Source organism: Pteronotus mesoamericanus, unplaced genomic scaffold (assembly GCF_021234165.1).
Source record: "Pteronotus mesoamericanus isolate MK-2021 breed Mesoamerican mustached bat unplaced genomic scaffold, CSHL_Meso_final contig_90, whole genome shotgun sequence".
Classification (NCBI taxonomy): domain Eukaryota; kingdom Metazoa; phylum Chordata; class Mammalia; order Chiroptera; family Mormoopidae; genus Pteronotus; species Pteronotus mesoamericanus.
Genome location: NW_026555277.1, coordinates 28,969,450 through 29,041,538, shown reverse-complemented (window position 1 = coordinate 29,041,538; position 72,089 = coordinate 28,969,450). Strand labels below are relative to the sequence as shown.

Here is a 72,089-nt window from a genome sequence, read left to right as displayed (position 1 = left end):
CTTGCTGATTGAGTGTCCCCTGCCACAGTGAATTCAAAGATAGATTGAAATGAAGAGAAACCCTGATGCAGTTTTACCTTGCTCTAAAGAACTTCAACTCATGGTCTTATGAAAAGTATCTGGCAGCTCTGTCATTAGTCACAACAAACTGGAAACAACCTAAAGACCATTGAGAAGAATATGGAAAAACAAATTGCAATTTATTTATACAAGATATGACCTAACAGTAAAAATGAATGAACTATAGCAATATGCAACAATTTAAGTAAATATTGGTAACAATGGTAAAACCCACAAATTCTGGAAGGTAATGTATGGTATAATGCTTAAAAACAAAACTAAACAATGTGTTATGTAAGGATATACATTCATATGATAAAACACTCTCCTCATACATCTATACATTCATGTATTTATTTCTAAGTAATAGATAAGTGAATAAATTAAAAGACCATGCATTGTCCAATGACAGTATTGTATCATGATTGATCCAAACCTCGGCACCCAAAGAAGAAATAAAAAGAAAGAAAAAAGTAACACTTTAAAAAAGAGTGATCTCAGAGAGCCATTGTTTTGCAGGAAATGAGACTTCCGCATGCAATATGTACTTACTTACTGAACCAGAAACCATAGAGCGTGACTTGGGAATGGGAAACTGGTATTCAAAATTTCTTAAAATGCGTTTTTGTTTTATTTGATAACAACTGTTCTCTGTAGCCTTTTTCACTCCCTTATTTCTGGCCAAGATGTTGCTATTTATATTTGAGTCCATGGGGTAAGGCTATGATTGAGCCTTTGTAGGAAGTTGTTTAAAAGAAATCAAATCTGGGCACATTTCCATTCCCTCCAGTCTTGCTGAAGCCCAGAGCAGGAAAATGGCAACGATTCTGAGGACTCATCCTGCAAATACATGGAAAAATATCCTAGCTAATCCTTTCTTGTACCACTGTCTCCCCTCTCTCTTCTGAGGGCCGAGTGTTTCCTTCCTGCAGCGTGTAAGGAGGGCATATGTCCCAGAGCAAGGAGACGCCAATGGAAGCTGCGCAGCTCAGGCCGGAAGCCGACGGAGAGCTGCACCGCATGTTTGAAGCATCTGTCTGGGCTTCTCCTCTCCCTAAATGCCTTGCCTTTGCAGATTTTCAAGTCGAATGTCTGCTGCTGAATAATAACAAGGAGCAAACGTGCATGTCATAAAGTGAAGGGTGGGCTCCCGGGAGAGGACAGGGACTTGCAGGCGGTTTTCTTTCCTTTCCCTTTATCTCTTCTGAAGACAGTAAAGAAGCTCTCTTGAGGTCAGCTTAGAGTTTTGAGCTGTTTCCAATGTTTTCAGTTGGAATTTTCCAACTTGCAAAACTTTTTTTTCGGGTCTGATGTGGAGAAGTCTGATTGAATTTCCCTTCTTTTTCTGCAGTGTGGAGAGAAAACCCTCCAAAGGCACAGGGGAAAATTATGCCATTACTCCTCAGACATTTCTGCTGGAGGCCCGTGAGTGGCACGGGACCGAGAACCTGTGTTCATGAGGGTCTGGCAGCATAGTGCAAAGTGACTTCCTACCAGTTCTGTAGGTTTGGGAAGCTTTATACTTTATCATAACTAATGCAAAGCCTGCCTTCCACTCAATAACGTACCTATTTTGTTTTAATAGAAAAAAAATTTTCCTGCCCAAATTGTCAAAACAAAACGAAGCTTCTGGAAAGTGTCTCTCCTATGACTTCTGGTATCTCTTGAACACATCACGGCATATGCCCGTGGGTAAATCGTACCTCAGTTTAAAAAGTATAGAGTTAGACTGTGTTGAAAAGTGTTTTCTTTCTTCTATGTCAGGTTGTTTCACAAAGTTGTTTAAAATGATTCATTTTATCAAATTGATTTATCCTTCAATAATTTTTTTGCCTAAGCTTCAGATGGAACCACAAATATATAATCCATAGTAAGAGGCTAATTATTACTTTGTCGTATGCATGAAATATGAAGAAGACTGCTTTCTATTATAATATACAGAAAATCGTTAGCATATGACACATTTTTGTCAAAATAGCCTTAAATTTATTTTTGGAACTAAGAAAAGTATAAATAAATAAAAACACATAAAAGCACTAAATAAGAGAACAATTACAATAATGATCTATGACTAGGGTATGTATGACTGAATTAATAATCTAAGAGCCTTACTTAAATTGACAATCTACCTTCCCCTTTGCCACATTTCTTCTCACTTTTTTCCTCTGTCATTAACATTATCTAGGAAGGCAGTTAACCACTTTCTATTCATATAGAGCTCCCAAATTTGCATAATCAGCTTTCACCTTTCTCCTGAGCCCCAGAATAGCCTATTTCACTTAAGTATCTTGAAGTGTCTTGAACTCAACATGGCAAAAGCAGAGCTCTGTTTCCCATTTTAGTCAATGGTGTTGCAAACTACCCAGTTACTCCAACCCCGATGCAGATATTATTTTTGATTTTTTTCCTCCTCACCCTGCCCCATCTCCAGATCATCAGCAATTCTTGTAGCTTTCTCTATAAACCTGGACTGAATCTGTCCACATCTCTCCATCTTCATAGCTACCACTCTGGTCTGAGAGACACTTACTTCTTTCCTGGACTATAGCCTGGCTCGCACTTTTGACTGCTCATTGTCTCTTGTCCCACCAGCAGCCAAAGCGAAGTTTTAGGAGAATAGTCAGATGTGGCACACCCTTGCTCAAAGCCCTCATTGGGAGCCCGTTGCACTTGAGGACACCACATAGCCTTCTTTCCCCACTCACGCTGCCCGCTCTTGTCCCTCTCCTGTCCCTCTCATCCTGTTTATTGTGCTTCAGCTGCCATGACTTTATTTGTGTTTCTGCGAGTCTCGTTTCTGGCCTGGTGGTTTTGCACTTGCTGCTTGCTTTTCCTAGACTACATGCTTCTGGGTTTTTCCATGGCCAGGTCCTTTCTTTCCATCACTCAGGTATCAGCTCAAATATCACTTCCTCAGAGAGACCTTTTGTGACCAATCTCTTTAAAGCAGCCCCTTTCTCTAAGGTATTCTTAAAACATTTCCCAGTCTTAGTTTTTTTCTCTTCTTAGTATTTATCACCTTCTAAAATTGTCCCATGTTCACTTATTTCCAGGCTGCAATGTAAGCTCTATCAGTGCAGGAACCTTCCCTTTGCCATTCAGTATTGTACCACCAGCTCGGTAAATAGCAAGTGTTTGTCGAGTACCTAGACAACCCTCCACCGACCTTACTTGATTCTCTTCAAAACCCTCTGAGGTAGACTCTGGTATTGCTTCTTTCTAGGTGGTGGTGTCTTAATTATCGGTGTGTTTTTAGGGCCTTTTAGCAGATCCATAATACCTGTTTGGTGCATGATTCTCTCGTTTTATCGATAAGGGAGCCTTCCTGTTTACAGAAGCCAAATAACCTTCCCAATGTTATAAAGTATGTTAATGGCACATCTGGGTCTGAAACTTATGTCTTAGTCTCTTGGCCCCTAGTTACTTGCTGTTTCCATTCTAACTTGTTGCTTCCCTAGTGGAAGTTTCCCTAGTAAGAAACTCTGGAAGAAGAATTTGGGTGGTGTAACTTCTAAGATGGCACCTACCCCATCCCAAAATAACTGAAGGAAAGGAGAATATTTAGTTGGGTGCTCAGATGCTTTTTTTTTTTTTTAACATGTAATCAACATATTTTTCATTGAATTCTTTGATTTCCTAATTGTTCAGATGGTTCTACTATGGGCTTTATTTAAGTTTTAGTGGAAAATGTTTGCATAATAAGTTTGGAAATGTCATTTTGAAACGTTTCCTGTTGTCTTTGCATAGTATTCTTTTCCTTGTTTCATCCTCTCTACCAAGCCAAATTCTACTTACCCATAACTTAATAAATAGCACACTTTCTTGAGTGTAAGACTTTGTCTTGGTTGTGATATATAATAGAGGTTATCCAGTCACTCATTTATAATTGTTTGAACTCAAATTTAGGCTATATTGCTTGCTGAATTTGTGATCCTGAAAAAACCTTTGTGTTAGCTTTCTTACCTCTTAAATGGATGTAATTATAGCACAGACTTACAAGGATTGTTAGAAGAATCAAAGAAAGTTTTGCATAATAAACCCCTATTTAAGTATGTAGCTATTACAAGTATTCAAAAACAGTTAGCTAGTGTTATTTTTTACCTTTGTTCTTGTAGTACAAAACCTAGCATATAGTAGACATCTAAAAAGATTGGTTAAATTAATCCAGGGGCCATGTGATCCTCTGGATCTTTGACAAATTTTAAATAGGTTTATTCTTCTCAACAGTTTCCTTAAAGTATAAAAAGAACTCATGGACAGAGAAAAACAGTGGGTTATTGTGGGGGGCAGAGGGTGGGTGGAAGTGGAGGGGGAATAAATAGCAATGGAAAACATACAATAAAAATGAAAAACCTATATTGATTGTTTTCCTTAACATTTCTCATACATTGCCTAATAAACCCAATTTCTACCCTAGAGTTATTTGACAGAATTTCTAAATATATGGAATCTTTTAACTTAAATTATTGTTAACATGAACAACTGCATTCTTTGGAAAAACCTCTACTTCCTGCTTAGATTTTAAATTGTCAAATTCTTATTTATGAGATTGTAAATAAGACAGTCCTTCTAAAAGCTGGTCTTTTTCCCTCAGGCCGAATTACCCACTGTTAGTCTTTCTCCCGAGCATGTAGCTCTTAATCTTAGCATGCTCTGTTATCTTGTTTCCCTTGTGGATGGAACCATATCGTTTTTCAATATTGCCTTTAAGCTGAGAAATTCATAGATACACATGGATTTTAGGAGTTAAGAGGGTATGAGCCACCTGCTGCCTTCTTTGGGGCTTGTTGCAGACGAAGGGGAAGCCCAGCACGCTGTCTGTTTGACAATTCCAAGGGAAGTGACTGGGGAGTCTTTAGAAAGAAATGAAGTTATCATTTTATGGGCATATGTTGTCCACACAGAGAATCTACGTTTTTCAGGTCATCCCTTTCAGTATTGTGTTCAAATAAAGCAGAGATGTTGAGCTGGCACTAATCTTGTCAGAAGAAAGTATGACTTTGCTATCTAAGATGTTCATCTAAAAAAACACAAAAAACCATGGAAAACTCCATCAGCAGTGAGTCTTCTGTAGTACTCATTCCTGATTTTAACCTCCTCCTGTTTATCAGTCAGTGTCTGGTTGCTAATAGGTAGAGTTCTTTTTCTTTGTAGTCACAGCCTACTTGGGAAGACAGCTTCTCTTTTTAGCTGGAAGATAGGGGAGGAGCCAGAAGAAGTACCAGAAGAACGATACTTTTTAATTAAGTTTTTAAAAATGTGAGCAGTGACATCAGGCAAATTGGAACGCATCTACCCTCGATTGTCCCAGAAGATGCTGCTCGTTCCTAGGAACTCTGGTCTCCACACACCTGTGGTCTCAGAAGTTGAGTGTTGTGCTTATCAAGACGCAGCTGGATTTAAGTTCTAAACCTGTTTATACTGTTACAGTCCTACTGTCATATGTAATTAAGATAGATAAATGGACAAAATAGGATTCTTAAGAAATGGGTCATTTTTTCTCTGAAAAACAGGGTGAATGATTTGAGAATCATTGAGAAAGATGAGTTGATAAAAAGAGAATTGCTCTTGAATGAGAGATAAAACCACATTAAAGGATTAGAAAATGTTTTGTCTTAAAGATGCCAGGCAAAGATTTCTTTGCATATGTCTTCAACCTCTTGGTTTACTTTAAAGAAATCAAAACTCTAAGTCTTAGATGATGCATTAGAGTTATGTGTTGTTCAAAACAGAAGGCACAGTACCTAACTATGCATTCATATGTTCAGAGGAGCACTGTGTCCCTGCATAAAGAGATGAGAGAATGAATGCACATTTATATACTTTAATTTAAAATAAACTATCAAAGATATATATGTATATTTTGGGGAGTTCATTTGATTAGTGAACATTTTGTTCTCCCCACAGTGTCCATGGAGACATTTGGTTCACACCAAAAGGTCTTTGAAATTGAGTCCTGTTCAAAATATACACACTTACAGTACGTCCCTGAGTTCAAAGAGACCATGTGTTTATTTCTACTTTTGGTATACAAGATTCATACACAAAAAATACTATCATGTTTTATTGGTCCAATAAGTGTATTGTGGCTATATTGCCAATAATCCCTCCTTGCCTTGGTAGGACCACATGTCCCACAGGGTTCGCTTTGCCTAAGCTTCCACATAATTGACCGTGTGCAGGTGCCAACTAAGAGTGCTTTTATTCTGGTCACAATCACCAGGGGATTGAAGGTAGAAATGTGACAGAGAGAGATGTAAGTTGTTCAGGATCTAACAACTTCCCTAGCCAAGGCTTCAGCTGCTTTTCCTCTGAAATGAAAGGGTTGGACTGAACAAACCTCTAAGCATTTTGTAATTCTCATATGGTATATTTCTTCATTTCAAATTGGCAAAAGTAATGACCTTTCCAATTGTGTTACTTGTTCAGTAGCTCTGTCATTCCCTGTACTTCCATCAGTATATTTTTTGAGCATATAGTATTGACCCTATAATATTTATATGATTTCTATCCTGATGTCTTATTGAACATTCAAGAAACACTTGCCTGGAGGAGAAATCCAGGTTTGGTTCAGTTTTGTATACTCATATCAGAGCATGTTACTTACTCCCTTTCTTAAGATGCTTTAATAGCTCATCCTTAAATACAGGGCATTATCCACATCTCATAATATCTAAATTTATCTCTAATCAGACATCCCTATAGCACCCCAGCCTGACTCTACGTCTTTCTATTACTGAATTGGCTTGTTCCCCCTTGATCCAAAGCACTGTTTTAGGCCTCTAAGACTTTGCTCATACTGCTTCCTCTGCCTAGAATATTCTTCATCTTTTTTTCCTCAGGTTAAGTCCTTCATGTCCTCAAAGACTCAGTTCTGGGGTTTTCCACTTCAAGGGGCCTTACCTGATCCCCCCAGGCCAGACCAAGTGCTTCTTCTTCTCTGTCTTCCTTGGAGATCTAAACTGACTTCCAATTTTGTAGTATTCCACTACGTCCACTAAACCGTAAGCTTCTTAAACAAAAGGACTATGTCTTATTTATGTTTGTGCTAACACTTGCCCGGTTGCCAGTATGAAGACGTGGCTCAAATATGTCTGATAAAACATATATTGCAAACATAGAAATTTAAAACTGATATGAAAAGAGGTGCCCATACTACCTAGCTCAAGACCTTCTTTTTACACATGAAGAAGTTGAGGCCCAGAGCGGCTCACAACTTTGCCTGGTTACCAGCGCTGGAAGCTACGATATGCCCTGCTGTGTCTTGACATTAGCCTCCTTCCTTGGGGTCCCCAACCTCAAGAGAGTCTGACTCACAAATTCACAAGAATAGTTACTGAAAAGAAATTAAAAACGGACATCATGTGAGAGAGTGTTGGAATGTTTCTGCCCTAGTTCAGATTTTAAAAAATTAATATAGGCTAAGGTGTAGTCAATGCGCCTCTCCCCCCGTTTTGTCAGTAAGCACCCTTCTGCCTACTTCCCATGGTAGCCCTCGTGGCCTGTTCCTGAGAGATGCTTCCTGGCATTTCTTTTTGGAATCACCTTCTCTTCTTCAGGAGGCTTGAGTTTTTGTGATGTAGAGGCACATCTCATTGCATTGCACTTTGCTTCATTGCACTTCACAAAGGTTGTGATTTTTACAAATTGAAGGCAAGACTCTCCACCAGCACAAAGATTATGACTTGCTTTATTGTGATCATTGCTTTGTTGAGGTGGTCTGGAACCAAACCTACAACATCTCCTGGGCATGTCTGTATAGCCAATTATGTGAGTTGAATGCCTTCACCTGGATCAAAACCTTGCTGATATGGATTACTAGGTACCCTCAAGGTTACACCGGGGTCAAGGATTCCAGCTCTGACTGTCCAACTATACCCTAATTCTGAAGAGAAAAATTGTTAAACATGGTAGTAGATGGGAATTCAGGTTGTGATTGAGCAGGAGATTCATCATGTAAAGACACGACTCAAAAGGAAGTTAGGAAGGAAGAAGAAGGATAGGCAAGACAAGTTTATGAAACCCAGTCCTTAAAGGTAGGTGTCACTTAAGCTTGGTGTCCATAAAAGTTAGAGGTGATTTATTATTCAAAAGGGACAACTGTGAGAATGGAAAAGAGGACTATTAATAGCAACACAAGTATAAACCAGGCTGTGCTGGCAAAATCATGTGTCCAGATTCGTAACCTATTGAAACTGTCAGATTAAAATGGTGTTGTTTTAAACCATTAAGTTTTGGAGTAGTTTGTTAAGGAGCAATGGATAAGTAATACAGTGCGCTACCCACAAAGTCAATGTCAATCACAACCTCGGTTCCTTGTCTTTTTAGCTTAGGGTAGTGGACGAGTCACTAAGGTTACACAGCTTAGTTAAGAGAACTAAGTCTGAAACAGGGTCTTCTTAATTCTAGACGCAGGTTTGCTTCTTTATCCCACAATTTACATGCAGAACTCTCTTAGTTTTATCAAACCCTTATTTGAGTATTTGAACTAATTCAAAACTACTGCTTGGGGAAGAAAACAAAACAAAATAAACATACTTTGCCCTTTTTCCTCCTGCAACGAACTGCCTGAATCTGAGTGTGATAAAAAAGTTAAGATTTTTAATATCTCTAGTGAAATATTAGTGATGCTGTCTCCATTTGGGGACTTCTGCCGTTCAATCAGCAGCACAGGGCACTTGCAGGGAAGGGCCATCATGTGAACCTGACTGTTACACATTGCTTGAGAGAAGTCTTGCTGAGAAAATTGGTATTCCAATTTTAGAGACTCTTGAACCATTTATCTTACCCGATCCTCTAGGCTTTGTTGTGGTACCAATGCACACTGTGAGTTAGCCACCTACTGGAATTTATTACTCTGGTTCCCTGTAGAAAAGCCTGGACAGAACTATAATTTAAAATTATTTCCTAAACTTTGAAATAAGGAATGGTCATAAATACTACTACATTTATAAGATTTTGTAAAAATCATTATCAATGACACCGTCATCTTGTGGTTGTTTGTCATCAGTTTGTTTTTGTTCGGCGTTCTTTCATTATGATAAATGCTTTTCAGTTCAAGGCTATGAGATTGGAGTGTTTCCCTGATGAACTGGGTGCATGTCCTTTTAATAAACAATAAGAAATATGTAATAAATTACTTTCCCATTTTGCTTTGCTTGCTAGGAAGCAGCTATTGTATGATGAATTATAGGAGCTACTTAGCTTAAGTTTGCTGCCATATATATTTCTGGGTCTACATGTTATTACCTGGCACTTATTTAATTAATTTTCTCTTCATCGCGTTTAATGCTTTTTTGTTTGTTTCAACGCCTTTATATTTTCAACTATGACGCTTTTGAAGTAGGTGGTGGGTGCCTCTTAGACATTTGAAAAAAATTTTCTTAAATTAAACAAAGGATATTTATTTCCTTTTTTTTTCACTTGCATAGTGAAACCCAGTCACAGGAGATTGAAAGCATTTCCTTAGATAATTTCATAATGGAAGAGGTAAGTGTACTTTATTTGCTTTCATCCACATTGTTGAGTAAAATATTCTGGCTGGGGCAAAGGAATGGGGCCTTGGTTCTGCCAAGCGGAGCTGGGAGTGAGCCAGCTGAAGTGGTTGCAACAGGCAGGGGTCAGCCTTCGGCCCAGAGCTGCGGGGAACTGGCATTTCTGGAGCAAGGCCCGAAGGAGCTGCTGTGTGCAGTTCTGAGGCCTCTTGCTGCTAAGTGGGGTCCAAGCGGTGTTTTCAGCAGAGAAGCCTGTTCTGTGGTTGGCGTTGCTCCTGCTTCAGTAGCCGCTTCCTCTGTTTTTCTCACCCTCTCAGCTAGTGTAGGAGCTATCTGGTATCCTTAACGGGGCCTTTTCTTTTTTCTGCTTAAACTTATCACAGCAGATTTTTTTCTGTTGTGCAATTCAGAAACCGGACTAGCATAGGATTACAAACATAGATGCTTCAGGGGCTAGTCAAGTGAAGAATGACCGAAGTGGGCCAGTGTGAAAGCATCAGGAAACAGTGAGGCGGTGGGGAAGAGGAAAGTGCATGTCCCCCTGAATGGCATGCAGTCTCAGCTTTTCTAGAACATTCACTTTAGTAAAACTAACTTGATTGCATCTGTTCTCTGAATTGTGGGACTACCAGTTTGTGACTTTTGATGCTCAAATTGAATGGAGTTGATTTTTTTCCTTGTCGATATTTGACTGAACTTAGAGAATTTCTTGCTCATTTTCTTTGAAGTTTGCCTTTTCCACCTCTATATTTGGCTATCTTGACAATGCGACCTGTGACTCCGTGGATGCTCTGGAATGTGTAAGAGATTATCTGGTACTGATATTCTTCACTTTGGTGAAGCCAGTCATGATCTCAAGTGAGATAAAAGGATCATCTCCGATGCTCTTGGCCAATAGCAAGAGCACTTTTCTCTGGCAAATCCTTGTCTCTATAGCTCAAAGAGTGGGCCCCCGGGAAAACCCTGTGTGCTGAGTATTTCAATGTCCTCAGTAGCTCCTGATTTGCAACCTTTTTTAAACAGCCAAACAACTTGGAACCGAGCTAACCTTTCTAACCCTAGGATACAGCAGAAATGGGGGTTCTGCTGCAAGTGACGTGCCTGAAAATTGCACATGAAAGAGTGATTATTAGGGGGCTGTGGCCAGTTTTCAGGGCAGCAGATGTCTGGGATGACACTCCGGGGAAACGGTCATCTATTTCATCCTTGCCCTCAAGAATAGGTTGGCTGTAGTGCCTGTAAAGAGTCAGATTCAGCACCTTAGAATCTTTTTCATGCAGACAGACTCCAAGCGTTATGCCAGCCTGTTATTTGCGTTTTGTAAGCTGCATTTGGATTGCATTCTGTTTAGTGATTCATGTGTACATTGCTTCACTCCTTCTCATTGGAATGCTGTACCTACCGGCCTCATTAGCTCTAATGGGCCTTTTAGAGCTTTCAGGGTTATATGGTTTCAAAGTATTACAAACTCATTCATGTCACTCCCATTTAAACGGTGATGTTGTTATTACTGTATCTATTTTATAAACCACCCTTCTGCTTCCTCTTTTTTTGCATATTGGGTGAATGAGAAATGGAAGATAGCATTCCATTCAACTTTGGAGCTAAGAAATCTGCATAATTGCATGTGACAAATGTTGAAACCTCAGCCCCTAAATACTTGCAACACTTTCCTTACTGATACCAGCAACAATGTAAATGCCATGGTGCCAATGAAGGATTTCTACCACAGGTCCTTGTACGTGGTTTGGATACTCATCCCCAGGCATAAATCATGCAGATTCCTTGGTATTGTTTTATCCTTCAACTCCAGTCAGGCCTTCATTTTTTTCAGGATGACAAAGATGTGTTGGTTTTAAACATAAGCCTCAGGATCTTTGAGAAAATGTCTTTGCCCTAAAAAGTCATTGAGAAAGTGTGGTTTTAATTGTGTGTGTGTGTGTGTGTGTGTGTGTGTGTGTGGGTTTATTTTTTTTCCAGTTTGCACAGAAACAAAGGGAGAGATGACCATATGGGTTATCATTTCTGAACAGGAAGGTGTTTTCTGAATAAACAGAGCTGGGAGGTAGCTCAGAGCTGATCCTGTCCGATCTTCGTGATTTGCAGGCAGGGTGGCGTGGTTTAGAAAGTGGCAGTGACTTGCCTTGGAAGGGTGTGATTGTGAGGGAGGAAGAAGACAGGGAAACATTTTCTTCATAAGGAGCTCTGAGCTTCTTGGAACACGGTAACAACTAAGTGAAAGTACGTACCTTTAGTGAGGGATATTAATGAGCAGTGACAGAAATGTCGTCAAATAATATTTTAAAAATATCTCTTGTTTCATTTTTCTTCCTTCCCTCGCTCCTTCCTTTTGTTACCCTTGCATTTACCCCTGCAGTTCTTTTCCCATTAACTCAAGGTCACATTTTCCACAGGGGGTAATTTTGCCGCCAGGGCACATTTACTAATATGTAGAGACAATTTCCGTGTCACGACTGGAGAGGTCACTATGGGTGTCCAGCAGGCAGGGAACCTGAGGTGCTGCAATGTACCAGGTACACCTGACCTTGCCCACAGTGAAAGGTTTCCTAATCCAAAATGTCAGGAGTGCTGAGTGTGAGAAACCTTGCCTAGGCCGATGCTTGTTGGAAAGGAGAAGAGGTCAGGCCATCTTTGGAAGGAAGGAGGAGATATAATATGGACACTCACCAGTGCCTGGTATGTCGTAAGACACTGTCTGAGAGATCACGTCTTCCCTGATAGGCAGTGTGTCACTGCGTAGGAGATCTGGGTACTTTCCCGAATTGACAAGGGCCCGGCGGAAGACCCATGCAATTCATAAATAACGAGTTTAACACGAAAGGTCTTAGTTACAACACTGTGGGGAGAGTTATCAGAAGTGAATAAGGGATGGAGAAGTCTCTTGAAGACAGCAACAGTGGTCTGAAAGGGGGAAAGGAGAGTATGGCTCTTAGAACACAGTGGTATCTCTAGCCTCAGGAAGAACCTTCTGTAGAGGAAGAACTCACTGCCAATCTATGGCCCAGCTGGGAGGTAACCAGGGATTACGCATCCTGATTTTGGTCTCCTCCTACCGTCTAATCTCTTGCTTGTAACTCCTTTTAGTCAATTCAGCTGCGAACCAGAAGGCAAAAGAGCTTAGCTGAGGAAGTCCCTAGATGTCAGCTTCCTGGGTCACGGAACAGGGTGAAGAGGGCATCTGTAGGACTAAATGGAGACTATCTAAAACAGTTACGTTTATGGATTGTCTTTGGGTCTGAAAACATGGAATTGGGCTCTGCCACACATAATATGTGTGACCTTGAGCTGGCTGCTTAACTTTTCCATACATTAGTTTCTTCTTCTGTATATTGGTAATAATAACAGTATCTACCTCACGTAGTTGTTTTGAGGGTGAGGGGTGATAATGTGTCTAAAGCACTCATCACAGTACCAGGCCCAGGATAAATGTTTGGCAAATGTTACTGGTTAATCATTCTGGTCATTTGTTTTCCAGTAGGACAGAGCAGGGGTTTTGATTTCAGGACGCCGTAGAAAAGCAATTGTTTTCCGCACGCAGGAGTACGCCCTGCTAGGGAAGTCCTGAACGCGAGGAGAATTGGTTAAACTCTGTAGTACCAGTGATTTCACACTTAGTTAATTTCACTATGTCACGAGTCTGCTTTAGAGGATGATTTGGAGACACTGTCCTTCAGAAAAAAAAAAAATAAGGCACAATTACAACAAAAATTTATTGTCTAGTTGTAAGGTAAATGATTCATGTCCGGATCTCGTAACAGCTTTAATGTTCAGAGATTGAATTAGGTGGCTTAAAAATAATTGGGCCCGTCACTTAATTCAGAAACAAAACCTGGTTTATATTGTTGTTTGCTGTAGTGGATGCTCTGGTGTGTCCCGCCCACCCCAGCTCTCGTCTTCTCCTTTTAGGATGGAGGTATCCATTTCCCATTGACAAGCTGCAATGACTTCCTCTCTAGGGGTTGCCTATCCGGGAACTGCCACCTGCTCCATACCCAAGGAGACCCTTCAGTATGATTTTTAAAGTCCCGGCTGCCTTGCCTCAACATGAGACCACTTTAAGGGATCATCCCAACTCCTTAGTTTCCAGCGGGATCAGCTGAGGCCTTGGTTGTGCCTGTATTACCATGCCAGTATACCAGGGATACCGTCTCCCACCTCGCAGTTCTGTTTTCCTCCCCCCTCCCAGGTGTTGGTCCCATTAATACGCTCCAATAAACTTCCTGCATGCAAATCTCCATCTTGCTCTCTGTCTGTTTCCAGATAAATCTTACTTGCAACATTTGGGCTCGAGAGTTATTTTTTTATAAACCTTTCCACTGACTGTTAAGCCATCTGGAATGCTCATTAAACATTTATTGAGAAGTTGACTCCATAGGACCCTGGATTTAGGGTGACATGATTTTCGTGAAAATTACCATTTTAATCTCCAGGACCGATATGGGTGACAAGATAGATTGGTTATAGGTTGTCTCTTTCCTCCCTTACAATTCCATGTGTGTTCTACCAAAGCACATTCTCTGTCAGAGAGGACTGCCTTGCTTTAGTGTCCTAGTGGTTGGGTCCCCATGGAAGAACCCCCATTCTAAAGTCCGGTTTTTATTATGGAATTATATATTCCATCTAACCAGTGCATAGGCAGTAAAGCTTCATTTTGCACCTTGTCCAGGGAACCCTTGAGTTTGTGCCAGGTTTTATAGCACTAGGAGAGCCTCTGAGCTCCTTAAGCAGAAGTGCCCATCAGAATGGTGCACAAGACAGTAGTGCTGTTGTCCTGTGGCTGGATGTGACTCCTTAAGGCTCTTCCTCTTTTAACACTGCTTTAGGAGAGTAAGGTTTGGCATATACTATTAAGAATGAGAGAAGACATAGCTCCGTGAGAAAAATCTACCTGAAGAAATGGCAATGTGTTGGCAGCTTGCAGATGTTTATGGCACTGGGTTAACTTTGCTCAGTCAGGGGACCCACTTGACTTTTGCCAGGTGGTTGCAGCAGGTGTGACAGCAATGGCATTGCCTACAGTGCATGCTTTAGGGTGAGAGCTGTGGACTCTCCTTTTAATGACATGAACATGACTGTACTTGTGGCTTCAGGCACATTTCCCTGCCTTTCAGGGCAGGCTCTGTCCACGTGCAGGTAGCCCAGTGACGCTTTCTCATACGGCTGCAAGCTGGTCATACTCTGATATTTCCAATGTGGCGCCTGTGCCCAAATTCAACCTCCTGAATCATAATCCACTCCCCCCCCCCATTTTTTAAAATTTAAGTCCTACAGCTGCAATTGAGTTAGAAGAAAGTGTGAGGTTTCTGTAGCACAGTCTTACTTACAGCGGTTATTTCTTGGGGGCCCAGACCTCAAAAGGGAATTTTTATTTGAACCCCTAACAGTATAGAGTCTCACTTGGTTGGCCTAAGAATTCAATGAGCGAAGAAATGAAAAGTACAAACTAAACTGTAAAACCTTACGGGCCGTGTTAAGAGCTTGATGCAAATAGTCTCACCTAGTGCGTGATGAGTGAGTCCTGCCTATTAATTAGGCTGAAGTATGAAACCTCCTGGTAGAGGAAGCAGCTCTGTAACTGCGATCCCAGACCAAGTCATCAAATACAAAGGAGGGGTCCGTGCAGTGCTCAAAGGCCATTTCTACCTTTTCGGTTTTGCTTTAAATGGGCATGTCGCCTCCTTTAAAGGTTTGGTAAAATGCACACAGACACAGAAGCAGTCACATATTTAAGAGGATATATGAAATATTTGTTCTGAAATGGGTAACTGGATCTAGAACTGGGATCAGGTTTGAGAGAAATATTTACAAGGAAGATTTGTGAAGAGAAAAGAATACAATTGGATTCCAGTGTGCAGGACCCAAGCAAACTCGAATTGCCCCCCTTGCTCTCCGAGGGACAGGTGCTTTCACACCCCTGGAGGGCTTGACAAGTCAATTCAAATCTATACACTGTGACTAATAGGGTCTATTAGATCAGGGCACAGATGGATGTTTCCGTCAGTAGGAAAGACACATTGCTGTTTAGTGTGGGAAGGCTCACAGCAGAACTGTATAGCAGTTAAAAAAGTTAAATGTTCGTCTAGAAGCTGAGCGTGATAGAAGTTGCATAAAATAGATGAAGAAATACATCCTAGGCCTACCTCAGCTGAAATGCAAATATTCAGATGTGAAGCCTCTAGGAGTCACATTGAGGAATCTGCACACCTGGCTGACGGAAGGAGACAGGGAAGCGTGTGGTCTGTTAGGAGGGCTGATTCTCAGGCGGAATCAGAGCTTGAGGACCTGGACCAGTTTCAGGTGCTAACAGAGATCCAGCTGGGGGTCAAGTGCCATGTCCAGAGGGAGCACAATAATACTCGTTTGTAGTCTAGGCAAACAACATCCACAGGAAGAGGAAGCAGGGGGTCCAAGGAAATTTAATGAGGCATTAACAGGTGCCTGGACCCCAGAGATGGTGAACTTACTTGGAAATCTAGAAGGGCAGTTGCCTCCAAAAGGCGGTTCCAGCCCCGGTCGTAGGGATAGGCTTCACAGAAAGACTCCTGTGTGTTGGAAGCAAGTGTGACTCCGAGTCCCCAGGTTTGGGAGAACACTTGGAGAGCTACGCAAAGTTTGAAAATAGGGAGGCCATGCCAGAACACGAGGATGGACTCTAGATAGGAAGCAAACTGTGGTTGGCTGGTGGGGATACCTTCACTCTCAAGATTATCAGGAGTCTCTTATGTGCTCAGATGCCTTTTGAACAAAGTTCTTGTAGATATACTTGCTGTTGATAGAAGCAGACTGTCCTGACAACCAGCTGATTCCATCAGAATGGCTCATTTAGTAGTTCTTAAGTCACCAACTGGCAACCTTAACAGATGTCATCTGATTCTTACTCTACCATTCACCCTTTGATCTTTTCCATTGGTCCTTGGGATGCCTGGAGACTCATTAGTTTGCATCTGTTTTCATTATTCTTCCAAGCAGTGGATTTGCTTTGCTCCATCAACAGTAGATTCTCTTTCAAAATCAGATCAATATATCCAACAGTGTTCAGAATGGGTACTTATGATCAATGTGCATTACTTATCACAGGATTGCCTGTGTGCATACTCTTTTGTTGAAATACTTTTTAAAGGCAACACTCTAGGTATGCATATGGATATTACACATAATCAGAAAATTAGTCATTTATAAATTAAATATTAAATTAGACTTGAAATTAGAAGAATCATTTCTTCCTTCTCATCACTTATGCTCTCTTATTGTTCTAAATGATAATTTAAGAGATCAGTGATATCAAAAATGAAGATGTATATCTACAGGGTGGGGAAAAGTAGGTTTACAGTTTTCATATGGCAAATAATGGTATATTTAATAATACAAGAATAAACTCTGTGTTTCATGTACTCATAACTGTAAACCTTCTTTTGCCCCACCTGTATATACTTCCACTGTATTATTTAATGATATATAATAATTGTCAGCAGAAATATGTACATTTATACATGGGAGACTTCATGGAAATAAAAAGAAAAGTTAGAAACCATATGGGAAAGGCTAGAGTTAGAGACATTATGCACTAAATTTGTGCATGAGCTTCCTGGCTATAAGTCAAAAGTGGGGAGGATCTCTCTCTCTCTTTCTCTCTCTCTCTCTTTGATGAAAGTATGTAGACAGACTTTTCCTGGCACTGAAATTGAGGTTGTATAGTGTGGTGGTTAAAATTGTGGACTTTGGACTCAGTAGAAGTGGTTATGAGTGTTTTTTTAAAGCTTTCTCACTTATTAGTGTGAATCCCTAGGTTAATTATTTTAACTCTCTGAATCTTAGCGTCTTTATCTGAAAAAAATGGGTACATACAGCAATGTCTGTTTCCTAAGGTGGCTGAGAAATTCAAATTAGAAAATGCGTATAAAGTTTGGCAGTTATTGCATGCCACATAGTAACTGCTTAATAACCATTTGTCAAAAGTCCACAACTTACAGAGATCGTCTAAACCAGAAAATTCTCCTGCAAGTGAGACACTAGTTGAAGGGACTATCAGAAAAGCCAAAGCATTAATTTAAAACAATGATAAAAACTTCATAGATACTAAAGTGTAATTTTTTTTCTCCTTGAATTTTGTAAAGGTAGAATGAATCCAATGTAGATGTCATGATCATTAATAACTGTTGCTAGCTTTACTTTGTAGTGTTGTTTCAACACTGTATAGAAATAAAAATATTTGCTATCTGAGCTATTGCCAAAGTGTCATATACTGAGACTAACACTTGGTCTTATTTATTATTCAGGAGGGCTAAACTGACAAATGGCTACAGTTAAGTAGTTTTGAAAAATTTTAAATGTATATTAACTCCAAGTAAGAGGTTGTAGGCATGCTTAAAGTTCAAGAAGCTGTGAGACTTCCTCTGCTTGCTCTGGATGGACTAGAGCCTTGACTGGTGTGCTCATTGTACGTGTGGTTATAAATATTGTGTTGGGTTGTCTGATGCTGACTCAGCATCACCACTACCTCTTGAGGGCAGAGGGCAGTGTAACCAGCTGTCATCTTCTCAATGACATTCTGAATGGATGGTGATGTCTGCAGACACTTATGGGTACATTTGGAACATCTGGGTGGACTTGGAATGGAACAAGAGTAGCAAAATTCCCCCTGAGGGAACTTTGGCATTAATAAATCATAATTCACCCTTAGGAGCAGTGAGGAGACTTTTTACATGGCTGGCCTGCCCACAGTTCCTCCTTAGTGACACCAACGAGCCCAGAGTGCTGTTTAACACGTGATTTATAAGATCAGGGGTGGACATGAACCCACAGTTGGACTAGCCACTCGCAGCATGAATTGGTATAAAAAGGCAAGATGGGCCATCAGATGCTCTCCTGAGAATTTAAGCTTGAAACTTGGAAAAATTTGCTGGTTCAACTCTGTTTCTATCAGGATTGAGGTTGAAGTGGCAGGAGAGGCCTAATCATTCACATATGTTCATTTCCCAATAAACAAACACCCTCCATTTTTAAGGTAACCTAACTGGGTCTCTGTCACTTGTAACTAAAGGAGTCCAAGAGAAAACATTTATGTGGATTCACTTTCCATTTAACTAGTTGATTAAGGGAGTATATTGGTTCTTTGACCTTGAATTATATTGACACATTTTTTTAAACTAGAGGGATAAAAGAAAACAATTGACTTGGGTTCATGGTATTACAAAGTGAAAAGTGTTTGTTTATTCTTTCTCTCTGCACCTAAGGATATTCAAGATTAATTCGTTCTCTCTTTGAACTCTTAGAAATTGCTCCATCCACTGACCCTTCTACTGTTTTTAATCTCCAAAGGTCTGAAGGCTCTGTCTTCTATGAAAATTCTTTTAGGTTGATATTTCTTAAGCTTTCCAGGGTAGTCTTGATCTCAACCATTCTGCCCTGTTGTTTCCATATACTATCAATGTCCCAGAAATGCCAATATTCTGGCATTTAAACTACATCTCTCAGACAGCCTAACTCCCAGAAGTGGGGACAGTCCTTAGTCAATCTCTGTGTCCTGATTTTTGGTTTGGAAAATAAGGTCATCATAGCCTTATTCCATTATTTTTTCAGGTCTTAAAATTTGTGACTTGTCACTGCGTCTCCTTGAGCAAGTCCATCCTGTGCAGCTGTCATCACTGAAGCACATATTATATGGAATAAGACCTGTATTAGAATCTCGTATTTTCATGCCATCTTAGGATACTTAGGGGATCCCCATAGCAGCCTCTGGAGCCCTCATTGAAGGAGAGGATGGAACGTGGGCATCAGTCCCATGGATCCAGTCAGCCCCCCATCCCACGCCATTGAGCATTAGTTAGGAGGAGGCTGAGCTAAGAGGGAGACACCGTTCTAACGACATGCAAACATAATTCTACCTCTCTCAGAAGCATTTTGCATTTGCTTTCCATGGTCCTTGGAGACAAGACAATGATATTTATTAACTGATCAATGATCAGAAAAAAATGTACTTCAGTATGACTGCTATGACTCTATGAGACTCACTGCACCTGCTGAAATATCTTTTTCAAGTTGACTTTCTTCCTGCATTATACTCCATGCTTCAGGGTGGTGTCTGTTGGGTTCATGGTCCTTCTGCATGTCTAGCTTAGTGCTAGTTCAGAGAAGGTAGTAAATATAGATGCAAGATGCATGGGTGAGTGCATTCTTAGAGGATTAGCTCTCCCAGGAGTGCTCTGGCTGGGTATAACTATTATCAGATGGTGCATAATATACCCTCGGGTTTTATCGGTCTCTGCAGTTATTGAAGAGCTGCTGACAGATGATGGCTGATTTGTTTAAATAAAATTTATGATCACTACCATCTTACTGACATAATGATTCTCTTTTTAAATTTTTCATGCTAATAATAAGTATAAATATTTACTGGTAGGCTGAAGTTGACAATCTAAAAAAAAGTAACTTAACTAATTAGAATGATCACATTTCTATAGTTGTGTAAAAGAACAATTTGGCCCTTTTCTTACTAATTAGAGTCCTGAATGCTGGTTAAGAAATAATTATGTACATGTGGGTTCCACATTTCTTTCACTTTCCCATGCCTTCTGGGATCTAGGCTTTAAGATGGCTTTTAAGATGGGAATGATAATAACTCCATTTCCATTGGGATGACTAATGGAATGCTGAAATGATCAATTAAAAACTAATCATCCAGGGAGATCCAGCATAATAACGATGACGACAACGACTGTACAAATAATAGCTATTTTACTGAGACAAGTAAATGTCTGACACCATTAGAACTAACTTAGTCCTTGTACAACTTGTGTCATGGGTGAGGAAGAGGAGGCACTGAGTGGTTAATTAACTTGCCTGAGGTTACCTATAGTGTTAAGTGGGTGGAGGAGTAGTGATTAAGATCCTACAAAATGTTAGCATATGTTATAAATCAGAAGAATTAGTTGTGTTGCAGTTCTAGTGAAGGAATTAGAGGTCTGAAGATGGGTTTGAGTAAAAGTTATTTCAAAACCTCTGCTTGTTATTAAATGCAAGAACTTGCAAGTTGTTCAGCCTTCAAGATGGCCGTCCATTTAGTTTTAGAATTTTCATGAGTTCGTTTTGAAATTACAGTGTAATGAAAGGCTTAGTGGGCCTTGACAGAGAAAAGAGAAAGGTGTTTGGATGTCCAGGCAAGTGTCAGAGTCAGCCTGGTATGACCGCAGTGAGACCCTGGAGACCACGGCTGTTCCCTGCTCCTCGCTGTCTTCTCCTTGATGCGTTGTGAGTTTCTTTCCTGGCTCTGTCACATTTCTCAAACGCAAGTTGGAGCTGAGCTTACCTCATGATTTGCTCACAAGGTCAAAGCTCCTGGTTAGTGAAACCTCGGTATTTATGTGAGAGTCACAGCTCCACCAGTAATTCCAGGTTGTTTGTACTTGCTTCTGCCTCAGGATTTTCAAACTAGGCTCTGGAACATTGGTCACAGGCGATAGGAATGGGTGTTTTTTGTTGTTTTTTTTTTCCAAAAAAGCGTTGCCTTTGTCAAGTAAACTTGGGGAAATTGGATCTAACAGTAGTAAGTTAGTTTTATAACACTGTTCTCAGGTTTTAAAGTACTTTGTGAATGTCCACTGGGGCATAAAGTGAGCAGCATTTCTCAAAGTTATTAATGGCTTTTTGTTATTGTTGTTGTTCCTACAGAAGCTTATTAGATTGAGTAGCCCACAGAACAAACACATTTTTGTAAATGCTCTTCTATCTACTTTGTGGAAACAGATATACTTATTTATAGAGACAGTGTCTAAACACAGATGTATGTATGAGAGAGGACTCAAATGGCTTGTAAGATAATATGGTCCAGTGGAAAGAGGTGGAAGTCCAGAACTTTTAGGGCTCCATTCTAGTTCTGTCTCTAATTAGCTGTGCACAGACATGTGAACATTCTGTATCTCAGTTTCTCTATTTAATAAATGAAGGGTGGAGCAAGGTAATGGGGGTGGGGTAGGGTTAGGGGACAGATAGGAAGGGATCGAGAAAGGTATTTAATGATTCCAAAATGAAAACTAGTATTAAGTAGCTAGTGGTCATCATTTCGTTCAATTCATTCATTCGCTTACTCATTTATTCACGCATTCAATAATGATTTTTTTTTTTTATGTGCTCACTGTGTGCTAAGAGTAGAGGGAAGAATAAAACAATTGTCCTGTCCTCTTGGGTCTCTTAATTTGGTGTTGCAGGAATAGACAGTGAATAAGAAAACAAACTAATAAGCAAATGACAACAAGCTGTGAAAAGTGAAAAGAAATGAACTGGGTGAAGTGATGGAGGATAACAGAATTAATTCCAGTTTCTGAGGATGTCAGAATGTACCCTCCGAAGAGCCAGAGGAGAGTGGCTTCCGTCCCTTGGCCTCGTTGATGCGGGACTAGATGGGAAGGGATGACTGATTTTTCCCACCCCTGCACAAACCTTCCTGGGGCTTCCATTATGGCTTTAAAACAATCAAGCATTTCACCAGTGACTCATAAAATGAAAATGAGAAACCGTGATTATCCTATATTTCTGATAACTTCCTGACTAGATGTGCCTTGAAATATTTCCAAATCCAGCAAATGTCCTGATACTCCATTACTATTCTTCTGTAGGTGGAGGAGAGAAAGGTCCCGGTGCTGGGAGCCAAGAAATTTGTGTCTCAGCTCTGCCACTAAGGAACTGAGCCACCTGGGCAATTCCCTCAGCCTTTCTTAGCTTTATTTTTCTCTCTTTCAAAAAATGAGGGAGTAGGATATATTGTCCCCAATGCCTTCTCGCTCTTAAACATCCATTCCAGGTTCCTTGGGCCCTTCGTCTTGTTTCACTCTTGTCTTTGGCACTTTGGATCTAACGTTGATGCGGGCATCTTACTCTCTGAACCATCACTTGTGATTTAGCTCATTCCAGCGAGCTTACAGGCTTAGAGGAACGAGGAGTTCTCAGGCTTCTATATCACACAAACAGAAACATTAAGAAGTCATCCCCCATGCCAGCCATTTGACACCCGTGAAAGGCTAATTTAATACTGAAAGGTTTAGGTAACTTCAGCATTGAAGGTGCCCATTTATTCACCTCCATCGGTCAGGCAGCCCAAGTTAATATCTAGACTAATTGAACACATGAATCAGAGAAAATGATGATTTGTTGCGAGTGTGTGTGTGCTTAAAAAAAATGGGAATAATGAAAAATGAACATAAGAAATATTGAGCTGTAAGAATTTTGTAAATGGAAATTTCTGCCTGGAAAATGGGTAAGAAATATATTGAGGAGCCTTGAAGATCCCCTAGCCAAGCTTCTCATTTTTTTCCCCTGGCTGGGCTCTTTTTCTTTTCAGGTATCGTTCAGTATCATAAATAAAATTGTTTCTGCTGGAAAGGCTCTGAAGGCCTCGGGAGAGAGGAAAAGCTGCCAGGTGTACCTTGTCAGAGTAAAAGGATGAAGTTCTATCCTAAGAATTCTTTATTTTTAGACACCGGTGTGCAAGTGTGTGTGTACTCTTGCAGGGCAAGCCGCTATACACCCCTGGCAGGGCATCTGAGGCCTTCAGCTCAGTTTCCGGGTAAATATTCTTTTCCTTGAACAGGAGAGGTGTGGCAGATGTGAAGACGCATTGCTCAGATCCTCATTCAATCGCCCCAGCTGTTGAGAGTGCTACCTTCAATGCCCTTCAGCTGCCAGTCCCCTCCTCCAAGGCCAGTCCCCTTACCCAGGAGGGGGCTCCATCCAGTGAATGGTTGATGCAGGGTGAAATGCCCTGGCTTTCCCACCTCCAGTCGTGAAAGCCCTGAGGGGCGTTCTGGCTCCTGATCATCCCAAGGGTTGGGGATGCATGGTAGCGAAGGCACTGCATCCTGACCCCTTCTGCCCAGTGGTGCTTCCCTCTGAGTTTTCTGGTAGGTGTCGATCCCATGGGTGCTCCTTAATAAACATCTGCAAGCTAATTTCCAGCTTTGAGTCGCTTCCTGGGAAACCTGACCTGAGGCAGAAAAACAATAATATAGGATCCAGCACAAATGACACCCTTTTTTTATTACAAAATATTTTATCACAAAATCATAAGCATGCAATTCTGTAACATAACAATACAACACTCAAGCACTCCATATGAGATTTTAGGTGAAATGTTCAAATTAAAACTATAAATTATGACACCCATATTGTTACCCTACCAACTGCACTTACTTCTACCGGACCCTGTATATTTATGAATTGCAAATTGGATCATGGTTATTTTCTTGCTTAAAGTGTCTCTGGGATAAAGTCCAAACTCCTTAGCAGAGTTTAAAGGTCTTTAATGAACTGAGAGCATCAGTCACCTTTGCAGCTCCATATTCCATTGCTGCCAAAGCTACACCTTGAACTCTAGTACGTGATCTTGAATGTTTCAAACACTCTGAGACTTTAAATATTTTTTGGCCCTTCCTCTTACCTCGCGCCCTTGACAAATCTCTGTCTTTCCTTTGAGACACACCTTATCTTGCAGTTACCATCATTCATAGTCATCAAGCCCTTCTCATGAAGCAGGGGCTGTGCAAGTGCTCTTTGTGCATTATTCACTCATCCCCAGACATTGACAGAGTAGGTACTGTCCTCATTCCCATTTTACCAATGAGGAAATAGAGGTTCAGACAGTTTAAAAACCTGTGTAATATCTCAAAATTAGTAAATAGCAGAGCCAGGACACCTATTGAGGTAGCCTGGGCCCTTATGCATTGTAGTAACCCAACCTGGGCACGTCCTGAGGGGGAGAGGCTTTCTTTTGATATACACCTAGTAGATTGTAAATTAATGTCTATTGAACAAATGAACAAATGTGAGAGCCACACTCCCCCAGACTCCAGCCCCTGTCCTAAGCCCCCCCATGTTGAATATAAGAGGAGGAGGCATCTCCTTTCCCTACAGGGGTTTTCTCCCTGTGGGTCAGTGGCCAAGTGTGCAGTTACTGCCCCCCTGCCCACCTTGGGCAGCTTTCCATTAGCTTGTTTGGCTGAGGCTCGGGCAGTCGGCATTTTGTCCTCTGATGCCCTCTGTTCCATCTGAGATTGGAACCTGTCCAGATCCACCTTTAAAGAGTGGCTTATCAGCATCTCTGCTGAGTCTGCTAATGGAATTCTAGAACCAAGAGGCCTGGGTATACATTCTGCTTTGCTGTGTTCGGATCCTGTGCTTTTGGACCTCAGTTCATTAATTATGAAACAGATGCAATCATAAGTCACAGATGTTTTAGAGAAACAAATGAAAGAGTGTAGGCATCAAAGGCTTAAACCCCAACAAATATTTTTTACTGTTATAATGGTTTGCTGTAGTTGCCTTTCATCTCCTTCCAGGGCTGTCCCAGCCAAACCCTTGAACCCCCCTCCCTCCTCTTCACTCTTTCTTCTCGCTCCCAAGCCCCTTCTCATATTGTCCCAGTTTCATTTCTCACCAACTACCAAAGTGATTCATTCCTCAAACATAACTTCTCTGTGGTGAGAATCAAGGCAATGATCTAATGTCTACTCTGAACACTGAATAGCTGGAGAAGATCAGAATTTGGAAGTACCAACAAGAGGAAGAAACTGAAACTCTAAGAAGTAGAGTGACTTGGTCTAGGCCACAGAGTAAGCTGAGGGGCCAAAAGTCAGGTCCATGGCCTGCCAGTCCAGACTCTTCCCTGTTCCTTTGACTTTAATTTTCAGACTTGCTTTTGCATGGAGGAGCTTCCATGCTGCTTCCTCTAGTGGCTCTTTTCCGGACTCTGCTTATAGCTTAGGTGACCCTTTAGACGTTCCTGTGGCACCCTACCGTTCCCCTCAATAGCACATACATAATTGTAAGGAACTATTGGGTGGCTATTTTCCCTCAAAGTCTTTAAGTTCCTTGAGTGCAGAGATTGGCTCTGTGCTGTCCACCATTTATCCCATGGGCCTAATAAGATGCTTGGCCTGTAGAAAGTGGTCAGTAATATGTAGGAATATGGTATGACCAGTTAATATCTGACTGACCAGCTGAGGAGTCTATACTGCATGGTGAATCTTCCTGCTTCTCCTCCAGCAGAACCCACCAGGAGGACCAAGGCACGGGGCTGAGTGTTTACGTCCTCAGGCCCAGCAGTTCCTTTTTCCTCATTTCCCTTCAGGCAGGAAGGTCCAGTTTTCTCAGGTGCATTCCTCGTAGGTTCCCTGAGCTATTTCCTGGGTAACTCTTCTGGTTTGTTATGATGATCAGAGTCAGTAAGCGAAGGAAAAGGGGTTGGTTTTCAGACGGCTTTGCAGTTCCTTTCCATCTTGAGATTCTATGATTCTTGTCATTCATTCATTCTTCATCAATAATTCAACAAGTATTTGAGAATATACCATGTTTCAGGTGCTATCTAGACACTGGGGATACATTAGTGAAGAAGTCAGATACAAATCCCTGCTGCATGGAACTTACATTCTAATGGGGGAACACGGACAGGATGTACTCACATGAATCAGATAATGGTGTGTGCTATGGGAATATGCGAGGTGTAGCAGGAGGATGGAGAGGGGTAGGTTCTGAGAGAATGAGGTGTTTTAATTTTGTAGCATTAGGAGTTTGCAAGCCTTTTAGATGGAAAAGCTCAAGTGGGTGACCCAGATTCTGCCTTAGGCACATTACAGACCAAGGAAGGATGAAAATCCTATCTATCACACTTTCCCTACACCTGCTACGTGACCTTTGCTGTTCCCTTGAAAGGTGTTCACTTCTTCTTGGGATGGTCTGGCCTTGCTGGGACTGAGACTCCAGAGCCAGAGAGATAGCTGAGCCATTAATTTCACCTCCATAGGCTAATCTGATGTCAAGGTGATTTATATTTCTCACTAACAGATAAAAGTTCCAGAGTCCCAGGGAGTTCAGTCACCTTAATGCCATGAAAGCTATAAATACCCTTTGAAGACATAGACGGTTGGTATTGAAATATCAGCCAAATGGTCTATAAAGGCTATGGAAATTTACCACTTCCCTTGAGAAGCAACTCTGCTCATAGCCTGTGGCGCCTTCTGAGGCTACGCCTTCCATTCAAACTCTACACCGTCTCCCAGGATTCTCCATGGCACCCTTGGTCGTCTTGAAGGGAGAACAGACTCTGCTAAAAAAACATTTAGAAGAGGAGGAGGACTTTGCTTAGGGTACCTTCATTCATTTCCATTATTTGCTCCTGAATTCATTTTTTTCCTATGAAAAAATCTACTAATGTGATGTCAAGATCCAATTCTTTTAGCCCTTTCCCTGGTTGTGTTAATTCCGCATAGCATAAAGATCAATTTCTTCTAATAACTTCTATGGGTCTTACGACAGTCCATAGGTTTTTGTTCTAGGGAAACTCACAAAGGCATTCACACGGTCGGCGTAACACAACACCCCAGCTCCTGGGCTTGTTACTTATTTGTATGTCCTGTGCTGCACTTTGGGGATTCATGAATCTGAGACGATGGAAAACAATGCAGGAATATTGCGTCGTCTCAAAGATAGTTCTGCGTCTCTTTTATTTTTGATCCCTAGTGTCTAGATCTGTGTTCAGGATTTGAAATTAATCATTTAAAAATAATATACAGGTGTGGAAATGCAGGGGCACCTAGGCTCTGCCCATGTAGGGGTTTAGGCTTGCCTGGCAGCCTGGGATCTGGGGTGGGTGCGGTCAGGGTTTGGGACCATGAGGGCAGTTGATGTTTAGAGGGTGTACTTGTTTGAGGAGCACTTGGAGTGAGAACCCCTTTTCAGGGGAGAAATACCTGTGCATACTGAACTTGATCCGTGTATACGGCCTTGGTCATGGTAGGGGCGTGTGATTATGAGTGAAATGTGGTGCTGATCCCTCAGATTTGTGCCCAGTGCAGTCCCGTGGACTGGTAGCTGAGCTGGAGGGAGAGAGGAAAACCTGTGAGGCGTCTCGCGATTACTCTTTCCCCTTTATGTCACGTTCACCCGGAGGTTCCTGGCAGTGCTGATGATCCCTCTCCACTGTGCCACAAACCGCTTCTCAGTTTTGGCTCTTTCAAAGTGTGGGGAATAACGTCAGCTGGGAGACTGCAGCACCTGCGAAGGGACAGAAACAGCAGTGGGGTGGCAGAAAGTTCCATGGTACTAACTGGATTAGCATGTGAACATAAATGGACCCCCAGAAATGCTCATGGGGTCTGAGGGGGGCAGTCTTTGTCAGAGGCTGAGGTTCTGCATGATCAGATGGAAACAAGGTAGATAATTATTACTGTTAGTGTCACGTCACTTGGATCCACAGGCTATGAAAGTGTGTGTGTGTGTCTGTACGTCTATATGTATATTCCTCAAACTCAAGGATACTCAATCAGGACTCCAGTGGTCCCTGAAGATCTAGCTCAGCTTCGCTGATGCTTGTTTGAAATATAGCTGGGGCAGCAGGTCTGGGTGAGTTTCCAGTTGGTTTCCCAGGAGGAAAATAGCCCAGGACACTCGTTAGGCCAAAGGTTTGAATGCACTAGAAGATAATTAAGGGTCTCCAGGCAAGCACAGAGAAGAGTAATCGAGAGAAGCCAAATGAAAAAATGGGAGAAGAAAGGGAAATGAAGGACCATAACTCATAAGAGGTTGGCCAGTCCTTGTTTAGATGATAGGAGGGCTGGTTGGGTAACTGGAAAGGATGGAATGAGTTGTGGCCAAAGCAAATGTCACAGGAACATTTGTGATGATGTCTGAGCTGAGTGATTTGTTAAACTAGGGACACAGAAAGTGAACTGTCAAACCTGCTCTCCCCCTGGTAACCAGAGATGGGGCCCAGGGTCTACTTCAGAATACACCTTTCTAGTCTCTGCTGTTTCTGCTCTTGACGAAGTTAGAACAAGGCTGAGCTTGGGAAGGCAGAACTGACACCATAAGGACGAAATGTGTCCTACTGAGCCAGTGCCGTCCAGGATGTGAGAAGTTAAAAGGCTGAAGTGAAGCAGAGCCAGGAGATGGTGTTCTCTGGCCAGGCAAGCTGGCTGGGGCCCCGTGGTCCACAGGGTGTCCTCTGTGCAAAGTGCTCAACTTCCTTTCTGTTTGTCAAAGTGGCTCGTAGCTCAGGGGAGTCCAGATTTCTCTTGTCAGTGCCTTTACCTTGAGAATGTAGGCAGAAAGGAAATGCAATCTGCTGGAAACTCAAATGGCTTCTGGGTGACTGACAGGCCTATACTAGGACACTGCCTTAGGCAGTCCAAGCTGGCCCTGTGTTAGATGATAAAATATGAATCGAAGGAAAACCACAGGATGACTCCTTGTTAAAATAGCGGTTGTGTACTGCTTTCAGCATTGCCTGGACTGCAGTGAATACGGGTGCTCCACTGTTAATTTGCCTTTGGGATTATGGAATGGGCATTGTCACCAACCTGGTTTGCCTGAGACTGAGAGGTGTCCTAGGATGTGGGACTTTCAGTGCTGAAAGCAAGTCAGACTCTGGAAAGCCAGGAGTATTGATTACACTCGTCGGGGAGAGCTTTATGTGCCAAACATTTTACTTGATTTGTTTCATGCATCTCTTCTATCCCCTCTGAGGCAAAGTCTTCTACATTTATTTTCATTATTTTGCTTTTAAAAATTTTAATCTCTCTCTCTTTTTTTTTTTTTTAGAGAGAGAGAGAAGGGAGGGGAGAGAGAGGCATTGATTTGTTTGTTTATGCATTCATTGGTTGATTTTTGTATGTGCCCAGACCACAGATTAAACCCTTCCCCTTGGCATACTGGGGCAGCACTATAACAAACTGAGCTACCTAGCCAGCGCCTATATTTGCTTCCATTTTTTATGGAGAGTAACCAGGCAAGAAGAGATTAGCAAATTTGCCCCCAAAATGTTAAATTCAGTTATCTTTGGGTAGTGAGATTTAAAGTGAACTTAACTGTTTTTCTCTGTACTATATATTGTTTGAATTTATTAAATGAGCATGCATTATGTAATAATAATAAAAGCCTAATAAGCCAGTTTTCCTTGTGGGAATGTAATTTACAAAAGTCCTGTGTTTAATGAGTTGAGCCTGGAACCCTGCTCTGATAAATTCCCAAGACCATGCTGTTTATGACCATGTAGAGGCAGGACTGGTTAGAGAAGCAAGTCCCTTACTATAAGGTCCTTCCAGTTCTTTGGGAAGTTTCCATCCTCATCCCTGACTGACTTAGAACCACCCTATGCTGAATTCTCTATAATGAAGACAATTACAATGACTTCATTTTAATAGCTTCTCAACTGGTTATTCCTGTTTGTGGTGAGCAAATTTCTTTTCAGCTGCAAGATGCCAGATATGAAAATTTTATTCTTAGCATATTTAATTAGCACCCTGGGGCAAATGCTGATAACATCCTATTTCTCATGAATATGGGAGAGTATATGGAACCCAGCAGAGGGCTCCTAAATTTCTCTGCTTTATCACCTGCACTGTCCATTCCCTGCTGTCTGGAGCATCTGTCCGGTTCCAGTCACTGCCTTGGAGAGAAAGTGCAATAAGAAGGGTTGGCCAACTGACCCCTCTGGTTGGGGAGGGATGGAGGAGGCTTTGAGTCCTGCTGGGCTGGAGAGCTCAAAATTACTTAGAAAACATTTCGGGTCTGCCTTGAATGGTCTAAATAAATGAGACTCATGCTCATTCTAAAGCAAATTTCCTTGTTTGCTGTTTCCCCTTATTAAGCCTGAAACATTGAAGAGGCCTGGAAATTTCCTTGCAATGCCTCTCCCACTGTCTGGTGCTCATTCCTGGTTTGGTGGGAGGTACCTGGGTGGAGTGATAGAGGCTCTGGAGTCAGGCTGCTGTGTTTGAATGACAGCTCTGCCCTCCCTCTTCTCCCTCACCCCTCAAGAAATTGGGTCATTCCATCCACCCCTCTAATCTTGTTGGGAAGATTAAGTAATGTAATATATGTGTAATGCCTTCCGCAGTGTAAATACTCAATGCCGCCATCCACCAGGATTTAACCAGGGCAGGCAGAGATCATGGGCTGGTTTGACCACAAGGCGTGGGCCAAAGATGTCATTCATGGTTGCCAGGAAGGGAGATCACAAGAGATTGGAAATTCATGGGCGTGGTCTGAAGCTGTTGCCTACAGGCAGTGTTTTCTAGGGAAAGCCTCAGTCCTTTGAAATCTGGCTAATACTGCCAGGCACAGTCAGTAAAATCTCCTTTACTTAAAGGCAACTGGTTAGGGGCTTTGGCTACACCTGCAAAATCTCTCAGCAGCACCTACGTTAATGTTTGACTGAAAAGAATTGAGGACTGTGGCCTAGTCAAGGTGACGCATTAAAAGCCATCACCAATTGTTAGCTGTTACAATCTGTAGTAGTTTCCTGTGGCTGCTGTGGCAAATCACCCCTAACTTGGTAGCTGGAAACAACAGGGATTTAGTCTTCCACAGTTCTGAAGGCCAGAAATCTGAAACCAGGATCACTGGGCTGAAACCAAGGTGTCGGGAGGACCGTGTTCCCTCCAGAGGGTCTGAGGGAGACTCTTCCAGCTTTTGGTGACTACCATCATTCTCTGGTTTGCAGCCACATCTCTCCAGTCTCAGCTTTTGTGGTCACAATCGCTTTCTCCATCTGAGTGTGCATCACATCTTCTTCTGCTTCTCTCTTATGAGAACACTGTGACGACATTTAGGGCCCACCCAAATAATACAGGATAACCTCCCCATCTTAAGATCCCTAATTCGATCACATCAACAAGGACTGTTTTCTATGTAAGGGAACATCTGTAGATTCTAAGGATTAGGACCTGCTATCTTTGGAGACAATTATTCAGCCTACTACATCTTTCCTTCATGTATTGTTAGAGGCTTGCTTTGTGCCAGAACTTGCAAAATTGTGGGGAATATTAAAATGGAATAGTTACAGTCTGCATGAGAGAAACAGACTCTAACAGAGTATGTTGATATAACACAGTGGAACTGGCTCCTGTGATTATGGAGGCTGAGAAGCCCAACAATCTGCCTTCTGCCAGTAGGTGACCGAGGAAACCTAGGGTTGTTGTTCCATTCCAAGTCTGAAGGCCCAAAAGGAGCAGTGGAACTGATGGTAGGAGTCCTGGTCCAATTGTGAGGGCGGGAGAATGTGCCAGCACCGTCAGTCGGGCAGAGAGAATGAATCCTCCCTTCCTCCATGTCGTTGTTCCCTTCATACCCCCAATGGATTGGACAATATCTGCCTATACTTGGGAGGCCAATCTGCTTTACTGACTCCACTTACTTAAATGCTAACCTCATTCAGGTACACCCTCTTAGACATACCCAGAAATAATGTTTAGCCTAATATGGCCCAGCCAAATTGACACACAAAATGAACCATCACATCGTCCCTGCCTTAAAGGAGCCGACTGGTCATAAATGGGGAGCCTGCAGGCACATGAGTAGTCATAACACAATGAAGAGGGCCAGAGTGCCTCAGAAAGGTTATCTGTAACGTGTTTCATGATTGAAAATGAGGGATCAGATCACTCTTGATTGTGGAAATCTGGTGAGGCTTCCTGGAGGAGGGAGTTTTGAATGGCACTGTAAAGGATGAGATTGTCAGCGCAGCCGATCTCAAATGCAAGCATGCGTTGGAGTCACCTGGGAAACTTGTTAAAACACAAAGGGGTGGGGTCCCACCTCTAGAGTGTCGTTTTCTGGAACAGGGCCTGAGAGTATGCATTTTTAGGAAGTTTCCAGGTGATGCTCACATGGGGCACCATGCTTTGGGGACCGCTGTTCTAGACGTGGAAAGATGATGGTGGGGTAGAGTCCTCGTCTCTTTCTGATTACTCTGTGTCACAATTCAGATGTCTTTTTCTGAGAGACAATCCTCCTTTGCGATATAAGAGTATTTGTCATTTTGACCTGTTTTACATGTTTTTCTTCATATGACTTACCTCACTCTCACAGGTGGCTCTCTACCTCTCCTGCCAGAATGCAGGTGCCATGAGGGTAGAAACTCTGCCTGTGTTCTTCACAGCGCATAGAATAGTGCTTAGCACATAGTAGGTGCTCAGTAAATAAGTATGCAGTGAAAGAATGAATGATCTCCCAGGTCCTATGTAATTGAAAGTTCTTCAACTCCTCTTTGTTCCTACAACACTAAACTAGTTACTTCATCCTGAGAACAATTTTTTAAATAGAATTAAATTGGTCAAGTAGGCTATTGAGAGAAGTTTTTCATTTTTACAAGATGTTCTAGGGAACATAGCCTATGCAGAACTGAATGAACCCAATCTGGAGTTTTCTTAAGTAGTGGGAAAGCATCCATAAAATAATTAAGATGGTTTATATTCATTTAATTCTTAATACTTCCATTTTTTAATAAATACTTAATATGTTGCTCTTCTGGGAGGCAAAGAGCCAGGAAATTTCAGCGGTAATATGTGTATAAAATTTCTTTTTTCCCCTGCACCAGCACATTTTGAAAGATATCTCAACAGGTTATGACAGGTAGAACAGGAAAATATTATTTTAATCTTCCTGGGTCAATTATTAGAATTACTGAAATGTACACATACTTAAACTGCACTATATCAGTGTGATCCGTTCTGTGGAGGAGGGGAGGTGAGAGAGAACTGGGCTGGTTCATCATAATTAAGTTTGTGCCCCAAATGCCAAAGTACATCAAACGCATTGGACACATCTGTCTGTGGTGACTGGATACAGCCCTGAAAAGGTGGAATTGAGCTCGCCTAAATGTGGCTTCTGCCTTATAGCAGGTGGTAAAATCTAAAGAAAATTTTAAGCAAAGTACATGTCATGGGCTGTTTTCCTAAATTTTCTCTCCATGATCAGATGTCACATAATAAAAAGTAATAGAAACTTCGAGCGTGTGGAAGGGCATTGTGAATAAAATGAACTAGAAATTCATCTTAGAGTCTGATGACACTACAGGGCTCTGCCTTAGTGCCCGTCCCTCTCAGCAGGACTAGAGAGGTAGGAATGCGGTCAGGGTGGGAGGAAACATGACCTACGTGGAATGGGACAGTAGGTCATCAACTCTTCCTGGTTTGCCTGGGACTTTCCCAGTTTTAACAATGACAGTCTTGAATCCTGCAAAACCGCTCTATTCTAGGCAACCCCGGATGACTGGTTACTCTAGAAACAGGCTGGCTCCCTTATTGGTTAATGACACTATGACTAGGGTCAGGAAATAGCTTGAATGGCCACCTTCCTGCATTGATAAAGAAGTGCTTCCTGCACAGGGTGGGTCCGTCTCTAGTGAGCTACCTTAGAGGCCAGCTGGCTGCAGCCTTCTCATTCTATAAACAAATAGACCTAGCCTAAAGAAGCTAAATCACTAAATGTGTTTATATAAAATAGTATTACTTGCATGATTTCCTATTTTAACTTAAAAACACAGATGGACAGACTTAGGACTTCTTAACAGTTGGCGATCTTTGTTTTTTCAGATCACTATTTGATGAATAAGTCACTCTTTTAAAGGTGTATAGGTAATTGTTTTTTAAATCTCTTAACCTTAAAGCAAGACTTTTTCCCCTTTGTTGGTAAGAGGATTATTTTGCATGTGCATGCATGTATATATGTGTGTGAGAGAAGAATACATGTGATAGTATAGCATTTTCTTTCAAAATTCATCATTCATTAGCTCTACTATTGGTAATTCTCATTTGAATCAAATACCAAACACCCTTTGTTCTGGAGGACAATTAAGCTGTCATTCCTTTGTCTATTCTTCCTAGGGCTTATGGGTGATGATAGCCAACTGGCGACAGAAGTGGGAGGTTTGAGTTGGGTCAGCGAGAGGCAGTGCGGCCTGGATGGAGTGTGAGGTTTACTTACTCTCCCTACCATCCTAGCAAATAAATAAGCAAGTGGATCTTGAAATTAGGACTTGGGTCTGCTCTAAAAAGAATGAAACAGTTCCTTGGACAGCCATTGTGTGTGAAGGGATTTTAAACTGCCTACTCAATATTAATTCTTCCTTTATTCTTACAGATTCCTCATTTCGTTTAAGGTAACGATGTGAGTAGTTTACAACACTCCATTTCACAGTCCCTCTGCAGGTTAGATGGCCGTGTACTAACGTTTTGACCAATGTGGTACAGGCAGACCTTTTGCGTTTCCTTTTACTCCTTCCCACTGAAAAGAGGTTATAATGTCTGGAGATTTAGCGGCCGTACTGTGACCATGAGGCAACATGCATGATGTAAAGGCCGAGGAAGTATCACTCAGTCCTGGCATCGTTAAGCGGTGAACTGACACCTGTGAGATGATTTAGTTAAGCTTGTTAGTAGTTCCAATGGGAGGGCTTTCTGTTTCTTGCAAGTAATGGCTTCCTAACTGACTCAGGATAGCATGATATAGCGGAGAGAATGCTGTAGTAGGAAGCCAGAAAACTATGTGCTAAGCTTTTTCTTTTTTGGGCCATTTTTCCCCTTAGAAACTTATTTTAAGATATTCCCTTTAAATCAGGCCACCAGTTGCCACCCCTTTGTGGCACAAAGTAGGACCTCTATAAATATGGTTAAATTTGCAGACTAGTAGAAAGGGTACCTTGCTATCCTAATGCAGATGGGTGAGCCAGATGATCTTTGAGGTCCCTTTTAGGTTTTAAGAGGTTAATTCAATTCCAAGTTATTTCTGGAAGAGAATTTGCTATTTCAAAGAAAATTAGTGGTGGTAGTGTGTGTGTGTGTGTGTGATATTTAGAATTAAAAGATAAAATAAGTTTTTATTTTAAAGATGCATATGAAAGTCTATGACAAAATATCAATAATGATTTTTTTTTTTTTTTTTTTTGGTTAAACTAGCGCTGGTTTTCCTGCTGCTCCTCACTGTGTTTCTTGCACAGATGCCTGTCCTCTCTGTCTGCGCTGGGTTCAGCTCTGTTGGTTCTTATGTACCATGCATGCTCCTCTACCCAAGACCTGTGTTAAAATTGATGAATTGCCTTGAGCTTCCTGGAGATCTAGGATTATTGCAATCTAAGAAAGGTGGGGTCATGGTGGGTGACACAGACAGACAAATCTATAACTCAATCTGTTCAATCTTTGTATCCCTTAATCTACGCCTGCAGTGGTCCGCAGCTCCTTGATCTGCTTGCCCTGTGGCACTGAGGAGCTGAAATGCATGGAACTGCAGTGACTTTGCTCCGGGTCTGTGCGATGTCATGGCTGTTGCCTAGACTCAGAAGCAGGCAGGGCTTTGTGACTTCTTAGAGGTCATAAAACCCATCCACACCGGGGACGACACGAGGTCTTCCAGGACTCCAGGCCTCTGTTAAGTGTAATTAACTCTCAAGAGGGACAGCCTCTCCCTCAGTATTGAGCACGCAAGCTGCCACTCAGGATAGTTATCAATGGGTCACCAGTAACTGAGAAGCTTTGAAGATTATTTGTCATTCTAGTTGTTTTGCAAGAGAAGAAAAAGCAAGTTCATTGTCATAGTTTCTTAGGCTGAGAAACAAAATGCCAGGGATGATTTCAGTCCCTTACCCCTAGCAAGCCTGCTCGTAAACTATGCTCCTTTCCCCATCCTTCATGACTGCCTCCCCTTCTACTTCCTCTTATGCCCGCTGAATATTTGCTATGAGGCAGTTGGCTACCTTCCTTCCCCTCTTCCCATGGGCTTGCTACGAAAGCTTATTTACTTCTGCTTCTTTAGAGTTCTAGGTGGAACTTCTCTTGCCATCAGTATCTAAAGTTAAGGGCATGGGGTTGGGTAGGATACTCACTTTAGAAGCATTGTTATACTTCTAGTTAGAGCCATTAGAAGACAACTTTGAATTCAGGTCATTGAAATCCATTCTCATTTTTTTCTCCAATGATGCATCTTTGTTTAAATGAATAAGTGTCTTGTCCATTGTACACATTTTAAAATTAAGCCATTATTGAGTTATGATGAGAGTGTTAGAGCACCAAGCTTTATCAAACTTTTTCTTTATTTTTAATGTTTTCATTGTATTTTATGTCATTTTATTAAGCATATTTTAAGAATGTTGGACCTCAACCTCTGAGAATCAAGTATGTTATATTGTCCTAGAAGACAATATTGATTAGAAGTTAAAAGCAGAAACTTAAAAAATTATACATGCCTGACTCGAGTGTCTGGTTCTGTCTCTTTCTAGTTGTTTGATTTAGGGTAACACATACAATCTGCCTGGACCATAATTTTAAAATTATAAAATAGTTCCTATCTTCTGGAGTAGTTGCTAAGGGTTAATTAAAAATGAGATAATATGAGAATGGCATTAACACAGGCCTTAACAAATGCCTTAGTAAACAGGAAGCTCTTAGTAAACAGGAAGGGGGACTCACAAAAACCCCCTGGAATTATCTTCTGGAGGGTGGGCCCCCTGTAGTAGAGGCTTCCCCTGCTAGGAGAGAGTTCTAGGAAACTCATCTGTGTCAGTGTACCAGCTGGCGTTGTTGTGAGAAGCTGCATTCGGCTTCAGTGAGTTTGTCTGGAGGACTCTTTCAATGCATTTGCCAATTTCATGATGGGTGATTTACAAGCACACCTGCCTACACTGCACTGAGTGTTCAGCAGTTTTTGACCAAAAACAGCAGGACCCTCATGTCCCACCCTCGCTATTCACCTGATCACGCCCTGAGTGACTATTTTTTGTTTCCCCCGATGAAAAAAGTCCTCAAGGAAAGCGTTTTGCTGATGTGGAAGAGGTGAAACAAAAAATGGCAGAAGCACTGAAAGGCATCAAAATTGATGAGTTCAAAAACTGTTTTAAGCAGTGGAAAAAAATGTCTTGATGGGTGCAGGGGTGTCCAGCCTTTTGACATCTCTGGGCCACACTGGAAGAAGAATGATCTTGAGCCACACATTGAATACGTTGTGACACATAATCACACACCAAAAAATCTCATTGTTTTAAGTCAATTTATGATTTTGTGTTGAGCCACATTCATAGCCATCCTGGGCCGCATGTGGCCCTGAGGCCACAGGCTGGACACCCCTGGACTGTATTGCATCAAATGGAGAGTACTTTGAACATGACTGAAGTTTAAACATGTAAGAATAAATACACAATTTTTTATAAATAAATTCCATGTTTTTTGGTTCCCTGCAGAACGGGTATGTGTATGAATTTAGGAATATTTAGAGTCTTAGTTAAATACTCATATACCCATATAGCCTCATTAGCACTGTACAGTGATATAGATGTTTTTATAATCTATAGTTTTTTTATTACAGTGTAATTGACATGCAACATTATATTAGTTTCAGGTGTTCAACATGATTTAAATATTTGTATATATTGCAAAATGATCACAATAAGTTTAGTTAACAAAAGCATGTTTATATGTGTATTTATAAAACTGTAAATATGTGTGTAGGAACATTATTTCTAATTGGCATCTGGTTGTAAGTCACCATATGGCATAAATTTTCATTTTTATTTAAACTGTTCCACTTAATCATTTTTATTTTCTGTGGTCCATCTTTCACAACAAACTAGTTTCATCTTTTTCAAAGCATAAATATGTTCATGCCAAAACCTTTATTAATTCTGCAGCCTCTACAAAGTGAGCCCTAACTTCATAGCATGGCATGTTTCCAGTTTGGCCCCAATTCAGAATTCTGATCTGGTCTCCTTTCATTGGGTTTCCCCCACTAATTTTATGCCACGATTTAGCCTTGTTTAGTTCTCAAATACATCTTACTCTTCTCTGTGTTCGAGCCTTTGTGTAAACTCCTTCCTTCATCCAAAATACCCTCTGCGTCTTTCTTATGGGAATTGGAAAACCCTAATCCTCCTTGAGATCCAGCTAAAATCTCTCTCCCGTTTCCACAACTCTTATCCCCAGGGGTTATTATTCTGTACCTTTATTATAACTCCTCTTTCATTGCATTGTAATTATTTGTTACTGGAATCTCTCCTCCTCTAGATCTAACTCATGTGTATCTGCAATACCTCATTCAGATGCAGAAACAGAGTGTAGGATTGCAAGACATATTTTTGCTGAATATTGTAATGAGTGTGTGTAAGCATAAAACGTAATGTTCACATTAAAACCAAATCAAGCAACTAATAATTTATTCAGTCTTTAACAGATAATAAATATATATAATTCAGTTTTACCTTATTATTAAGCAATACTTTAGTAGTTACTTTTAAAAGTATTTTGTAGACTTGAGCAGTGCTATCAATTGAACTTTAGGCAATGATGGAAATGCTCATACTTTCTAATACCATAGCCATTAGTCACATCTGTTTACTGAACACTTGAAGGAGCTAATGGTTAGAGTGATCAAGAAAGTGAATTTTAGAGTCCGGTGTGTAAACCGGCCAGAGCAGCGGCAATGCAGGACAGCCCAGGTGCGGGGGGGAAGTGACCTGGAGGGAGAGTGAGGCCCAGAGTGACGCTGGCTCCCGGGACTTGTGACAGCGTGAGAGGTACTAGCTTTTAACAAGTTTACAACCATGCATGAGTATAAGCTAGTCATCGTCACCTCAGGAGGTGTTGGAAAACCCGCGCTGACTGTACAGTTTGTTGAATGAATTTTTGTTGAAAAATATGATCCTGCGATAGAAGATTATAATGGAAAGCAAGTTGAAGTAGATGCACAATGGTGTATTCTTGAAATCTTGGATACCACCGGAACAGAACAATTTACAACAATGAGGGATTTGTACATGAAAAATGGACAAGACTTTGCATTAGTTTACTCCATCATAGCACAGCCCACATTTAATGACTTACAAGGTCTGAGAGAACAGATTCTTTGAGTTAAAGACACTGATGATGTTTCAGTGATTCTGGTTGGTAATAAGCGTGACTTGGAAGATGAAACAGTTGTAGGAAAGGAACAAGGTCAAAAGCTAGCAAGGCAATGAAACAACTGTGCATTTTGAGAATCCTCTGCAATATAAAAAATGAATGTTAATGAGATTTTTTATGACCTAGTGTGGCAAATTAACAGAAAAACTCTGGTGCCTGGGAAGCCCTGCAAAAAGTCATCATGTCAGCTGCTTTAACATACTAAATGCATTGTTGCTTTGCGCCAGGTCTGAAGAACTTTTACCTAATTCAACAGTGCCAGCGTTCCAACTTTGTTAAACCTACCGACATCTTAAATGGACGTTCTGTGGTGGTGCCCTTTAAGAGGCAGGTGAAAGCTGCTACATCAGTTTGCACATTCCAGCCACTTTCCAGTATCACAGGAGAGATTTTTACTTACAGTAGTCCTAGAGTATGCAGCCTGTAAAACTGGAGGCTACAATCTATACAGGTTTAGTATTTTTGCCTGTTAACTGATTATTTCATATGTGCAACATTTTGTGGAAATGTTAAATGGCAGATGGGTACTGTACACAGGTATGTGAATGAGGGAAGTAATTTTAATCATGTGTAATTAGTCACAAGACCGAAGTTGCAGTAATGATTGTTGTTTTATTTAACAATACCTTATTGTTTTGTATGCATTAACATTTGGGTATAAAGATTGTCTGTCTATCCAACAGGGAGCCACAGTATTTAAATTGACCAACCTAATGTTATAACTACTTAGCGGTGGCTGAATGTAAACTAAAAGCCTTAATTAAAGTGGTGCAATTTTGTATAATTTAATATCAGTAGTTCAGTAAATTTGGATTGCCATGCAAGGGCTTGCATTATTAAAAAAAATAGAAATTGAATTTTTAATCTTATTTAATTTTCATTAATTTGAACTTAAATTCAAATAACCATAAGTGGCTAGTCCCTGCCATATTGGACAGTGAAAGTCTATAGAACTTAGTAACAAGTTCTCAGAGTTCATGTATAGGTTCAAGGTTGTTGTTTTTTTTTGTTTTTTTTTTCTTTAGGAGTCCTAGATTCAGGAAGTAAATTGGTACCATCAACTTGAGGCACCTGAAACACAAAAGAAAATTCTGCCTGAGTTTACCAATTAATCATTTTTGTTTATATGAAATGTTAACCCACTTTTAGAAATTAAACTATTATTCTTAGCTTCATTAACTATTATATAATAGGAACCGAATCAGGGAAGCAATATTTGTGTTCATTTAAATAGATTATATCTTTTTCTTTTTCTCCTTCAAGATTGGTTAAAAAATGTTTGGCTTCTAAGCTCATGCTAATAGGTAATTACCTTTAATTCTACAGAGAGCAACCACAAATAAGTAAATTCCAGTACTATCCAATAGTGCAGAACCCCAAGGTGCAATTTAATAAAGCATAGACTTAGTATGTAATCTTTTATTCCATAGGGGCACCATTTGAGCCTGTGAAGCAATAATTTCCTAAATTGCACCCTAGTGGCCTAAGTGTTAATTCTGCTTCCAGAGATTTCTAGTTTCAAGTCAAGGAGAAGGTTTTACACTATGAAACCTGAGACTACAAATTTTATCTCCTTTAAACCTCTAGGTAAAGAAATCACAGTTTGCAAAAGGAAACTGCAAATTAATAGTTGAGTCAACTGACTGAATAGCATACTTTTTGTTCAGAAGCTAGGAATTGTGTGACTCAGTTTTTAGGACACTTGAAGCAAAGTTTTATGTTCCATTATGTTTATGTTGGTGTTACCTATCTCAGGAGACTAGTTATATCTACTTCTTTTTAATTTTAATTTTATTGGTCTACTTTAATTTTTATTGCCCTGTTTGATAATGTGCTTTGTTTTGTAAGCTATCTGATAGTTGAAAATTTCCCCTGAAGAGAAAATGAATTTCTTTTCTGACTTTATCGACTAATAATATCCCATATGAGCCCCGCATTTTGGGTGGGATAAAGGAATCTTACTTAGTTTAATCCAAAATATTCTATAGTTCCTTTAAACAGAAGTAGATACCAAGGTCCTCATTTTCACATTTTCTCCATTTTGCTCTCTTTTTAGGAGCTATTGGGCATGTAAGTGGCTTACATGGCCTTAGGAAGGGTGATGCATGGAAATCATGGGGTGGAGTCCTATATGCCCTTTCCATAGGATGATAGCTGTGGAGTGGCTAATAGGCCTGCTCTCTGGGCTGGCAAATGTGCTGATGCGTGACTGGTCCCATCTGCTGGGAGAGAATACCCTGCTCTACTCTTGATTTCCATGGAAAGTGAGTTTCCTAAAGCATGCTCTGTGGCCTTTTGCCCTACCCCTTACCCTCCTCCTGGCAGAGATGGCGTGAGGTGCTTGCGGGAAGGCAGCAGGTGTCTTGATTGTTTGGAGAGCAGCTGTCCAACCAAGGCCCTGAGTGTGCTTTCTCCTTCCCAGTGAGAAGCAGTGTCTAGGGCAGGTAGGTCTGCTTGGCAGATTCCCACTCCTCTTGTGTGTGCTCTCTCAAGTCTGGGTGTGGATCTAGGTAGGGAAACGTCAGACCTGTTGGCTCTCACAAGTTGCAGATACAAGTTGTGATGTATCTGCACCACTAAGTAAAAGGGATATTTCAACCCCAACCTTTACTCTTTCATTGCATATCTAGATCCTGGATGGGTGGATGGGGTTAGGGGGAGGGATGGCATTCATAATTCCTATACAGGAGTGTCTTTGTCAAGAACATAAAGAAATAAAAAACTGGAATTTCATATTCTTTGGAAGACTTTTGGGTAGCCAGAAAGATAAACCCTCTGATCTTAACTTTAATAGTTTTCTTCCTTCCTTTCTTCTCACCTTTCCACACTCCCTTCTTCCCTCCCTCTCTCCCTCCCTCCCTTCCCTCCCCTCTCCTTCTCCTCTTCCTTATTCTTCTTCTTTATAAAGTTTTAAGGTCCAGTTTAGACTACTTCCTCAGGTTTTGGCCAATGAAAAGACTATTCCCTCTGTGGCATTTATGAATCAGATCTGAGGCCCTTAGGAGATAACCTCGACTTGTAAGCGTTTGGCTTTGGGATGGTAAGTGTTGACCTTTGTCAGGGATCAGTACAGATCTTGGAAATGGGTACTTGTATTGCTTTGCAATCTTCTGTGCATTTCTCTGACACTCTTTTAATCAACACATGCAAATTTTGCTTCTGAATCTAAGAGAATCAGATGGCAGTTTTACAAAGAAAAAAGAACTTTGTTAAAGAAAATAAAACGAAGCCCCTGCTGTGTTGGTATCAATCTCAGCCTGGGTAGAAGAGAAGAAAACTTGAAAAATTATTACAGATCCAGAGCCCATCAAAAGAAAAAGATCTTTAAAGAAAGCTTGTATCTGAGATGCTTACTCCTGGGAATTAGACTGGCCTTGAAACAGAGCACGCAGTCTCAGGGATGCCCAAATTTGTGAATACCATGAAAGTATATACTCTGCATGCTATTTTTATCTCTTAAGTGGGAGTGTGGTAATACCTACCTGACAGAGTTGTTTCTGACATTTAGTTAAGTCATATTGTAGATAAGAATTACTTCAGGAGTATGACTCAAACTGTTAGGTAGGATAGTTAGTAAACGAAGGCAGGGAGGAGGAAGGAGATGCCTCACCCATTGACTCAGCAGTCCTGAACTGATCTCGTGAGATTGCCAGGCGTTCCGAACATCACAAGGCAAAGTAGCCTAGGAGGAAGAAATTTCTTGAAACTCTTGTGTTCTGGGAAAGGGAGCCTCTGTAGCCATTTCACTAACTAAAACAAAAGAGCCTTTACTAGCTGAGATAGAGAGTCTTTGTAGCTATACATTATTCCCAGGGTTTAGAACGAGGAGAAGGAGGGGTGACTAGAAGCTGACTGAAGTATATAAACGCTGAACCCCAGCAGTCAGTGCACTCAGATTAGCTGGGTGCCTCCTTGGAGCCAGGTGCTCAAGTGTATAGAACAAATTTACTAACAAACTTATTAATACCGTATTTTCTCTCTCTATGTCATAACTAAACTTGTTATCTCATTTCCACTATACGTGTTGTCTATGAAATTCACTCTTATGAGCAAGACAAGAACCAAGGAGAGGCCGGAGCCCCCTGACTCAGGTCTCCTTGGTAACAAAACTTGTACCTCTAGAACACGACAGATTACTGCATAATATTTGTTTGTGAGTATGATATCTGAAACCATAATTGTTTGATTGTTAAGTTCATGAATACCATGAATTTGATATATTTATAGGACCCTGCAGCATTTCATTTCGTAAAGTAAGCAATTCTTCTGAACTTTAATTGGCAATTCCTGACTTTTGAATTGTGGTTTAGCTGGATTACTGCATTTCAGTTTTCTAAAGAATGTAGCACCTATCTTCATTTGGCCTTTCCTGGGTAAAATGACTCTGGATGTGCTATGTTTTGTAGAATTTGAGGAAGCCTAGGTGTTTTTAGAGAAAGTCTGCTGTGACTGGGCTTATTTCACGGAGAGAGAAAACTCAGTTTAGCAAATCATTATTTGTTTTGCAATAGATGAAGAAAATGGTAGTGAAAATTGGTACTGGTCTGATGTGTTCTCCTGGCTACCTATGCTAAGCATTAATGAGCAGAGTGCAAAAATAAAGTTATTTTGAGGTACAATGTATGGTTACTTTAGAATAATCTGGTCATCTAAATTTAGTCTCAGGCAAATCAAAACCTTTGAGCTAAAACTGCATCCTGATTTTCTGAGCAGCCATGTATAATGCCAAGAGTCACTCTAATTAAAATTCTGCAATATGATACAATAGGAGAGGTGATGAATTACCCATTTCAAATCTGTCACCCCAATGCCATTTCATCATATAGCTTAATGAATAACTGGTATTCTTAATTGCACTTTAGGATGGATTTATTGAGCATCTATAGGTGTTGGAACTGTGAAGGGTAAAAAAGCTTTCTCCAAAGTTTTTACCTCATAGAATGTAATTGATAGGAAAAAGACATGCTCACAGGAACAGTTAAGAAATACTGTAAGAGTTTGGGGAAGGGTCAAGTCAAGGAACATGTATAAAGGACCCATGGACAAAGCCAAAGTGGGAAAGGATTGAGGGAGGGAGGAGAGAAGGGACAGGGGAAGGTGGTGGCAGGAAAATGGAGACAAATGTATTTGAACAGTATAAAAAAAAGAATAATGTAAGAGTTTGAAGTTAAATGTCTAGAAAATTGGTGGAAACAATAATTTCTTTAAGAATTCAAAGTGCAGATCTCTATGGGTTTAAGAAGTTGAAGAAAACCGAGTAAGAGAGAGATCTGAGAGTGAGAATTAAACTAGAGCAGGGGCTAGACAGAGGAGGCAGGGAGCAGAAGTAGGGCTGTGTGGTAGGCTCATTAGCTTGGCTGGTGATGGGAGTCTATGAGGCGGAGTTCTGACTGTGAGGTCTTGATTCTGGGCCAGAGAGTGATGGTCAAATTCAACAAGGTCATGAAAGCTAAACTTCGGGGTTTGGTTTCCTTCTGTAGGCATGTGTGGGCCACTGGGGAAAGCCAGTAGCCATGCTGACGTCCATTGTTGTTTTGAGACTTGCGTGGACATGAGTGTATGTGGGCAGTGCTGGCCCATGTCTCCACTTAGGACAAGGGGTGGTGTGCTCTGTTGTAGAGGACAATTCTGGATTAAGTTTCTAGGACATGCTCTTTCAGGCCTAGGAGTGGGGGTAGCAGTGATGGTCATAAGAGAGCTAGTTAGGTAGTTTGCCCTCTAGGGAGGGTCTGCCTGAGGTGAAGAGAAACATCCTTAGATGACTTTGGTTCTTTGCCAAAGAACAAAACCTAGAGTTTTAGGAGTGTCAGCAGTGTTCTGATAGTTGCAACCTAGCTTACATGGACAGTTTCTCTATTGTCTCTTTTTCCTGAATTGTAAACCCCAACCCAAGAAAGAGAAAAGGCATAGGAAAGAATAAGGATGGAGCTCTTCTTGGAACATCACACAGTTGCCAAGCCCATATGCTTAATATACCACTTTCACAGTGTCATTTTTCTGTTTATAAACCTAAAATAAATCCTTAATTTCAACTTAAAGTCCAGTTCATATCAGAACCCACTTTGTCTATTATCTATCTGTCTGTCTATCTATCTATCTATCTATCTATCTATCTATCTATCTATCTATCTATCTATCACCTATCTCATTGAGTTTCCATCATAGATTTCTGTCCTTTATTTCAGTTAAGCTAGTCTCCACATGAACTTCCGTGACACCATAACCATTCCTGTTTTCATAGACCCATTGTTGTTTCCCTAGACCAGGAAGTGCCAGATATTTGGCTTGTTTTCAAATTCTCCTTATTTTTCAAAAATCTTTCTCAGTCCCAACCTGCTCCATGAATTTTCCCCTCTCAATTTAAACCTGGAAAGATCTCTGTTTTTTGTTTTTTGATTATTAAAGTACTTGCAAAACACAGAGCATAGACTTAGAAGGGACCAAATCCTTAAAATGTTGAGGATTCTAGAACATACGAATTACAGGCTTTGTAACTGTGCTTCTAGTTCTATTGTAACAGAATCAAGACCGTTACCCTGAGAGGTCCAGCCTCTGTTCAATATATTTCTAGTGGCAGGGAGATGTCAGCCTATTTTCTTTCTCTTTTTTCAGAAAGGCCTTTTTCCCTGTCTTCCTGTTAGACTGTAGGAGTAGGGCAGAGAATATGCTTATATGTCTTTGTGTTGGGTGATGCATCACAAATTTACTGAATAGCAACTATGTTTTAGGCATGGCACTAAGCACTGGAATTCAAGTGTTTATAGTGTATTTTGAAAGTGAGCCTGCTCCATAATAACAAATAATATTTGTTAAAGAACAAATATATGTTAAAGAAGACAGGAGAAAGAGACAAGAAAGCCAAATATTACTGAGTCTTTAGAATATGGTTTCTTTGGCTAGATTGCCTGGCTTTGAACATTGGCTTCAACCCTAGCAGTTTACTAAATTATGTCTCAGTTTCCTCATTATAATGTTATCAAATAGATTTTAATGTTATATAATAAAATATTATATTTGAATGTGATAATGTATGTAAAGTGCTTTATACACAGTGTGGCTCCATAAATGTGGTATCGATGACAATAATGAATTTGATTTATTGGATAGTGGCACATGCAGAATACTATGGGGAACACAGAAGAGGGGCATCCACTCAGACCAGCAGGCTGGAGGCTGAGAGGGACTGGTCAGTGAAGACATAAATGAAGGGCAATCTTCTGGGAAAACTCAGCTCTGCCGTATTGGTAGGAAAATGTATAACAGTCATTGAGCAAAAGCAGAGTTGACCTTTATAAATGGAAGATGGTACCAAGTGTTCTCAAGCTCATTTAGAGATGCTATTGGTCATGTGACATTATTCTAAGAATTCCAGGCAAGTACTACCTCCTAAGACAATAGTTGAATTAGCTCTGTACTAGCCCTGTGTTCAGTGTTTTTGTAAGGACTGTCTGAAAATACCTGTAAATAAGAAGGATGAACAGCTAAGAAAAGCACTGGGCATTGTGTCAACTGCTCACCAGTATCTGTACTTCTAACACGTATTACACACAGAGTCTGATTGCTTTTATCTATATTGATTGTCTTGGCTTATTTGGAAAAAATACCCTCAGAAGACAAATGCTAGAGGGCCAGATGGAGGGAATTGTATTTTTTTATAATCACATGTAGAATTTTGCTGTTGATTTACTGCCAGTCACGGGGGTAGAAGTTGTTTTTTCTACACATTTCTAGGCAGTGTTAAATACTCTAATTTCTGGATATCTTGTTTACTGGCTATCAAACAAAGTGTTTCTGAAAAGAGTAAATATTTTTATAGCTTTATTTCATAGATTTTTGTTGGCCAAAAATGGATACTTTTTACTGTGGTAAAGGCACGGAGTGCTGTCTGGCACGTTAATGTATGTCCTATTAAAATCGATCCTCAATCTCATAAAAGTATTTCAGAACAAGGTATAGAGTGGGGATCCAATATTTGTTATATAATGAATGCCTACAGAAATATTTATAATATATGTATGCATACACGTGATCACAGAAAACGCTTCGGAAGGATACACAAAGGTGATTAGGTAGAATAGATAGGTTTGCATTTTCATAATTTAAATGCTTTTGAAGTATATTAGTAAGGGTGGGCCACTTGCTGTACCAAATACACCAAATGGAGTTGATGGCTCAAAGGACATAGAAGTTTAGTTTTCCTTTGTGTAGCCAATCCAAGGAGCTTCCTGGACACTGGGAAGGGTAGGAAGGAGCTCTACTTCACACAGTCATTCAGGGACTGATTTTCAACACACAGCTTACAAGATTTTCCAGGCAGTAATATCTGTTGTAAGGAAGGTAGATAAATAGAATCAGGTTGTGTTTTCAGGAAGAAGAGCAGAATAAAGGTTTTGGTGAACAGCTAGCAGATCCTACCGCACTCAGGGTTTCTGGTCATCAAATATCCAGATTCTCTTTCACTCACATAGTGGACACACTTACCGTCTTTCTTAAAGGAAATAACTGAATGCTCCACCCAACTCTACAGAAGATTCAAAGGCAAGTATTACTGGGTGACGTAGAGTCTTCTCAAACATGTCTAGATGTGGTCCCTAGTGGTCTGGTGACCTGTGTATTAAGAAGACAAGTTGTTCTCTCCCTATTCTAGTGACAACACTCAAAAATACATACACACACATGCACATACTATGTGACAGTGGAGCTGGGGTGGTGTAACTACAGTGATAACCCCCATGCAGGAAGGGGGAGTGTGAGTCAGACAGCGATTACTGGTTCAAGGCAGTGCTGAAACGCTGCAGGGAGGGGCTCCTTCTCTGGCAGTATGGAAAGTTCTTTAAATCAACCTTGATATTGCCACGTTGGAAAAAACCCCTTGTCTACTGAATGACCCGGCTCTGGGTGCATGTTCCGTGTCCACTCTCCTTCATGGTCACATGAGAGGTGAGCACTGGAGTGAGGCTTCCTCAGGGCCCGACAGCTTTCTCAGCTTGCTTTCCACCTGAGTCGATAGGGAGAACAAGAGTCTTTTCAGGCTTGAATAGTCAAAGCCTTTTTAGTTTAGGCCTAGTTTCTTTGGCGATAAAATTCCTTAAATATTTAGCAGATTTCTGATCTATTTGCCTCCACGTGAGAGTAACCGTACCTTGAATTCTTAAGAAATAATACTTAAGCCTTATCCACTTCTCTTCCCTAAGCCAGTGCTACTCTCCTTCAACTTAATGGCAGCTCTCTGGCAGCCATTAGGTGGAAAGGAAACTTACTTAATAAGATATTTGCCACAGTGTTATATACCCGCGTTTAATATAAATTAATGGACCCTTCAAAGCCTATTTTTAGTTTGGTTATTTATTGTTTGTGGTTCAGAAACAGTTAACTTTTTCAGTTTTACAATGTCTGATTTTCTATACTTTCCCCATTTGCTTTGATTTCTGCTTGCAAATCAAACAATTATTGTTTGAGCTCATCTATTTCTTATAAATCCTTCTTAAGTGCAACGAGTAATAATTAACATACTCTACTATCTCTTTTCTCCCCACTTCCCCCACAGCTACAAGCCTCTCAAGATATACCTTTTGCCAAATATCTTGTCACTGTATATTGTGTGTCTCTGTCTCTGAGCTTTTGTTAAAAAGTTTCTCGACCATGTGCTCCTTGTCACATACATTAGGGTTTTTTATGGCACTATGCCACATTACGGTGTACATTAAATAGATCCCAGGGTGTATAATGGCCCAAACAGATTTTTAATAGAACTATTTTTCTTGCTTAGGTAAGCAACCTCAGCTGGTTCTTGTTTAGCAGGGGATGGTCTACGTTTGTCATGGTCATTCAGAGATTCAGGCTGATGGAGGCTCTGCCATTTTTAACAGAGCTTGCAGACAGGCCCTCAGCACTGAAATCCACCAGCAAAGGAGGCATGAGAGACAAAGGACTGCATGATAGATTTTAAAGGGCCAGGCTGGCACATGGCATCTACTAATTAGCACACATGCCAATGACTAAAACTTAGTCCCATGGTTGCACCCAACTTCAAGAGAGTCTGGAAAACTTGGTCTGGTTGTATGCTCAAGTAGAAGACCACATCTATTTTTGGTAGTAGCTAGCATATACTGCTCGAATTATAAAAATAAATCCTGTAATAAAAAACCCTATAATATAATTTAATTTTTCCCCTAACTTCTGTCTGAGCAATTTTGCTACTTGGAATTTACTCTAGGATCATAACTGGACAAATGAATAGTGACATATGTACAAGGACATACTGCAGCAGGATTGTTTGTAAGAGAGGGAAAAACTGGCAATAACCTAAGCGATAAATTCTCAGAGGTTGGTTCCTATGTAGCCTTGAGGACAATGAGGCAAAGATCTGTAATCATTGATATTAAAAGACGTTTATGTCATATTAAGTGAGCAAAGGATGTTGTAGAATAATACATACAATATGATCTTGGTCTTGCATATTTTTGTATCTTTATGTGTTGAAGTTTGGAAGAATATCACAATGGTAGAATGGCGATCCATGGTTGGTTAGATTACGAATAATTTTTTACTGTTTTCTTATCAGTATTGCCTGTGTTTTATACAGTGCATGCAGATAATTTTGGTGATTAAAAGATCAATTCTGTTCATCCTTGCGGTGCAGCAGCCCCGGGTTCTGCATCTCCTGTCCTGACGTGGAACTGTCTGCTGGTGCTGTCTTAGAGTTGTTAAGTAGAGAAATAGCTGTTTGGTGTGCAGTCTCCTAGATTGTTGTGTTTGCTTTATTCAAGCCCCAGTCTCTGTACCCCACTAAATAACCACCCAACAGTAGTGAGGCCCTTTGTAAAATACTTTCACATAATTTTCTCATTCTGTCACTACAGTAATCCTAAGAAATAAGAGCAGTGGTTATTTTTCTAATCAGGGATCCAATTCAGAAAGATGAAATGACTTTTCCAGTGTCATCCCCAGTGAGCACTGGAGCCAGTCCTGAGCCCTGGTCTTCTCTATGTAGACCCTGCCTCTCCCACTCTAGAACCTTCAATCCTGGCTGTACCTTCAGTCCCCTGGAGGGATTCACTAAAGGGATTAACTAACAGAGGACTGGGTATGGGGAGTTTGGGGCATGTTCTTCTGCTTCATTTCTACCCTGAGAGATGAGGTGGGTGTTGGTAGCCTTGCAGAAAAAAGGAGATGATGCTAACTTTTGTGACTTGTAGAGAAGCAAAATAACAGGAAAAAAAAAAAGCCAGGGTGCTCACTTGAACCTGAGAAGTGGTACTAGAGGCTAAAGATCTCTTCCTGAAGATTCTGGACCACTTTGAGGCAAATCTGTAGGGAGGAGAAATTCCTCTTTCCTTGTGGTGTCCTTCTTCCTATGCTGGTGCTTCCATCCTCATCCTCTATGACATCCCATATACCTAACATCAGGTTATTGGCATCAGGTCATTTCCTTGGATCTTCTGTCTCCCCTAGTCATTTCCTTCTGAAGTTCTACGTGACCTTGTTTTCAGGTCATTCACAAGGCAGGGGAAGAGTCTACAAACCAACTTATACTAAGACACTATTGATTGATAGTAGCTATTTACAATCCTCCTCCTCATGGGTAATTTATATATTAATAGGAAAACCCAGAAAAATGAGTTTCTAAGATTGGACATGAGAAATGTGTAAACCTCCAGGGGAGACTTTGGACAAGAAGGGCATGATGCAGTTCATGGTATCATACCTGGCATGTTGTTGTATGTCTTTGGCTATGAACGAGAGGGGCCTTATTCAGTCATTTATTCATCAACTATATATGAAGCACAACCTATGTCTCAGGAGTGCTCTAGTCTTAGGGGGTGGTGGTGGTATAGTAATGAACAAAATAGACAAAAGTCCCTGCCCCCACAGAGCTTATATTCTACTGGGGAAGACAGACAACCAAGTGATAAGCAAAATATATAGTATGTTAGATGGTGATAAAAATGATGGAGAAAAATAAATCATCAGAGAGGGATAGGACCAGAGGAGGATGGAGTAAAGGCCTTATCAAGTAGAGACCAGGACGTAAAAGAGGATACCAGGTCAATATCTGCCAGAACAGCATTCAGGGAACAGGGAGCAATAAGTACAAAGGCCCCAGGTGGCAGTGTTCTTGGTGTGTTCCAGAAATAGGTGCCAGAGTGGCTGGAACAGAGGAAGGGCTAGGGAAAGGAGTGGGGATGAGGTCACAGATGGTGGCGGGGGCCATGTTATGTGGGGCCTTGTGGGATGGGGAGTCACTGGAAGGTGTTGAGAGGACTCTGGCTGCTGGGTGATTCCTGAATGAAGGGCAGGAGGGCAGATTTGGAAGGATCTGTCAGGAGGCTATCGCAGTGATCCTGGCTCCAGATAATGCTCGTTTGGGCTGCGTGGTATGGAGGAGGTAGTGAGAAGTGGTTGAGTTTCAAAGACATTCTGAAGGTGGAGACAATAATTATTTACTAGTGGAGTAGATATGTGGTTTGGGGGAAAACAGGCCCAAAGAGTGATTGGCAGCTTCTGGAAGGACAGAAGTGACATAAACTGACACTAGGAATATAGTGGCCAATGCAAGGTTCAGGGAGAGGATGAGGAACTTATTTTATAGTGTTGAGTTTGAACCTGTTATATATGAGAATCTGTTAGACATTGAGGGGGAAATAATGAGGAAGCAGTTGGATATTGGAAATGTGGGCTTGGTTCACAGTGAAGTTTGGGCTGGAGATCCAAATTTGGATAGGTAGCTATGTCAAGAAATTTAGATAGGTGCAAAATAGCAGAGTTCATGAACACAGGCTCTGAGGCCAGTTGCCTGGCCTGGATTCCTGGCAAATATTTTAACCTTCAGGTACTCAGTTTCTTCATCTGTAAAGTGGAGATAGTAATTATAGTATCTAGTTTAGGGAATTGCTGTAGAATTAAGTTAGTACATATTTTTATTCTTATTTTTTAAAAGATTTTATTTATTTATTTAGAGAGAGGGGAAGATAGGGAGTTAGGGAGGGAGAGAAACATTGATGTGAGAAAGAAACATCGATAGGTTGCCTCTCTCACGTACCCCAGCCTGGGACCTAGCCTGCAACCCAGGCACGTGCCCTGACTGGGACTCGAACCAGTGACCTTTTGCTTTGTGGGATGACACCAACCAATTGAGCCGTGCTGGCCAAGGTGATAATTCTATAGATAAAGGCCTGGAAATTAAGAAGTGTTAAATATGTTAGCTATTTCACTATGAGTTGCATTTTGTTGGAAGAGTTGTTAATACCTGTCATGTATTATAACACTCAGTCCTCAAAGGAAACATATAAAGTAGATATTATTATTTTCCTTAATCATAAATGAAGAAACTAAGGCACAGAGAAGAGAAATCACTGGCTTGTTTGACCCCAAAGATTGGGCATTTAATCATTTTTAAAGTAGTAAAATCTAGTCTTGTGTGCAGGTCAAGACATCAGAAGATTAGAGTTGTTAGTTCATGTAAATAGCCAGGCTAGAAACTCAATGGGTTTAAGCTCAAAATAATCTTGTGAACAAAGAAACAGGATAATTTGAAATGCCAATGTGACATTCAGTACCACAGTAAATTAATAAGAAGTGACTGGAGGCCGTTCCTGTCATGGCTGTAACAATCAGAAGCCATACTTTCTTTCCCCTCCAATCTCAGACTACAACAATAGGCAATAGGTAGAAACATTTTTCAAGTATCAGCTGAGTCTTTTTCATACACTAAGGTGACATATCATCAGTATCCAATTTCATTCATTTCTGTTGGAAGAAGTGTTGCTTTAAATACTCTTATGTGATATGAGGAATGTAAAAACAGTGGATTTTCTCTAATTAATTTGGTATTGATAGAAAACACTGTCATCCTCCCCACTCTCTTTGTTTACTGAGGTGATGGTCAGCCAGGGTTTGGGTGCCTTTGAGGCATGGACCGAAAGCTGGGACGTCCTAGGAAGTATTCGAGCCATCTTGTAAAGCCCACTGGGCCACCCTGTGACTGATTACTCCGATTTCAGAATTCTTTCACTTTCACTCTTTCTTTAGTCACAGCTTCTTGGTTCCAGCTTTGGGCACTTTCTCCATGTGATCTCACTGCTACTTCCTGGATTCAATCTAGACCATCCCGATAACTCTGTGCTTTGAATTATGAATGGGTCCCTTTCTGGTACCTATTTAGCAACTTGTACTCTAACAATTACAACGCTATTTCTCAAAGGTGACTAATGGGGGTAAACATCCCAGTGGGTGAGGCTGGTTAGACCTTGTTGCCATGAGTCATATTAAGAGAGATGAGGGATCTCTCAGCTGAGACTATAGATTTCCAGGTTGGGAAGTGCCCTTAGGATTTTGACAGTATGGATCTTTCTGTACTCAAGATAAAGGTTACAATTTTGTCTTTATTTGAGAGGTAGGGTTGAGAGGAGGGGGCGCTTTTAACCTAAGCTTGTGTGTACAGTCAGGTCTTCAGAGCACATGAACATATGAAAGATCAGAACTCAGTGAAATGTGGCATGGAAAATACTCACCGTTCAGGCCAGAAACCTAGACCTCCTCTGTCTGTGTTTCTTTCTTGGCCTTATCACCCACATCCCAGTCACCAGCCACTGCTGCTAGCTTTACCGCCAGAACATGTCCATTATCAGCCCACCGTTCTCCATCTCCCCTTCTGCCACCCTAGTGTAGGTCTCCATAATTTTGCACCTACAGTCTCGTGATAGCCTCCTACGCAGAATTCTACTCATGGGCTCCCCACAGATCATCCTCTACAGAGGAGTTAAACGAACTCGTAGATCAATAACCAGACCCCGGCTTCCCACAAAACCCATATGGCCTGGTCCCAGCCTGTCTCGCTGAACTCACGTAGTACCACTCTGCCCTTGATACCATGCTGAGCCAAAGGACATTGTTCTTTTTCCTGAACAGGACAAGCTTGTTGTAACCTCAGGGCCTTGGTTCTTGCTGTTTCCTCTGCCAAGACAGTTTTTTTTTGCTGTGGGTTTCCTAACCCGGCTCCTTCCCATAAAAATCTTAATTGAAAGGTTACTTCCCTCAGAGAGACCTATTTACTCCACCTGACATAGTTCTCTCCTGCCCCTTGATTATGTCTGTTCACACAACAATTTTTTATTGAGTATCTGCTATATTTTAGGCATTGTCCCTAGGCACTGCCCAATGAAGTGGTGAATAAGAAAAATAGCAATCCCTGCCTTTATGTGTCTTATCATCTAGTGTCCCATCAGGCCGTTTAATCTTCTTCACCACTCTTACATTTATCTGAATTATCCATTGATTTGCTTGTTTTAGTATTTCTCTCTCCACCCTAATCCTAAAAAAAGATAGGGAAGAATTAATAATTTCTGTTTTCTCAGCATCCCGGAGGTGATCAGTCTCAGGGAGGCTGAAGTGAGCAGGATCTGGAGACATCACAGATTAGAGTGGGCAGTTTGTTAACCTCTCTTACTTAGAACTTCTTGAGCGTGGGCAGTCCCTCACTGAGGTCAAGAATGGTACTTGTCAAAGACATCACAGACCACATCACTGATGCAAATTGGAAGTAACAGGGTCCATACCCCATTCTCTCTTGGTGGTGTTGTTTTGCTTTATTGGCTAGAATCTCAAGATAGTATCTTTCTCTAGATTGTGTTTTATATATAAGAATTACAAAGTCAGTCAGATTTTGTAAACTAAAACTCCTCATGCAGTAATTTAGAACTACTCAGTTATTCAGTAATTCTTCCTTAGAGATATTGATTATTAGGTTTAAGCTGAACCCTAGGGGTTCACATTTTTAAGAGGCCCCCTGGATGCTGAGTTTTGTAAAATAATATTTAGATGATAGCTGGACATTATAAATCCTGACTTCAACTCTTAGGATCCTGGCTGTCAGAGAAGCAGCCATTGCAGAAGCTTCTGAACTTAGGTGTCTCTTTGTGTCGGTTTGCCTTGGATAGTGCTGGCATATACTCGTAGTGACACCTTTCACTGTTAAAAGTGTCATGATTTGGATGATGTGTTATACGGTGACTCCCTACGGGTGGTATCTCACTCAAGAAACTGTTATGTACAGTTTTCTTGCTGGCAATAAAAAGATAGTCTTATTTGAAAGTGATAAAGTGGGAACCTGCCTCTTGGTCCAGGGCTCCTGCCATGATCGTTTTTGAATCATGTCCAAACTAGAAAAAGTAGCCCTTTATATTCTAGGAATTCTTATTCTTCCTTCTTGTTACCAGTCCTTTGAGACTTACCATAGACATGCATGTCTTTTACAGAGACCTGAGCTATCTACACTGTGGACAGTGGCAGACAGCATGTGGCTCTTTACATTTTAACTTAAATTAATAGTCAAATTTAAAAATTCAATTGTATTAGTTTCACTAGCTACATTTCAGGTATTCACTAGCCATGGGTGGCTAGTGGCTGCTACATAGAACCATGAGTTGTAGAACATTGCATCATTGTGGAAAGCTTGTATTGACAGCGCTGATCTGTATTTTGTTGTCTTGTGCTCATTTAGGTTGATATTTAGCCCTTTTCTAAGTTATGACTTGAAAAGGGCAAAATGAAAAAATTAAAAGTCATGTTTTTGGAAACTGAATTAAAGATTAGCTAGCCCAATCTATTAATATAATTGATGAGTAAACAAGTTCGGAGAGATAGGTGTTTGGTCAAGGTCACTTGGCTAGATCTTGGATAGAGTTAGCTAGAATGAATATTCAAACTAGTTAAGTAATCATAACTATGGCTAATTTTCAAAATGTCCATCTGCAAAATGGGAACAATCACAATAGCCCTTCCTCTGAGTGGCCTTGAGGTAGTCTTCCAGCATACAGAGATGCCACCTGCTGAGTGCCATCTCGTGTCATTCAATGGTTTACTGGCTTTGCCAAGGTACTATAAATTATTTAGTGATAGAGGAATTGATTTAGAAAGAAGCTGAACCAAAATAGCTTTCCGAGTGACTGGGTTCAAAGATGAATCACACATTTGAGATGTTTTCTATTTCAGACAATGGTTAAAATGGCTAGCACTTAAAAGGCTTTGAAGTACCCTTAAGTGATGCTGTTTGTAGCACTAGAGCATTCTGGCATCTCCAAAGGAAATGGTAAATCCTGTCCTGTCTGTCCCTTTGGCCTGGGATGACTAATGTCCCGGCCCTCTTCAAAAGAAAGAGCATGTAGTTGAACGAACACTGCTTCCCTCTGTGGAACAGCCAGCCTCTGAGTTCAGTGGTGGAATCATTGCTCTAGGAGAATTCTTTGATATATGTGTGTAGTGCATGAAAGAAGAGGCACAAAACCCTTGTTTGATGACTGGTTTGGACTTTACTTCTTTTGGGTGGATGTATGAAGGAGAGGACAAATGTCGACAGACAGGGGGGTAATGAGGAGGTTCCAGGTGTGAACACTAAGCTCTCTTATGGAGAAGGGGTTTAAGGGGGTTAGATGGTAATGGAAAAAGTACAATTAAAAACTCTAAAAAAACCCCCAAATGTAAAAGGGGATTTAGGGAGACTCACTAACGTAATTTAAAAAACGTAGAATGTGACAGAACTAGTATGAGACTGTTCAAACTACATAAAATTTAGAGTCAGAAGTATTTAGTTAAAGGTGCATTGGTGGGCAGATCATTCTTCCTCTCTCAGCCTTGGTATTTAGTTAGCAGAAGGGATAATATTCCTGTTCTTCCTTTTTCATAGGGTTATTGGGGGAATTACATGAGAAATGGGTATGAAAATACCTGTTAATTGCAATGCCCTATGTAAAAATGAGTCACATTTATTCTTATTACTATTAATAGTTGAATATACATTTGTTATTTACATCTTAAGATCCTAGAACCACACTTGTAACTAAGTTCTTGTGGTTGTGGCATAATCTTTTTGAGCTAAGCAAGAAAAATGAGTTGTCTTAATATGTGGAGGACTTTGAGATACTCCTTTACTTCTATACTTAGAATTTCTTTATCTTTCCTTTTGGTCTTATATATGGATTAATTTTTGCACTTTTGCGAGGGAACCAATGAAATAATACTTCTAAAAAGTAAGGTATTACTTACTTTAAGGCATGCAAACCGTATTGACTATGGAACCTGGAAGGTCTTTAGAATGTCAGAAGAGAGCACAAAACTTCTTGTTTGGAAAATGACCAAAGTGAAAGCTCACTTTATAGGAGAACTGACTTTTCAGGAAAGGCTTTGGACAGTTGGGTGGCCTTTTGGTAAATTAACTAGGCAAACTCAGGGTTACTCTGTGGATATAAGAACCATATCCTTTTTCTAATCTTCTTGAAAGTCCTGGCTTGCCTCTTGTCCTGATTTGTCATAGATATTATGCAACATAATGATCCCCAGATCACTGTGCGTGATTGCCCTGATTGTGTCTTGCACTAGGCCCCTGGCTGAGAGGCTCGCGGGAACTGAGATCCCCCACAGGTCTCCGCCTTCCTGAAGAGGGTGGCTATGTTGGTTTCAGGCAAGGAATCTTAGGAGAGGTTGTAGGAAGATCCCCTGGGAGGTCATATCCTCAGTAAAGGAGGAAACAAGGTCACCTCATTTTACCAGCCAGAAATGGGTAAATTATGAAGATAAGTTAATAAAAAAAAATATAAAAGACTTTTGGTTAAATGCGGAGGTTTGGAAACACATTTATATGTACTTTCTCCTTAAACTGCTATTAAAGTTATGTACACACACACACACACACACACACGAGTAGAAATAAGAAGGTTTACAGTTGTTTGTATGGAAGGTAATACAATAATTAATAAATAATACAAGAATAAGCTCTGTGTTTTGCATACTCACAACTGTAAACCTATTTTTGCCTACCCTGGTGTATGTGTATGTATATATATATGTTTATGTGTATGTGTATATGTGTGTATATCTGTGTGTGTGTGTATATTCATGTATTATATATATACCTACTGTGTAGCATACTTACTTATAAGAACACTGTAAGATAATTGTTATTTCCCCTTCGCACAGAAGAGGAAACTGAGGCTCAGATTATGCAATAAGGAGGCAGGATTCTAACTTTGGTTGGTTGGCTCCTGAGCCCTCACTTTACCTACTATATTATTCTGCTTCCTTTGTTTGAGAAATGCATTTAGATCTATTTTTCATTTGATCTACTGACAATTGTTTGGTGCAATGGCAGGTTTCTGTATCCCTTTTACTTAGATGGACCCTCAGAGGGATGCAGTGACTTGTCCAAGGTCAAACAGCTTCATGTGAATGCCTGAGTATCATGTGTACTTTTACCTCAGTAAATACTGAAAGTGTCAAAACACCAAAAAAAGATAGAGAATACTGCTGAAAGCTAACAGAATTTTGCCAATAAAGCATGAATCTGTATGTAGTAGACTCACACTCAGCCAGGACTCGTTGTGTAATGAGACATTGTCCTACATGTTTTGATGCAATCTTGGGTGCTCTTGTACTGCTTTGTCACAGGATGGATTTTATATGACTTTCTGGCAAAATAGGTGATTGATCAGATGCTAAGAAGTATCGGATGGGGATAATGAGACCAGCAACTAAAAAGATGCTGAGGCCCCTGGAAATGTTGGTTTCAGGAATTCTGGGGTAGAGAACGAAGGCCAAAATTGTAGTGCACGTCTTTGCTGGCCTGCAGAGGGACAGTTACCTCTACCCAGCTGTTAATGGCTGCATTGGAAATGTCAGAAAATAGTGAAATTCTTGTTTGGAGGGGGCTATTAAAAGGGCAATACTAGTAGTAAAATTAGAAATGCATTAGCTTTGCTTTACAAGGTCTATATAGCATCACTTTTTGGCATCAAAAGAGTCTGTGACGCACATAGGGGATGGCATTGGACAGGTTTATGATCGTTCCCCATAAAATGATTATTGCCTCTTGAATCCTAAACCATTTATCACACGGTTCATAAATTGAGTTACAATCCCATAATATCAAATGTCTGTTCTGATCAGCCCTTCAGTCTTTATAATATTTATATGATTTTCTTGGACAGAACTTGGTGAAGGTTGTTCTGGGTTCTGGAAGCTAGAGGAGTGGTGGGAACGTGGCTTGGAGAAACCTGTGAAGACCGGCTGACAGATTTCCTGTCCAGTGAACAAAACAATTGGGTTATTCCTGACAGGTGCACTGTAACGAAATACGATGCTGTCACTGCTTCAGTCTTGACAGCTTTGGAGGGGGAGACTGAATGCTATGCCAGAAATATTTCTGTGGTGATATTTGGATTGCGGGGACCTGTGGACTGTGACTTTGTGCTCATCAAGGGCAAAAGTAAATTTTTAAAAGCTGTTAGCTTGTGTCAACTCTTGTGTAACCAGATTGCCATGTACTTCACTTCATGATGCACAAAATCATACAAGGCATGTTTTGAAAGTCAAACCAGGGGAAGATCTCAGGGGCATTTGACTTAAAGCCTTTAGAAGCCAAAGAATTGGAATTCTGTTTCAGACATAGGTTTTCTGTACAGTGCAGGTATCCCATCATTCATTCATTCATTTGTTCATTCTTTCATACAAAAAATTTACAAATTGTCATTAGAGAGAGCCTGCATTATTTTCATTAGGATAAATAAATGTCATTTGACACTGATGCATCAACATGTAGCATTCAGCATCCTATCTGCTAGGAGAAGCAGGAAATGCTCTTTGCATGATGTGCACAAGAAGCCTGGGATGCCAACTGATTACTGATGGTTGAATATTTCTCTCTAAAGGCCCCTTCTTTGCTAATGCCTGGTGCTTCATAAAAGGGATTGTTCCTGCTAGGTCCAGTCCATAAGGATTGAGAAGAAACTGACTTGTGATTTAGTGTAAAAGGGATTAGAAGGAAAATCTGTCCTGAGGAACAGTGCCCGTTACAGCATTGACTCAGTAGAACAGCAGTTTCTCTAGCCAGGTGTTTCAATGAACTCCACATATCATCAAAGGATTGTAAATGAAGATGTTGCTAAACTACTTGGTTTGGGATTAGCCTTTTGACAAGTATAGAAACAATGTCTTCCTTTATACTTAAGTGATTTTTAATCACAAGGTGCTTGCTAGTGCTTTCCAACTAATAGGCTTCAATCAGGGGCATCTCCTATATGTTCCCCCAAATGTTTTGATGTTTCAGTACCTTCAGACCTTGAAGCAGGTTCAAAAAGTCTTGATACTTTACTTCCCAGAAGTCCTTTTTGGTCTGATGCAAGTTTTTACCCCCCTCTAGTAAATGTCAAGCTTTATATTTCAATTTGTATGGGGGTAGGGTGAAGCTCTATCAACAGAGCTGAATTCTGCTCTCTCTTCAAAATAAAGGACAGAGAAACCCTGCTTTGCTGGGCACCCACCTGTATCTGTTGTGTGCTGGACATTTTTGTTAGGTCTCAGGCGTTGGCAAAATAAATAAAATGAAGTAAAATAAAAAAATAAAGTGCATATTTTTGGAACATAACCATGCCCACTGATCTACCATTATTTATGGCTGCTTTTCCCTGCAGTGGTAGAGCTGAATAATTGAGACAGAGCTCATACGATCTGCAAAGCCTAACATACTTTCTATTTAGTTCTTCAAAGAAAAATTCTGTAGAACCCTGAGTTAGAGACTGTGCATTCAGAAATGAAAACACGCTGTTTCTGCCCCCAGCCTTTAATAAAAGTGAGAGCTAAGGATTGCATGGGGCTTCTATTGCCAGGCATGATGTGGAGTGACTTATTTGAGTACTGTGGTGACTATGATGATCCCCATTTTGCAGATGAGAAAACTGAGATTATTTAAAACAAGTGCAGTATAGCCAAGATTCAAGCACAGAAGCTGGAATGCTTAGCTTTGACTTAACTATGACAAGCCACCAAATGATTTCAGTGACTTAGTTGATTATAGAGTCATTGAATATAGAATATATTTAGACATCATTAAAAGAACTAGGAAAAAATTTGAATATAATTGCTGTTACTTCAGCAGAAGCTGAGAGAGGATTCAGCACCTTTAATAACACATTGCTGATGGTAACAGAAGTTCACAACTTAGACTACAACTGACCTAATGATCATCAATTTAGAAGAGTTTGTTTGAGGTTTTCTATCAAGTAGTGGCTCACACTGTGGCTAAATGTCACTGAGTGACAGCCTCACCAAACAAAGGATAATGCCAATAACTTATTCTGTTGGGAGAGATGATTAATCATGTAATTGACAACCAGCTCTATAAATACATATAGCTTAGTGAGAGAGAAACTAGGAACAGAAGGTTTCATTTTTGATTTATATATTTATTTTTCTACACAGGTTGTTAAATATTTATTTTAAATATAACGATGATATTATTGTTACACTGAATAAATCAAATAGAGAGACTAATGGATATAAAAATATATCATAAATTATATCACACTCATAAATTATAATTGCAAATGTTAATATATTATTTTTTACAGGCACATGCATTTTTAAAAATGAAGAGTAAAACATAGTTTAGAAATATGCTCTTGGTTGAGCATTATGGCTAGGAGTCAATACTACCCCCTTTTATACCCCAGGGATCCTGAAATACCAATTCAAAAGAACCTATGCACCCCAATGCTCATAGCAACATTATTTACAATAGCCAACTGCTAGAAACAGCCTAAGTGCCCATTAGTAAAGAAGTGGGTCAAAAAACTGTGGTACATTTACACAGTGGAATGCTATGCAGTAGAAAGAAAGAAGGAGTTCCTACCCTTCGCGACAGCATGGATGGAACTAGAGAACATTATGCTAAGTGAAATAAGCCAAGGGGAGAAAGACAAATACCATATGATCTCACCTATAAGTGGAACCTAATCAGCAAAATGAACAAATGAGCAAAATAGAACTAGAGACATGGAAATAAAGAGCAAACTGACAGCGACCAGAGGGGAGGGGGAAGGGAGAAGGGGAGAATGGGCAAGGAAGGGAAAGGGTCTAGTCAAGGAACATGTATAAAGGACCCACGGACGAAGACAACTGGGGTGGGGAGAGGATTGGAAGTGGAAGATGGGGGGAGGGGAGGGCGGGGGAGAGTTATTGGGGGAAAATGGGGACAACTGTAATTGAACAACAGTAAACACATTTTAAAAAATAAAAAAAGAAACAAATCTGGGTGGTAGGTCAATTGTGTGGAAATGTATTTCAATAAAGACATGACAGTGACAATAGCGTACATTTTGAAGTCACAGGGGCCTGGGGTTTATTTACCTTGGACGTAATCTGTGCAAACTTGGGCTACTTATGTTACCCTTTTGAGCCTTAGTTTTCATTCTTGTAAAACGTGGGTTAAATTTTTACGTTTGTGAGAGTTAGGAATATAATACTCTTATCTGTCCCCTCAATATATTGATAAGTATTATTATTCATTTATTTTTGAAATCTTTTTTGTCTTTATAAGGACAAGAATTTGGTCTCTGGTTTTTTATTTAAGTTCAATAATTACGCTAAATGTAATGAAATTCTATTTCAAATTATAATTCCTATTTTTTATTACAAAAGCAATGTAGTCATATGGAAAATTTAGCACCTAGAAACAACAAAAATAAACACTGATTTCTATCATCCTAGAGAGAACCATTGTTAATGTTCCCACTCTTTTTACACATAAATATACTTTTAAAAAATCCTATCATCTGTTTTGTAACCTGCTTTTCTTCATCGAATATATAGTGGCCATTTTTCCATGTCAGTAGATATTCTACAACATTTATATTGTGTGAATATAAAAAGTTGGGAATTTTTGACTTACAAAACCTATATTTTTCTTTTTTAAATTTGTGGGGAATGTATGAATTGTTATTAAAGTATGTGTTTCATATTTGTTTTCCTAGTCGTAGTCGCGGTTCGTGGGTTCAGCAATTTGAAGGATGGGATTGTAGGACAATGACAGGATTTGGTACAATAACCCTCTCAGGGAATTTATTGCCTGCCAAGACCTCGGACTGGAAGAGTTCCTCAAGCTAGGGAATTTGCTATCAACAGGAGTCACATGAAAGGCATAGCGATACAATCTTTCAGTTATTCTCTGCAGGAATGCCTGCTTCCACTCTGCACCAACCACTCTGGTTGCCTGAAATATGCAAACCAGCAAGTGACAAATGCTTTTTAGAAAAGTACAATTGCATTCAAATTGAAAATGGAGGAAGTGGATCAAAGAAGAGAGAAAGGCATTAAAAATTAATCATTCCAGGGCCATAAAGTCAGCTATAAACCCTTAGCAGTAAAAAATTAAATGCAGAAGAAGTTAATGTTTTAAGCAGAGATTTAAATTTTCCAGGGGAGAATTTGATAGCTGCAGCAGATTTACAGGGGAAGCCCAAGTGTCTCATCCCACCAGAGGCTGCAGAAAGCGTAAAACAGTCATCAAATAAAACATCATTTATATTATTTAGTATCATTGTGCAAAACCTTGGCTGTAAAAGGAAATGGCACTTTTGACCGACTGAGAATATTGTTCTATTCAGAACAGATTGAAGTGGCAAAAAGTGCAGGAATGCTAAAATACAAAAACAAAAAAAACATATCACTTCAGAGAGAACCCAGAGGAAATATTACAGAAAGGTATAATATTAGGGAGTTGTAGGACTCCAAGTAATAACGTTTGTCTGCCTTTCTGGTTCAAACAGCAAAGCCTAAACCAGGGATTATGTATATATTGGGGGTTGTCTGTGGGTGGGCTTAATGAGTGATCAGGTCTTTTGATCCTAAAGGAAACTGAAACAGATTAATTACAGTTTCTGAGCAAAGTTGGCATTTTTTTAAGGGTTTCCCCGACAAACTCTTAAAAATTGATATGACACAGGTCTAAGTGTTAATGGCAGAAAAATGGCGCCAGGTGTTAAACTCGGTTCAGCAGCTTCAGTTCTTGAGTTCTGGCTAAGAGAATTCAGAACCCAAACTCAAGTTAAAAGAGAAAGTTTATTTAGAAAGTTATAGAGGTAGAAAAAGCGAGGCCTGAGCTGTAGAAGAAATGGGAGCAGGAAAAAAGTGACAGCAAAAGAAGGCCTTTCGGAGCTTAGGGGCGAGAGGGGAGGAAGAGAGAGGGGGCGGGGCGGGGGAGATGGGGAGAGGTAGAGTGGGGAGAGGGGGGTTAGAGAAGGTCGTATAGGGAGAGCTAAAGGGAGGAAGAGGGCAGAGAGGGAGAAAAGAGGGAGAAAGGGAAAAGGAAAGGGAAGGAGGTGAGGGAGGGGGAGGGAAAGAAAGAAAGTGCATGCCCTGGAGAAGGGCTTGGGGAAAGACAGGAAGACAGTGGTGTGCTCCATAGATCCAACGCTGGGTTCTCCATCCTGTGGGCTTTATCTGAGATTTCATCAGTGGGGGGGGGGAGCGGAAGGAGATCTCAATAGAATATTCATCAGCTTTCAAGGTTGGAGGAAGGGTGTCTCCTCAGGGCCAGGGTTGAGTTCTCCACGGATTGGTCGGTACCAGGAGGGGAAGTCTTCAGTCCTTGTAGCTGGTCCTAATGATATCTCTCTGCTTGGTTTTGCTGCTTTTCTGGACCTAGAGCTGAAACACAGCTGAGGCCTAGGGGTCATCTCCAGGGGTTAATGCTTAAAGGTGTGGTCCTGCAAAGGCTTCTAGTTTTGCAAGGCACCTGGAGCTCTCCATCCTGGGGACCCTCTGCCCCGGGCACATGGTTCCTGCTCTGCTCATGCCTAACTGCCTACTTTCAATATATCAAGACACTGTAGCGTAATGGTTAAGAGAACTTGATTTGGCAGCAAAGAGATCTCTGCCTGAATCTTCAATGCGCCACTTGCCTTGAAACCTTGGGGACATCACTTCTTTAAGCCTGTTTCCTTATCTCTAAAATGGAAATGGAAATACTGGTGTTCACGTCACAGGGCAGTGGTTATGAGGATTGAGATATCAAATATTAAGCATTTAGGTCTGGGTACATCGCAAGCCTTCACTAAGTGGCCACTTTGTACTCTGTCCTTTTGCTAGACAATCACCAGCGTGTGTCTGGACGACTTGTCAAACCACAGCCTTGGACTCCAGCTTAGTGTTGTCTTGTGGTGTGTAGGTGTTCTGGTCTCTTTCTGTAGCTTCCCAAAGGTCTTAGGGATCTTTTCATGACATGCTTCATTCCTTATTGCTCAGTATATGGGGTTTCTTGTTCTCTGTGGTATGGCATTAGTACATTCTGACTTGTCTCTTTTGAACCTGGCCAGCTTTTAGGGGGCAAGGCGTTCACCAGCAAAATCTGAGAAGGGTCTTTCCCTAGGTCAACTTCCCTGGTTTTACCTGCAGAAGTATATTATAAATCCTTAGCAGCTCTGGGAGGAAACGTTCCAGCTGTTCAGAGGAATGAACACATTTAGCTATTTTTTAAAAGCTCATTAAAGTTTATGGCACTCTTGGTTATGTACTGATGCTGTTTCAGTGCTGTGCTGTCGAAATTCAGTTACAGGAAGCAGCTGCGATACTGAGGATGTGGACTTTCAGATTATTAGATGAGAACAATAAAAATAACCCTTTGCGATTATAGTCCTTTTTTTCCCAGCGTTCTTGCAAATGAACTAAGTTCAGTTACTTTTGCTGTAGGAAGCTGGCTCTTTATATGTTTTGAGCTTGCCCTCTGACTACATTCTTCCTTCAGTCTTTCTGACTTTAATGTTACCATCGTCCATTCAATTACTCACACCAGAACCTTCAGTGTCATTTCTACACTCCTCTACAAGCAAGGGGTCAGCAAACCCTATCAATTCTAGTTCCTGAAATACATCCATCTTCCATTGCCTCTATCCCTGCCTTAATTCAAGTTTCAGCATCTCTCGATGCACTTTAACTGCCTTTGTACCGGTCTCCCTTTCTTCAAATTTAACTACTTCTAGTAAATGATTTCCAAGATATTTAGAATCTTCTTTCTAAAAGGCAAATATAATTGTGTCTCTTCTTTGCTTAAAAATTATTCATTGAGTCCAATTTGACACCAACCTACTTTGCATCCTTCCCTCTTTCTCTTAATTGGCCTATTCCAGAGCTAGAATCATACAGAATTGCTGGTCGGTCTCCAATAGGTTATGGTTTTTCATGACTTCATTCCTTTTGCCAGAAATATGCCCCTTCCAGTTTATCCTCTATTATGACCTGATGGAGACAGCTCATATGACACTTTTTTTCCCCCCTGGATCCCTTATCCTTCCGCCTTTCATCTTATCATCACCGAGTCATTCTGGGTTTCTGAAATAAGGGCTGCATTCTGAGATTATAGCAATTCTGTACTGTGCTGCTCTGATGACAAGTTTATTTGCTGCGCTGTGCTGTGTAGCCTCCTTGAACATAGGAATGGTGACTCTGTATGTCTGTTGTTTGATGCTTGGAAATTGCACGTGGCCCATGCTAACTGGTTGAGTAATTGGATGGATAGATGTCTACATGAGTGTGTGTCCCCCTTATTTTCCTCTGGTGTCTTTTTCTCCCTCATATTCTGACCCCACTGCAATCTCAGACCTGGACCTGTTTTCAAAGGCAGTCATCTCATCCTTCATGGTCACCTTTTCCTTCCTCATTAAAACCTCCTTTTCTCTGTACTGATTTTAATAGCTGTTACGAGCAAAACATTTGAATTTAAAGGATTTTATTCTAAGGTGTGAATGACTCACCACCTCCACATTTTCCATTTTTACAAATAACTTTTATTTCTACTTCTACTTTAAAAAAGGAGGTGTACATTCCTGGGTGAGATTTTCAACAAAGATACTTTGCCAGAGGATATAGCTTTGCTCTTTCAAATTACCCCTTACTTTAAATATCCGTGGACCAGCCTGGTTTCACACAAAAAAAGAGCTTTATTTTTGTGAGATCACAAGGTGATATTGTTATTATAACAACAGTAATAACTACCTTTTCATGAGTGTTTCCATTGATTGTCTACTATGCTAAGTCCTTTATATATATAATCTCATTTAGTCCTTAAAATAGCCCTGAAAGACAGGTCTAATATTTTTCCCATTTTGTAATTGAGGAAATAGAGGCACAGGGAAATCAAATGGATTGCTCCAAGTTATACAGTTACTCAGTGGGGGAACTGGGATTTGAACCTATGCCTTCAGAAGGCAATTAACCTATGTCTATACTCAGCTACCTTGCCAAGTGAGTACAATGACTTTCCAGCGAAAAAGATTTGAAGAGTGATATGGCCCTGGGAAGTGGGGACTCAAGGAGGAGATGGGGACAATCTATCAATTCTAGATAGAATAATAGTGGTCAGTTGTTATTAATATTTTTTGTACATCAGGCACTTTGTTCAGCACTTTCCATACTTTGTATACATTTAATCTGCAAAAAATTCTATAGTTAAAACGCAAAGAGAAGAAAATTGAACCCCAAAAATTAAACTTAGAAAGTGACTTGCCTAAGTTGCTTAGTTTATAAAATAATAAAAAAGAGATATAATAAAAGTTCTTATAATAAACACTTACCATTTTGATTGGAAAACAAAACTCCCTGCAGCTCAGTGTAGTGTTTATTTTATTAAGGACCCTGGTATGTGTCTATTTGTTTCTATTATTAGAACCATTGTGCTTAGAAGCCTGTGATTGCAAGGGCCTTTCTACTTTGGTTTGTATAGTCTACAATAGTATTCCCTCGATCTTTCAGGAGGTGTTCATAATCTTTTTAATGGAGAAATTCTAAGTGTTAATTCAATGAATTGCCTGTGAGTAAGGCACTGGGACCTGTTGATGTGCATTTGTTCCAGCTCTCTAAACATCCCCTTTATTGGTCTTGATAGACGGCTAATTCCTCACAGGCTCCATTACTTGTAAGTTGTACAAGTGTCTTTTCTTTATTTTCAGGGTTGCAATAGCTTTAAGGAATGAGGTCAATATTTCAAAGGCATAATTAATTTAACATGCCTCCTCCGTCATTAGGAAGCTCATTTTCTCTTGAGCCTCTCTCCCAGTATGTCTGCAAAGCCCTTCATTCTCCCTTAATTTCTTCTGTGGCACAAACTCACTTTTCTCCCTCCCTCTCTCCTCTCCCTCCCTCCCTCCCTCCCTCTCTCCCTCCCTCCCTTTCTGTTCCTGACTCTTTTCTAAATCTGTAACATTCTTTAATCTCACAAATGGCATGAGCTCTTTTCCAATTTTTATTCTATTTTCAGGGGCAATTTATTTCTTTTGCAGTAAACTATGGGTCAAACTCATTATGGTTCCAGTTGCCGGGCCAGTGGTGAGCTGTAGATGAAGTTACACTTTGGTCGGACAGCAGTACACAAGATTACCTCAAGGAAAAAGTGGTCAGTTGGCAAGTTGATTAGCTTATTTTATAATTTAAAAAAAAAATTCAATTGTGGTAATACACAAAATTTACCATCTTAACCACATTTTAAGTGTACAGTTTAGTAGTATTAAGCATTTTGTTATGTAAGTAATCTCTAGAACTCTTTTTGTCTTGCAGAACTGAAGTTCGATACCCACTATGTAACAAACCCCACATTACCTCCTCTGCCAGTCCCTGGAAACCACCATTCTACTTCCTGTGCATTTGACTGGTCTACATACCTCATATAAATGAAACCATACAGTATTCGTCTTTTGTGACCAGCTTATGTCTTCAGGGTTCATCTATGTTGTAACGTGTCAGAATTTCCTTCCTTTTTAAGACTGAATAATATTCCATTGTGTGTGTATATCACATTTTGTTTATCCATTTATCCATTGATGCTCACTTGGGTTGCCTCCATCTTTTGGCTATTGTGAATAATGTTGCCATAACATTACAAATATCTGTTTCTAAAACAATGAATATGCTGGGTGTACAAATATCTCTTCAAGACTCTGATTTAAATTCTTTTGTGTATATACCCAGAAGTAGAATTACTGGGTCTTATGGTAATTTTATTTTTAATCTTTTGAAGAACTGCCATATTGTTTTCTACAGTAGCTGCATTGTTTTATATCCCCGCCTACTCATGAGTTGTGCAAAAGAGTTACAATTTCTCTATATCCTCACCAAAACACTTTTTTCATCTTTTTGTTGTTCAGTTTTGGAAGAGTAACCATTCTGATGAGTGAGAGTTTGGGAGAAATTCAACTTTAGTCTGTTGCAAGAATTTCTCTTTAAGGTATATTCTGAGAGAGAAAGGATAATACATAACACCAAGCAGTAGTTCCTGGCATCTGGTGGAGAAAATGGTCTTGAGTTAAGGGATTCTGATACTGTATTAAGGAGATGAATTCAGGACTTATGTTGAAAGATGGGGCTGAGAGAAACCTGTGAAAGAGTTAGTCTAAGCCAACCACTGGTTAAATTTCATAGCCTGAGTTCGTTGCCCAGACCCACAGAAATCCAGGTAGGCAGATGGGGCTTCAGCAGGGAGGCTGCCACCAGATGATTCTCCCAGACACTGATATTGCTTTCACCTTCTGTTTCATATTGATAGAGGGAACTCAAGAGTTAAAGATTTTAGCCTCAGTTGATAGGCTTAAGTAATTAATGCAAGCAGACCTAAATGACTGTGACTCTAGGAGGTTGACAAGTAATTCAACTTTTGTGCCCTGGGGGGTCGGCAAGGGATGGAGATGGTATCTGAGCCATTGTGTTCCTGGGAGGGAATATACATGATAAATAATTGTTGATCAACAAATAAAAAAGTACTAGAGAAATCACTGCCAGGACTGTAACTCTTATCTAATTAACCATTTTTTCAAAACCTTTTCCCTACTCCATACTTTCCTTATAAAATTGTCTGTTTGAAATGAGATGTTAAGATGGTTTTTTAGGGCACATAGCCCACTGTCTCCTCAGATAGCTGCCATCTGAATAAAGTGCCCATAAAGATTCAGTCCTTATCTTTTACTTGTTGGTCCTGGTAGTGATAGATAGCCCAAATGCTGACTTTTCCAGTTTCAATATTAAGTATCAAAAAGTTGGACTCAATTAAAATGTTAAGTTTGATAGGAGCTGAGTTGAGTTTCCAGAGTGAAGGGGAAGTTTTTTCCCTGTGTGGAAAGGAGAACACCTTGAGTGATGGTTCCACAGAAGGAAATTAAAATTCAGGGCTTCCCAGTTCTTTGGGTCCCCTGGTCCTACAGGTGTGTGAAGTGGAGTCATGGAAATCAGTTGAGAAAAAAAGTTTCCAGATTGGAAAGGAAAGGTTAAGATGATTGATTGGTATGGTGGCACAAGAAAGATCACATTGGTCAAGGTAAGCGGCTAGTCAATTCCTTGCTGGGTCTTTCCTAAATACATGACAGGAGGCTATCACAATGCTTCACCTTGTTAAAGGGGACTTGAGCAGAGAAAATAGAACATGGTGACATAATATTTACTGACAGGAATGATTTGTAAATCTTTATAGATCTTTTATCTTCTCATGGTACAATTATCTCCTCATAGAGGCAAAAAAAAAAAAAAGAAAGAAAGAAAGAAAGAAAAACAATCCTAATAAATGCCTATTTTAGGCAAGCCAGTTATTTTCTAGGTGATTTACACATAGTAGCTCTCTTAACTTGATCCTCAGAACAAGTCCACTAGGGGGTGTCTTACTATTTCTACTTTATAAATGAAATATCAGAGTCTCAGGCACATTCAGTCAATTTCTCACATTTAAGTGGTGAGACCAGGATTTGATTCAAGGGTTATTTTATGCTAAAGCCAGGGTCCTTTTCAGCAAGCCACCATTCCTAAACTATGTTGCTTGGAATATGTTCTTTAAATGCACTTGTTGATCTCACAGTCTCTGCCGTATTATGATCTTGACTTTCTTTACTCTCCTGTACCCCGTTATTGCCTTCAGCTCCCTGTCCTTGCAGATATGCCAGCATTTAATAGAACCACCTTCACTCATTTAGGAATGGGCTCTGAGTTACTATCTGTTATTTTGATTGTTAAACCTTCTGCCCCCAAATCCTTGGAGAAACAACCTGATCAAACCCAACCAGAGGGATAATGACTTCTTACTTTTATAAGCTTCGCATTGTCTTATTTCTTTTACAGATAGTTACCCATTGTAATCCTCATAATAATGCCCAGGGCCAGGCACTATTATCTATATTTTGTAAGTGACACAATAGAGACACAGAGGCTAAGAAATTTGCCCAAGGTCACTCTACTAGGTGGAGTTAGGAACCAAGCAGGAGTACCACTCAGTGCCAAATGTTTTAAGCCTCACATTTCTTTCTCTGCCTGATGAAGAGCTTCATCACATTTTTAAAGGGCTGGTTGAGTGGATTTTTATTCAGTAATCCTTTTACTTGATCCTCAATTTATAGATGAAACCATTGAAGATAAGAGCAGCCATGAGGGAAATGGAAAGTTGGAGGTGGGATTTTGTTATGCAAAGAGCTGACGTCTGAGAAAACCTCAGTGTAATGCTTGCTGATTCCAAAGAAATAACCCAGAGGACTGGCTGTGAAAGACATGGGTTTATTAGGAGTTACATGCACACTGGGAGCGGCCTCCTGGTGAAGTCTCTGCAACACGGGCTTCCCTAGTACAGGGCTACACAGAGTACAGGAAACAAGGCAAACAGGGCATGCGGGGTGGACGTACTGCACAAGCTGTGTGAAATCCAAACGCAAGCTGTTTACAATCCTGGCTCACATTTGAGAACAGTTTCTATTCGGACATTCCTTGACCAAGGAGCTGGCCAGGCTCCCAAGGTCTTACAGATGGCCTTCATTATATTCCCGCAGGGTGGCAGGGGGAATCAGAGCTCGGGAAGGGGCCCATGTTCTCACATACCACACAGATTTGAGTCTAGGTTTAATTGTCCTCAAAGCCCTTCATGCTGCAACAGGCAGAGAACCTTGGATTTTAAAAAAATACATTAATTATGAATTGCCCTTTTTAGCATGGAAAACATCTGGGAGGGTTGAAATGCTGGTTT

The 72,089-nt window shown here is 40.5% G+C and overlaps 1 pseudogene; it reads left to right on the top strand.

Annotated features, from left to right (window-relative positions):
- Positions 1–38,925: 38,925 nt before the first annotated feature.
- LOC129080722 (ras-related protein Rap-1b-like) lies at positions 38,926–39,480 on the top strand (annotated as a pseudogene).
- Positions 39,481–72,089: the final 32,609 nt, after the last annotated feature.